The 72,089-nt window shown below is 36.0% G+C and overlaps 1 long non-coding RNA gene across 1 annotated transcript; it reads left to right on the forward strand.

Moving 5' to 3' along the window:
• The first annotated feature begins 13,341 nt into the window (after positions 1–13,341).
• Positions 13,342–29,590, forward strand: LOC125112590 (uncharacterized). The gene is made up of 3 exons (XR_007131191.1): positions 13,342–13,399; positions 28,709–28,864; positions 29,266–29,590. It is a non-coding gene; the product is annotated as an uncharacterized LOC125112590 (long non-coding RNA).
• The last annotated feature ends 42,499 nt before the right edge of the window (positions 29,591–72,089 follow it).

Below are 72,089 nucleotides of genomic sequence, written 5' to 3' on the forward strand. Positions count from 1 at the left end.
TTGTTATTTTCAGTAATTGTCTTTTTCTGTTCCTAGTAAGAGTGTTTGTTTATTGATCATTTATACTTACTGTGTAAATTCTCAGATTTAAATCCTCCAGCAACATTTTACAAATAGAAATGTATAGACTCATATGGTTCTACAAATTCCTTCTGGAAGATCTGTAATACTTTTCAAATTTTGTGTTTTCATCTGAATACAATTATAAAAATAAATTATGTAGGTATGTTCTGGCCATCTGGAGACTTACCATATAATCAAGTCTCACTAAATGACTATAGTACCAATATTTGCATTGTGATAAAAAAGGAGCCACTTAACACAACTTTACTTATCAACAGTGAGAATATAAAAAAGGCACACTTAGTGATGAAGTGATGTTTTTATACCAAGGAAGGCCAAATGATGCCACAGTGTTCTTTAAGGGTAATAATGCCATAGTTATTTTAGAAAGTGGAAATTTCTGAGAGAACTCAGAAACTTTCACAAATACTATAGTCATATTCTAAGAGGAGATTTAGCTTCTGAAAAATAATGTCATCTTTCATATTAAATCATAATCGTTAGCTTAAATTTTATGGTTCATATAGGGATTTTATTGTCTTTTAATTGAAAAATCTGGCTTTGTTATATAGTAGAAGACTTCTGTATTGAGTTTTTACATTTAATTTTTTTTTTTTAAGGGACACACTCACTGCATATGGAGATTCCCAGGCTAGTTGTAGAACAGAGTTACACTGAGCCGCATCTGCAACCTACACCACAGCTCACAGCAACACCGGATCCTTAACCCACTGAGAGAGGCCAAGGATCGAACCTGCATCCCCATGGATCCTAGTCAGTTTTGTTAACTCCTGAGCCACAAGGGGAACTCCTACATTTACTCTTATTTACCAATATATAATTAATTTTAATTAACATTAGGAGTCCTTTAGAGTATTTTCCCTTAAAAATGTCTTTATACTAGTCAACTGTATGAAACACAATCATAGACCAACATAGTTTGAATAAAATCCCCAACTCACTTACCTAATGAATTGTGAAGAAATATCTACTATTGTTAAGATGACCATAAAATTTGTTGCTTAAACAGCCAGTGCACTTTGAGAGTGAAAGGAAGTGCTTTTAATATTATGCCAGAACAGTAGGTGTACACTTAATCAGTCCTGTGCAGACTGTGTTGTTTAATGACCCAAAGCACGTATTTGGCTTTGTTGTAACTTTTTGTCATATAAAAATCAGGGCAGGGAAAAATGCAGACTTAACTGGTTCAGTGGTCTGATAATCAGGACTGAGCATCGGCCCTGGAGATTTGACTCACTGAATTAAAGAAAGAGAAGCAATAGGAGTATGTTGTGGAATAATTATATCTGAAAATGGACAGAAAGTTGAAAATGAGTTATGTATAAAACCCAAAGCAGGCAGAATGTGATATGAAATTTTAAAATAAATTAGATTCCAACCTCCTTCCAAATACCATCATATTGTGGGCTAGGACTTCAAAATGTGAATTTGGGGTGACACAAACATTCAGTACATAACTCATGCCAAACTTCAACTTAAACTGACTTCTCTCTTAAGCTTCCTCATTTCAGTAAATGACACTTCATTCAAAACTCCTCAAGCAAAACACTTTGACCCTTCGTTTTCTCCCAGACCTCCCAATCTAAAGATCCTTTTAGTTCTTACTGCAAAATAATGCTTACCCTAGATTATAGTGTCCTATGAGATCTGGTGTCTAGCTCACTCTCTGATTTTTCTCACCATTTCTGGCCATACTTTCTTGGTTAATAGTAATCGCATTTTATACTATAACCAATGTTTCCATAATTGTTTAACCTTATTTCTGTATTTAAATGTATCCAATACCATTTCCAATTTTTTTTTCTCTAGTCATCTATGTAGGTCATCCAAATTTAATCCTCCTGAAAGTAGCATTGTGTTGTGACTTCTTACATGCTTGAAAATACATGCATTTTGCCTTTATTTTTGAGCAATGACTTAATATAAAATTCTCAAATCATATTTTCATTCCTGGATACCCCTTTAACATTGCTTTACCATCTTCTGGTATTAGATGTTGCTATTCAGAGATCCAAGAGCAGCTTAATTTTCAAAACCAGAAGGTGGCTTTTGGTTTTAGTAATGATATATTTTTTTTCAATATTTGAACTCTAGTAACTTGATATTGATTATTCTGCATCAAGTATTTCTGTGTATAGTACAGTATTTGGTATTCAGGTTATTCTATTTTATCAAATATTTTCAGTTCCAATTAAGTTATATTCTTCAGTTACAACATATAATTGCATGTTTCATCCTCAGTATCCATCTTCCATACTGATTATTTTTTCCAATCCTCTTAAATTTTTATGCATTTTGATATTCATTTTCTCAATTAACTTATCTGTCCTCCATGTCCCCAACTATGATTTTAGCAGTGTCTATTTTAATTATTGGCTATATTTTAATTATATAGAGGAGTCTAACACTTTACTTTCATATTTTTATTTATTCTTTTTTAAAATTATTTATTTATTTATATTAACGTATAGTTGATTTACAATGTTGTGCCAATTTATGTTGTACAGCAGTCTTTATCCTTGTATATATATATGTGTGTGTGTGAATATATATAGATATAAAATCTTTGACTTCTTTAAATAGTCATGTTTTCAAATAGCTCTTCCAGATAATAAATATGTTCTTATTTGCTCCCTATATAATTATCTTGTTAATTTTCTCTCCTATCTTTGTTTTTAACTTCCTCTTTACCTCTTTGTCCCTTTTCCCTTCTTTTCCTCATATTTTTATTCATTTTTGCATAACTCTATGACTGCTTTCTTCTAGCTATTACTCATCTTTAAATGTAGTCTGTTCTACCTTATTGTGAATCAGCTTATTGTGTAAGAAAAGACAAAGAACAATGAAGCGGTGATTGAGGAGGGGAATCAGGCAAATTCATTCTAGGTATGGTGTCTCAGACCCTTTATGTAAAATACTCTTGGGTTTTTGCCTTAGGGACATGTCTTTTCCTAATCTTCTTAAATGCCCCGGGAAGATTTGTGAAAATCTGGTAAAATCTCCAATGTCTAGGAACCATGAGGTTGCAGGTTCAAACCCTGCTCTGAATTGCAGTGTAGGTCACAGATGTGGCTTAGAGCTGATTAAACCCTTAGCCTTGGAGTTCCCGTCGTGGCTCAGTGGTTAACGAATCCAACTAGGAACCATGAGGTTGCCAATTCGATCCCTGGCCTTGCTCAGTGGGTTAAGGATCTGGCATTGCCATGAGTGTGGTGTAGGTCACAGATGTGGCTCAGATCCCACGTTGCTGTGGCTCTGGCGTAGGCCGGTGGCTGCAGCTCCGATTGGACCCCTAGCCTGGGAACCTCCATATGCCACGGGAGCAGCCCTAGAAAAGGCAAAAGACAAAAATAAATAAATAAGTAAATAAACCCCTAGCCTAGGAACCTCCATATGCCGCGGGTGCAGCCCTAAAAAAATATCTCCAATGTTACTCATATTCGTGTAATAGTTTAGTATTTACTTATTTATTTTTAACTGCCTGTGATCAGCAGCTTCAGAGTAATTTGCCTCTATCTGTTTTCTACTCTGAGAAATAGATTACTTTCATTTTAAGAGGTGACACATCTCTCCGGACTCAACTTTATCTCTATCATGCTATATATACAGAACTCAGTGGTGCTCTCTCAGGCCATCCCTCCCTAAATCTACCTGGACTAAGGACAGGGACAGTGATGAGACCCTTTTACTTCAGAAGGATTCTGAAATTTGCCTTAGACCTATAGACCTAAATTGTACTTGGATTTCACCCTTAAATTAATTCAAATTTCAAATTTTTGTCATTAGGCATTGTGCTTATTTTCTAGTTCCTTAGAGGTGGAGTTTACAATTATTTAATTCTTTGCAATGTTTGGCTCATTTCAAAAAGAAGAAGGAATGGATATGTCTCTTATTCTTTCATCTTTAACTGGAAGTTTGATTCAGAAGACTTAAAAGTGGGAAGCCAGTTATCACAATACTCATAGTCTAATATGAGAAAATCATCCTTAAACAATTCCTATTTCATATGCTATGTGGTGTAATAGCCAGTGGCTTGCTTATTTTAAGACCTTCTCCAGATTTTATCATAAATAGCTTTTTAAGCAAAATTTATATGTAAGCAAAATTTATACCTTTCTATTTCATAAAAAAGTTGAATTTATGTTTTTAGTCACTAGGAATTTAAAAATTTGCATTAAAATAACAATTCAATACTAAGTACTCATAATATTGAAAAAATGTTAAAGTTTGGTAATTCTACACTTTAATGAAGATGTAGAATATAGGAAATTCTCATACCACTGGAGACATCAATGCTGCTCCCAGCATAGATCCTTAAAAAGAATAATTTTTACAAGAAAATACAAATAGGCAGATTTTTCATTCTAGCAGTATTGCTGATATCAAAATGCTGGCATCCAACTAAATGTGCCCTAATTGGAAAATGGATAAATTGTAATCAATAAAACATTGGCATATTATATATTGATTACAATGAATGAAATAAAACTACGTGCATTAACATGGGTTCATCTCAAAAATATAAATGAGTGGAAAAGAAAATTGAGGAAGAGAAGGTAGAGTAGGTTGCCATTTGTATGAAGTTTAAAATCGTATAAAAAAATACTCTTTAATTTCTATCATTTAGAGTTTAATCAGGAAATTAGAAACCACATTATATTCCAAGTATTAAGGATTTTGATACAAGAGGTTAGAGGTGTACGAAACAATTGAAAGGCCTATGGGAGTATTAATAAGGGAGTTTACTAGTGACCATCTGTTGTAACAACAGAGCTGGTAGTTTTCATGTGGTTATTCAGAAAACACTGAAAGTCTCAAGAACCAAGGGAAAACCAAAGCTATCTCTGCAAGCAAACACTGGTTGTCAAGAAGCCATTACTTTATATCTCAATTGCCTACGGCACCAAAGCAGGTGCGCTTAGCAGAGCTGTGGTCTTCTTGTTTGCAGTCTACCCAGTGTTTGTCTGAAAGTATCCCCAGAAAATCCTATCCACTCTTTCTTCTCTCCAGTCCAAATGTCCCTCAAGAGCTTCTCATTGGCAAACTCTAACATAGTACCATGTTGTAAAAGGAACTCTGTGCAAAATCATTCCTGGTTTCTCCTCTGCAATGCAGGATCCTGTGAAAACCTTGAAAGGAAGGGCAGCTATGCCATACTGACAACCATCCAGCCAAATATTCTTGCTGGATAAAAATATATATGTAATGAATGTTTAAAAATAAACTCAGGAATGATAAGTGCTACATACAGGACAGTGATCATTTCTGAACAGGGGATATTCAAAGTAAAAGCAGGTCAAGGTTAAATGGAGAAATGATCCGTCTTTTAAAAAGAATCAGATAGTCATTCCAGCTTTTTTTTTTTTTTCTTTTTGCTATTTCTTGGGCCGCTCCCGCGGCATATGGAGGTTCCCAGGCTAGGGGTCGAATCGGAGCTGTAGCCACCGGCCTACGCCAGAGCCACAGCAACGCGGGATCCGAGCCGTGTCTGCAACCTACACCACAGCTCACAGCAATGCCGGATCGTTAACCCACTGAGCAAGGGCAGGGACCAAACCTGCAAGCTCATGGTTCCTAGTTGGATTCTTTAACCACTGTGCCACGACAGGAACTCCTCATTCCAGTTTCTAATGAAACAAGTTGTTAACTGAACAAATCATATTTCAAGTACATGTGGAAACACTGTAAATAGACTTTCACTTCTTGTCTAAGCTTTGTTTTATGCTTTGAGTGTAGCCCAGTAAAAAAAGTTTTCAAATATACCAGATTCTCTGATAAAGAAGATACATAGGGCCTCTAATCAGAAGGACTTCAGAGCTGGGTCTCTATCCATTTTCATGGAGCTTCAAGATGATTTAATTCTGAATAAGATGTGGGGGATAGTAAATGGACTGGTTTGTGCACAGCTTGAGAATCACTTTAGGATGTTGTAGGGAGATCACATATGATCTTAGATTGCATTTGAACAGGAAAGTCTGACAATTTCCTACAACAGTTGATCAAAGGACAAAACTGATTTATTTTTTCAAGTTTCCAGTATATATACATTACCTTATCTCATCTCATGGAAAGGCAAACAGGGAAAAAAAATGAAGGAGCGATGGAGAGATATTAGGCTCTGTGAAATCCTAGGAGGACCCCTTTTCAATTATAGAAAAATACTTTTTTTACATTTTTGTATCAGAGTTTAATTTAATCCAGACTTCTTTTTCCCAGCCTGTATCTGATCTCTATAATTATTGTCACAGTTCCCTCACAATGTATTTACCTTGGCCATTAGAATGGAAGTTACATAAGAACATTGTGTTTACTGCTGTACCTCTATGCCTAAAACAGTGCTTCATATATAAAAGGCACACAATGAATATTTACCAGAAGACTGAATGAATAAATACTATTCAACTTCCTTATATACTATGAGAAAGATTATGAGACAAGAACTACAATTTCAAGAAAGAGTTAAGTAGAAAAAACTAACTTGGAAGTTCATTTAGCTTAGATGAACATTAAGCTCCCTCTCTGAAACATCAAATAGATTATCTGATTTGCACTGAAATCTTCTCTGGGTCAGATTTTCAGAACAACTTCCACTGCTCTAGCCAGTAGTGTCCCAACTTCATAACTGAGCCTAATCAGCTTTTCTCAGCTGGTATCACCACAGGTGGCTTGGAAGCTGAGTATCAAAAAATCACAAAAGCCATCTAATTTGGGGGAGTTCTCCTGTTTTCTTTATTATAATGATGCAGAGTCTCAACCCTTCTCAGTATCTCCATTGCTTCTACCTTAGTCCAAACCTCTTTCCTCCATCTTGCCTGAGTCTCGAGAATAGTTTCCCACTTCCACCCTTTCTCCTCAAGAATCCAGGTGATCCTGTAAATATATTAGGCAAATGATGTTATTCCACTCCTCAAAACCTTGCTCTCCTCCCTGTCTCATCTGGGGTTAAAGTTAATCTCTTTCCATGCCCTCAAGCCCTGTTACAACTTGCATCATTATCTCTTAACCCATTTCCTTCCCCTACCCATTCTGTTTGTGCCAGACAGGCCTCTTGTCACCATCCCCGCAGGCACAGCTGATCCCCTCCCACTTCAGGGCTTTGCACTGGCCACCGATCTTCCTGGAAAACTCTTTCTCCACAAATGATCACACTTCCTCACTTCTTTCAGGTTTTTTGCCAAGCGTTCACCCTTGCTGTGAGATGTTCCCTGAACATCCCATTTAAAGTGGCAAACTCCCCCAGACTCTCCTTAATTCCCTTCCCTGCTTCATTTTTTCCATAGCATGCAGCAGTAGCTGATACACTATAAATTTTGCTCATTTATTCATAATATCGTTGCCTGTGTTCTATGAGGGCAAGATTTTTTTTTTTTTTTGTATATGTAACAATTCCTGGCACACAGGTAGTCAATAAATATTAGTTAAGTAGGACTAAAGGGATAAAAATATTAGGGAAAGGAAGGATGCAATTCTATTGAATACTGTTGAGAGATTAGTTAACATCCTATCATTTTATTTGGCAAGATAGAGGCCACTGATGACCTTGACTGAAGCCCTGTTGCAAAGGGGCAGAGATAAGAGACCCAGTGAGAGCCTGTGGAAGAGAAGCAGGAGGTGAAGAAGAAGATAATCTGAATTTACACAACTCTTAAGTAGTTTTGCTTTAAAAGACAACAGAGGATGAAGTAGGAGCTAGAGAGGTATTGGAAAAGAAATTTTTCTGGCAGGAAGGTCCAGGATGAGGAAGCCATTGATGGTGCAGAAAAGCTAGATCCTTGAGCAAGTAAATGGAGATGAGATCCAAAGGACAATTTGAGGAGAGCATGTGTATGTCTTCCATTATAACTGGGCGGAAATATTCTAATCAATTATTGTTAAGCTTTTTCATATGAAAGTCACCATAGTTGTGTGAGTATGTATGTATGTGTGTGTGAGTGTGTGCATGTGCAAAGCTATTCATTAAATCAAATAATTTGAAAGAGGGAGATAAATAATAAATGTAGAAACTTAGTGTAGATAAGTCTTAGAGTTAGACATTTCAAATCTTGTCACCATCACTCACTTCAGGTTTATTGCCTTAGACAAGTTCTTTAAGATCTCTAAGCCTCCATTTCCTCATTGCAAAATGGAGAGGATAGTATTTACCTCATGGAATTAAGGCCAAATGCATATGTGTATCAAATCTAACATGATACTTTATCTATAGTAGAGTCTCAGCAACTGGTATTTGTCATCATTGCATTGTTTCCATTGTTTTATTTTATTTTATTTTATTTTATTTTACTTTATTTTATTTTATTTTGTCTTTTTGTGTTTTAGGGCCACACCCACAGCATATAGAGGTTCCCAGGCCAGGGATCCAATCAGAGCTACAGCTGCCAGCCTATACCACAGCCACAGCAACAAGGGATATGAAACGGCTCTTACAACTACATCACAGCTCACAGCAATGCCGGATCCTTAACCCAATGAGCAAGGCCAGGGATCAAACCCTTGTCCACATGGATGCTAGTTGGGTTCATTAACTGCTGAGCCACAGTGAGAACTCCCCTCCATTATTTTAAATTTGCCTAAATTTACACTTCTGTATAAAGAAGATAATGTCTATCTCATGCATTTTAATGAAAATTAATTATTGCTTTGTAAATTGTAATCCTAATATAAAGGTAAAACATCAACACCAATCCCAAGTAGAGTTATTAAAACAAAAACAAACTGCCATCTGCAAGAAGTATCTTGAGTCTCAGCTTCTAGATTTGGAGACATAGTGATTTCATCCCAGATTAGAGGTTTAGGAATATATGTTAGGGGTTTCCATCATGGTGCAGCGGTGACGAACATGACTGGTATCCATGAGGACATGGGTTCAATTCTGGCCCCACTCAAAGGGTTAAGGATCCAGCATTGCCATGAGCTGTGGTGTAGGTTGCAGATGAGGCTCAGATCCCACGTTGCTATAGCTGTAGTGTAGGCTGGCAGCTGAAGCTCTGATTTGACCCCTAGCCTGAGAACTTCCATAGGCCACAGGTGCAGGCCTAAAAAGCAAAAAAAAAAAAAAAAGTGTGTATTATACAACTACAATAATACTACAAAATGCCAGGTTTGATTATTCGGAGGAACGAAACATTTGAAAGACAAGTTTAAGTTCATCAGATCTAACTTTTCAGCATTTCCCCTAATATTATCATAATGTATTTTTCATTCTAAATAACTTGGAAAGTATTTAATCCTCAATGTTTTCACAGCAGTGTTTTTATTTGTAGCTTTATAGAGAGCCTTGCTATGAATATAACATCAAAGAGAAAAGTAACAACTACCAATGCTAATTAAGACAAAATGTGGAAAGTGCTTTAACGTTTATAATTTGAAATATCTCATTCTGTGTACTCCTACACCTGTAATATTTACAGAAGCCTTTGATCAAATTCTGAAGTACTTGGCATACATAATTCTGGTTCTACCCTCTCATTTACTTATGTCTTTCTCAAATAGGTGTCTTCTAGGGTTTAACTTTCCATTTTAGTCAATTAATTCCATTTACTAAAGGTTAGTTTCAATATCCTGAATTGGATTCCTTAAAAAGCCAAACAATGATATAGTCTTTAGTATTACAGAGCTTAAAATTTTATTGGGGAGACATCATATCATATACATAAAATTTTGTATTTTATTATAAATTTTATATTATAAAATAGTTGTCACAAATTATTATACTGTGTGATAAAAGAAAATACACTCAGGCAGTGATGAGAGTGACATGGGGATAACCCTTGTTCCTACCAACATCTGTGTGCTGTCAATAACCTAAATCCATTTCTACAAACTGTAGGGTTACCAACGCACCCGTTTTCCAGAACTTTTCTGATTTTAGCACTGAAAGTCTAGCAAGAAACCCTGTAATTCAGGCAAACAGGAAGAAATTGGTCATGCTTACAGCCTGCTCTATCTCCTGAGACTCAGCAGGATATCTCCACGTAACAGCCCACAGATATCTTGTCCTCAGGAGGACCAAAACTAAGTTATTCCTTACTTCCTGCAAAACTGCTCTTCAGTTTTTGTCTCCTATTTCAGTAAATTCTACCACTCTACTCTGAAGATCATACCAAGCATTGGGTCTTTTTCTCAACTTTCTCTCTCTCATTCCTTATCTCATACATCCTGTTAATTCTGTCTCCTAAGAACGTGCATTCTAAATTCCTTCCAAATTCCTTTTCAGTCTACCTTTAGCTCTCTACATTGACCAGAAGGCTGCTAACTGGATGCACTACCTCAGTCTCACCTCATTTAGTCTACTTCCACACTGAACTCAGATAACTTGTTCTAAATAACTATGTGTCACCATTTCACTTCTCTGATAAACACTTTTCATGAGTTCCCTTCTTTGCTAAGAAAATGAAATTCACACTCTTTAACATATAGCTTATTGTACTTCTTTGCTGCTTTGTTCATCCAGTCATTTTGGCACTGGAACATTTTAAGTCACTCAAAAGTCAAACAAATAAAAACTAACTATGGAGTTCCCATCGTGGCTAGCAGTAATGGACCTGACTAGTATCCATGAGGATACAGGGCCAATCCCTGGCCTCAATCTGTGGGTTAAGAATCCAATGTTTCTGGGAGCTGTGGTCACGGGCATGGTTCAGATCCCAGGTTGCTGTGTCTGTGGTGTAGGCCAGCAGCTGTAGCTCTGATTTGACCCCTAGCCAGGGAACTTCCATATGCTATGGGTGCTGCCCTAAAAAGAAAAAATAAAGAAACAAAAACCTAACAAAATGGGAGGGGGGGAGTGGGAGGGACTGGGAATTTGGAGTTAGTAGATGCAAACTATTACATTTAGAATGGATAAGCAATGAGATCCTACTGTATAGCACAGGGAACTATATCCAGTCTCTTGAAATAGACCATGATAGGAGATAACATAAGAAAAGGGTGTGTGTGTGTGTGTGTGTATACACATATATGACTAGGTCACTTTGCTGTACAGCAGAAATTGGCACAACACTGTAAATCAACTATACTTTAATAAAAGTAAATTTAAAAAACTAACTAAATAAATTAGCCATCAAGCCATGAAAACACATGGAGAAAACTTATATGCATATTATGAGTGAAAAGCCTCCATACTGTATGATTGGCCATATGGCATTCTGGAAAAGGCAAAACTATGGAGACAGTAAAAGATCTGAGGTTGCCAGTGGATGAGAGGGTAAGGAAGGATGATAAGCAGAGAACAGAGGGCTGTGAATCTACCCTGCAAGATATGAGAATGGTGGGTACAAACGTCAAGATACATTTGTCCAGACCCATAGAATGTACAACAAAAAGTGAACACTAAGATGAACTATAGAATTTGTGTGAGAATGATGTGTCAAAGTAGATTTATCAGTTGTAACAAATGTACCCCTCTGATAGGAACGTTGATAGTGGGGAGGCCTGTGTGAAGGGGGGCAGGGAATACATGGGAACTCTCTGGACCGCCCACTCAATTTCGCTCTAAACTTAAAAGTGCTCTAAAAATAAAGCTCATTAAAATAATTTCTCCCTTTCTACCAATAAAAAAGTTTCTTTTCTAAATATAAAATAATATGTAAGCAGAGTAAAATTCTAACAATATAAGAAATTTCAAAAAATAAAATAATGAAAGTCTTCAATAATTTTTATACACACTACAAAAACCTAATCTCAGTTACGTGATTTAATTCTTATTACTGAACTTTTTCATTTTCTGTTTTTTGCAGTCTCCCTGTATAAAACATAAAAACCCAATCATACCAAAATTCCCTTTGGACGGGGGCCCAGATTTGCTATTGCCAGGCCCACTTCACACTCATAAACAGAGAAGCTTTTCTGTATACTCCAAGAAGAATGTCTTTCAGAAAAGTCTCTGCATATTCCTTTAGTAACTCTAGAAGAGACTGCTGATTTTTCTCCAATGTATCTTTTACCTCCTTATTCCTCACTAACAGAATCCCAGGATATAGGACTGCCAGAATAAAGACTATATTTCCCAACCTCCTTGTGGTTGAATTTGGCTATTTGACTAAGTTTTGACCAAAGGGAGGTAAGAGGATGTGTAATCTTCAACTACTGAAATGTGTTCATAGACATAAGTTCTTGTTCTCTCTTTTTCTTTTCTCCCTGCTGTGCTGGACTGTTGAGAGACTACAGCAAATGGCATTGACTTGACGATGGTCAAACAACTCAATAAAGACATGATGCTTGAGAGTTACCTGAGCATTATGGCTGAATAAGACCTCCTTCACTTGCACCCCTACTCAACAACAACAGCTTGGCATCCATCCTTGGACAAAAGTGCCTTTGTGGGAGCAGTGGAAGACAGCACCATATATAGAGGGATCCAGGTGTCTTCCCACTCGAGCTTTGGGTAATAGGTATACAGACCTCCATTCTGGCTGTGGACCCTGCAGTGACCCTGCAACCTGCTCCCATTCCACTTGGCTGTGGTCTGGAAGCTCCCAGCAAATGCTATCTTAGAAGTTCACCTAGATGAAAATGCCTTTGTGAGAATGCAGATTTCCAGTGAAGAATTTCCAGCACATCACTGGAGCAAAAAATGTATGATCCTGGACTTATTGTATAGCACAGAGAGTTCTACTCAATGTTCTGTAATAAGCTTATAGGAAAAAAAGAAAGGACATAAGTATATATATAACTGATTCACTTTGTTGTACACCTGAAACTAATACAATATCATAAATCAACTATACTACAATAAAATTATTTTTTAAAAAAATATACAAGCTTAGATGCATTGAAGAGGGGCAGAAGAACAATTTAATTTTACTTACACACCCCTCCTGCAAGGCAGCACAGCTCAGGGCTGAGAGAAATCTTCTTGGCCCATGATTTCCCCCATGAAGGAAAGTGAGACTATAAATGAGTGCCCAATTTTTCAGCTGTGCAGGATGCTGCCAAAGAGGTTCATTTCTTTCACACCTTACCTGGAGTACTGAATAGGGAGCTTCATGACTGAAGGGTGGGGATGGGGAGAAGCTCAGGCAGGGAGAGGGGTATAGAGAATCCCCCAAAGCATTTCAAGGATGCAGATCCTGCTAACTACATCTCCATCAAGAAGCCTGCCCATGAGCCACTGAGATGTCAAAGCCTTGGCTTTTCCTAATCACCATTGGGTTAGAGCAGTTAGTTCACCAAGAACTAAAACTAGCAAACCCAGATCAAGGCTTTGAAAATCAAATACATGTATTAAACAGGTTGTTGTTGTTTTTTTTTTTTTTCCTGAGGTATGATGTCCAGATTTGACTGTTACTCAAGAAGAATCAAGTTCATGTGAATCAAGGTAAGACCAAATAGAAAACTGTATTAGTATTCCGGGTTAAAATATTACAATACCCATCACAAAAGTTTCACAAAGGATAATACAATTGGAGTAGAACACATATTCCCATGAGTTTTATAAAGGATATTCTGTCTATTTTCAGCTTGAAACATTGTGCCAGTTGTTAAACTCTTAAAAACCAGAGAAATTACATTTCACTTTTGTAGGTCCCATGGCAGGGTTTTGAAAATCAACAACAATCCATTTGTATTATGAGTTGGTGGGAGCCTATATTACAAACTGGTAATTGAGTAATTTTTGTAAGTCAGCCAAAAACTGTGAAAATTGATTTCTTCTCAACACAAAGATACAGTTGCTCCAATCATCTAGATGCTTTCCACTGACCTTCTGAGATGAAACATTCTTAAATATAACCCTGAAAAGAACTGATGGCACACCTGTTAATTTTTGTTATGTAATTAACTTCCCACCAAATTTGGTAGCTTAAAATCATCATTTGTTTTACATCATAATTCCATGTCTCATTTGGAGAGCTCTTTTGGTGGTCTTAGCAGCTCTCAAGCAACTGAGGTCAGTGATGGGTCAGCTGACGTTAGAGAGGTTAGGGATGTTGCTCAGCGGAGACAAACAGCTGCTCCTTGAATCTCTGATCATCCAGGAGGAAAACCTGGGCTTTCCCACGTGAAATCTCAGTATGCTAAAAAGAAGTGAAACAGCACATATGCCCCAGTGCACCATAACTTTTTAAGTCTCTAGCTGTGTCTCATTTGCTACATCCCATTGACAAACCAAGTCACAGGACTAAATACAGATTCAAGAATGGAGAGATAAATCTCAACTACTAAGAAAAGCAGTTGAAAAATTGTGCCACTATATCTTTGTTTTCTTGGGAGGTTGTCTACAACATAGAAAGTAGAAATTCCCATCATGGTGCAGCAGAAATGAATCCGACTAGGAACCATGAGGTTGGGGGTTTGATCCCTGGCCTCGCTTAGTAGGTTAAGGATCCAGTGTTGCCGTGAGCTGTGGTGTAGGTTGTAGATGCTGCTCGGATCCCGTGTTGCTGTGGCTGTGGCGTAGGCCGGCAGATACACCTCTGATTAGATCCCTAGCCTGGGAACCTCCATCTGCCGCGGGTGCGGCCCTAAAAAGACAAAAGACAAAAAAAAAAAGAAGAAGAAGAAAGTAGAAAGCTTCATTTAAACAAAACTGGATAAAATCTGATATATGGAAAGCCCTCCTGTGCAAAACAAGAAATTCAGTAAGAGATCTTCGTCTTCCAGAAGTCTGAAGACTAGGGGAAGAAATGAGTATCTAAACACCTAATCCTATTGCAAGGCTGGAAAAAAAGTAGTGCTGGACCTGAGTATTAGCTGTTTTGCTGGAACACAAAGCCTCTTTTAGTCTGATGGTGGTAATCGGAGAAATTTCCATGGAGGAATTGACAAGTGTGCTAGTCCTAAGATGACTTTTTTAGGTAAAGAGATAATGAAAAGATATTTTAGACTGAGGGTATTCATCACATAAAATCATAGAGATGTGAATATGCATGTATTGATTAGTGAAATTACACTTCCCATAATTTCCCACACCTTCACCAGGTTAATTTCTTTCCTATTATTATCAGTTAAAAATGAACCCGGCTGCAAGTTAAGACAACCTGTACCTACAGTGGCTTAAACAAATAAAGACTTCTCTTACCCAAAATGTCTGGTGAAAGGTTGTTTTTAATTTTTTTTTTCCATCCTGCTTTACCATTTTTAGCATATTGACTTTCTTTTTCAAGTTTGTGTCTCACAGTTACAGTTGGCCACCATAACTTCAAACACAGTCTATATTTAAGACAGAAAAGAAATAGATAAAGCTTTGCCAATGTAGAGGAAGAAAAAATTCACCTTAAACTTAGCGTCATTGGGTGGGTCTGAAAATTAAGCTCAGGAAGACAGACTCACAGGAAAAAAGCATACAAATTTATTTAAGTTGTATGTGACACATGAGCCTTTATAAGGAGATGAAGACCTGAAAAAAACAATTAAATCTGAGTGTTATTAGGCTAGCTTTGATGCAAAGTGGACAGTCATGTGAAAATATGGTAAGTCAAAGACTAAGAGGTAAATGTAACAAATAGGAAATTTAGCAAGGTCTATTTATTTGGATTCTTCTGGCAGCCATTTGTGTTCAGAGATAAGAGTGACCTTTTTTGCAGGTATAGTGAGGACACTTCTCTCCTGAAGATTAGTGACCCATTTCAAGGTAGAAAGGTGGCGGGAAGGTCAGAGTAACCTTCCTGCTTCTGCTGTTTTCTTAAATTCCTTCAGCTTAAAATGTTCATGGTATCAAGTTACCCTGATTTGGGGTAGTGTGTTCTGAACTCCATCATCAGTCATATCTGTACCCTTTATATCAAAAATGCCATAGTTTTTCCCAAACTTTCCCCACAGATTTCATTTAATCTCACTTGGCTGGAACTGGGTCACAAAAAGCTGGGAAACTAGAGAACAAAAATTTTATATTTGGCTTGAAACAATGATTATTCATCTCCTAGACCTGGCAAATGACTATCGTTAACCACCACAGGAAAAAAAAAAAAAAGATTCTGTTAGTGAAAAAGAGGAAGTAATATTTGCCATGTTATCCTATATATGCTTAGTTCTGGTGCATACCTCTATGTAATTTTTCTAGAATGGAATGCCTTTCCTTATCTTTATCACTCTTCAAAGATAGGTCAAAGTACCAACTCTTTGATGAGGCCTTCCTAGGAGCCTATGCCTGTTGGACTGGTACTCTTTCTGACCCATATCACATTAACTTGCCATTAATTGCATTGTCTTTAATTGCTTGCTAATTGGTGTATGTATATACTTTCTCTCCTCAATAGAAAAAAGTAAATATTTTTAAGAAGAGAGAGACAGCAAGTTATAGTTTTGCATTCTTTCAATGCCCCAAAAATTCCTGGGCACATACAATATACGTGAATCAAAACTGTTAATTGTTTTTCCACTGCAGTTTTGCTTCATGAATGTTTACATCCTTAGAGTTGATTAACCCATCCTGCCTCCACTTCCTTTATGCAATAACAAAGACCTATTTATTTATTTATTTTTATTTTTGCTTATCAGGGCCTTACTCGCAGCATATGGAAGTTCCTCAGCTGGGGGTTGAATAGGAGCTATGGCTGTCAGCCTACGCCACAGCCACAGCAATTCCAGATCCAAGTCTTGTTTGTGACCTATACCACAACTCATGGCAAAGCTGGATCCTTAACCCACTGAGCAAGGCCAGAGATCAAACCCGTGTCCTCATGGATACTTGCCAAGTTCATAACCCACTGAGCCACAATTGGAACTGCAACAAAGTTCTTTTTAAAAAGGAGGTTTAATAAGCAATGTGAACATTTATTGTCCATTCCATGTGCTTAAGCACAGGACATCTATCTTTCTTCCAATCAGGGTTTTGAATGGTACTCTCTCCCCCTAACTGGTTCCTGGAAGGAACTCAAATTCAGGGTGTGGACAATTGTCCCTTCACCTTGATTATTAATAAAACAATGGCCAACTGACCCAAGCCAGGCCAACAAGGGTCAATTAGGATATGTATGATCGAAATAGTAGGACAGAGAAGCCTTTCTCTTCCTTTGGAGTCAAAGCTGGACCTAAGCATATTTTTTTCAGTCTTTCACCATTCTTAGCAGATAAGAATAAAGCCAATTTCTAGGAGTGCAGAGCCAAGGGAGGGAAAGAAAAAAAATTGATTCCTGACAATTCTATTTGAATTGCAGGAGCTAGTCATCCCTGAAGTCTGAATATTCCAATTAAGCCATAAATTTTTTTGTGACAACTAATTCTCATTTGACAATAAATCCCCTTTTCAGCTTAAGCCACTTTTAGTTGGACTTCTATCACTTGCAGATGTCATGACAGGATGGAAGCAGCCTTGTTCTCACTGTCGAAAACTTAACTTCACTTTGAGCTCTGCCACTCTCTAGCTATGTGGCCTTGCACAATGTGTTGTATTGCATGTTGCCAACTTGACACTACTGCTCTCATTTAAGGACAGGAATTACATTTTCCAGAACCCTTATCCCTGCATGGTTCTGAGTTAGGAGTGACCAAGAAAGGAATTTGCATAAGATTTGGAAGCTAAAGGCCAAGACATCACTCTTGGGAGGCTATAGTGCTAAGATGGTGAGGGACAGATATAAAGGTCCCCAGTGGTTCCCAGCTGGTCATTGCTTTTCTCTTGCTCCTTGTCAAACTTGTCTTTCTGACTCCTGGTTCTACTAACCCACCATGGCCCCAAGCCCACCATGACGTGCTTGACTGTGAGATTACAGAAACGACATACTCCCCAGAGGAGACCCTTTCCACAGACACTTCCACCTTCTCCCTGGTCATAGGACACCCTTAGATACCTGATGAACATAGCTCCTCAAATTTTCCAGCAAGCTCTCCTGTGTCTTCCTGGGCCAATGTTTCATTTGGATCTGGTTATTAACTATGTCTCTTACTTCTACTCCCCTCTTCCAGACCTGCACTTAAATAGTTCACCCCACATTCATAAAAAGTATAATTTCTATACAAATTTCCTTATTCAGAAAGTACTTGTAGTGGTTTAGTTTTCTTGATGGACCCTGTTTAATAAGGCCACTTAGGCACTCTCTTAAGCCTCAGTTGCTTTACCTATAAAAAGTGGGTTGTCCTGCCTGACATTCACTCTGTAGTGAGACCCTCGTGATAATGGGCCTGGGGTGTAAACTCTAAATGTATAGCATTATTGCAGCCTGATTGTTGGTCCTTGCAAGCAAGGGCCTTGGCTCTAGCACACACGACATTACAACCTTTCTTTCTTGCATAAGCAAACCCTCAAAAGACAAAAAAGAAAGCAGTTTCTAATCTCAAAACAAGTGTTTGCCTTAGAAGTAAAAATGATAATAATAATAATAATAAAGCAATTACTGTTGAAATTCTCTCAATATTGTGCTTATTTCTTGATCCTTTCATTTTTTCTTCTTTTCTTTCCAGAAAGAATATTGAGATTTCCGTATTAATTATTGATTACCATTAAAATATACCTTTTCCCCATTATTCCCATTGAGACCCCACTACTCGTCCTCTTCCCATTGCAAACCTTTTTGATTCCATGCCTATTATTTGCATAGAAGATATAAAAACAGTGAATTGTCAAAAACTTCCATCAGATAGATATTTTAAATGTTTTTAGAAGTTTATCTAGAAATTCAATCTTTTCCATTTTATCTATATAAAATCCTCCTGTGTAGTTATTTGAAGATTTACACATTACACATTATATATTTTTACGCTTCTGTCCTTTTAAATTTTGATATACATATTTTTTAAGTCTATAAAACCTACGACTCAGTTTTATTTCTCAAGCAGAACTCTTTCATTGGTTAAGAAATCTAAAACTGAACAGAAGGGTTTGGAGAAAGATATTTTCACTTGAGCATTGGCTCACGATTGAGAAGGGACATTCTGATGCAAGCTCCTCTTTTTGCTCATAATAAAGTGTAAAATGGGCGTTCCACAGTGAATGTTCCCTTCCTACACAGTGATTTCCATCAATGTATAATTAAAAGTGGATTTCCTTTTCCTTTTTGGTTGGTGAGAGGGAGGGGCTGGTAAACCTGGTTAAAGAAGGGAGAACAAAGAGAACTTTCATGAGTTCCTCTGCAAACAGTCTATCAGTTACAATTCCAAGTGTTCGAATGGCTGCACCATTCTAAAGAAGTTCAGGAATAAAAAAAAAGTCAAGCAGGGGGTCCGAGGAAAATTCAACCCGCATGCCAACTAAGGGAAAGAAAGAAAAAGGCAGGGAGAAAAACCCTATCTTTTGTTGTAAAAAGAACTAATGAAGCTGCTGTTAGAACTGTCCACAGTGACACAACAAGGCTGTACACCCACACACATTGTTCAAGTGCCAGTCATCCCTCGTAATGGGAAAAGGAAATGCCGCAGTTTAAAGGAGGTGGTGACACACATGGCTTGTGGAGTTTAACTCGGAAAATCACAGCGAGAACACGCTTTGGTTTGTATAAGCTTCCAAAAGTTAGTGCAAAAATGCATAAGGTTGTCTACTTCAGTCTTAAAGAAGAGATGGACTGGTGGGGGGTAAAATCCCATTGTCATTATAAATTGCTAATTAAATAATTATCAATTAGTTGGCAGACAGAACTCATTCCAGTGTATTCCTTAGAGAGCCGTTAATAAAGAAAAACAGTAATTTTGGCTTTTTTCCCTATACAATATTCTTGCCTAGAGGTGTTAAGTAGAGATAGCCTGTGACATATTCTATGTTGGCTGTTTCATATGGGCCATCATACATTATTGATCAAAGATAATCGCCAATTATAAAGCAAGCAAACATGAATTTCCATTATTCTAGTTACATGGCATTAATTTTACCAAATTAACTAATCAACTGGGTCATTTTTTTCAGTGAATAGGCAATATGCTATTTATTTTCCAGTAAAGCAGAAAAGCCCCCCAAAAACCCAACACTGAATTTTCTAAGTTGCCATGTAGAAAGTGTTTGGGAAAACAAGATTTCCACTGATAATAATTTTGAAATCAGAGGTGGTCTCCATATTTTCAATTGCATAAGTATTTTATCTAAAACTTCTAAGCATATTCATTCACTAATTACATAGATAATTTTAAAATATAATTAAGATAAAAAAGAAACATTCAGATGTAAAGGAACATAAATATATATAATGTAGACATATATTATTATAATGCAAAAAGTAAATATATATTTACATAATATAAAGTTAAAATATTATATATATACATCATATCTATCTTCCTGTCTATCTAGTCTATCTATATTCTTTCTTGTGAATTTAGGACTTAAGGATAAGTACTGATAAGAGCCTCAGATTTTACAAGTAAAAAATTATTGTTTGGTTTTTAAGGAGATAAGATTTTTTTTTTTTTTTTTGAGGCTCAGATTAAGGCCTTGAGGAGAAACAAAAACCAAAAACTATAGTATCTGGAAAGATGAAATCAAATTCCAAAGGAATTCAATTATATTTAAATATAAATAAGCTTATAGCAGTCCATTATCTATGCAGATATAGATCATTTCTCCCTTTTTAGAGAGGTGTGAAATTTTGGACCTCTTCAGCTAGCTGTTAACTATGAATTTGAGAAGGGTGGTAAATTTACCAAGAACAACAGAAAATTCAAACGTGTGCTATGGACAACAACTAGTAAGTAAAATAAATGTATTTTAGTACCAATTGAGAAAAACAATTTTCTTTCTACTATAATATTTTCTACTGAAAATTTGAACAAAGTTCCACTTTGTTATGAAATAATAACTTTTTAAGGTTTGACTTTAAAACCACTCATTTACAGGTGACAGCCATCTTGATTACACAAACCCCATCCCCTTATTATTTCAGTTAAATACCTCACAGCATGGGAAAAAAATTTTCTCTTGTCACAGCCTGATGACCCTTCTAGACAATAGTTTAGTTTTGGGAGCTTGGAATCAATTTACATCTCAAAATCTTAAAAGATCTTCATTATAGCAAGGTTCTTAATTTGATTTACTTTAAGGAATACTTAATGGTTGAAGGTCTGTACTGTGTTGTTTTATTGAATTCTTGTTCATGCTTTAGGATTGATCTACTTCAGCCTTTCAGCAGGGAACAGTTTTCCAGGGAGGCCCAGTGGGACTCCAAATCAATAAGGTTAATAGACGTGGGGCCACTGCAGTCAGAGGTGATATGGCTGGCAATTCTGATGCCAATGAAGACAAGTTCTGGTGTCACTTTTATGCTGGCAACAATGTCATCCTGATTACCTGGCACATGCAGTGGTCATCTGTTAACAGGACTGTGAATGGCCCATTAATCTGAATTTTCTTAAGGGAACTAGTTTAAAACTTCATTTTATTTTTTTACTCCTAATTTAAAATTACTGGTCTCCATGATTTCTGAGATATCAACTGCTCCCTTGATGAAGAAAGTACTAATGCTCAGCTCTTCCTTGGTATTTTAGTACTCTCAACAAGAGATCACGGCTCACAAAATGTTAGCCCCCAAATTAGAGGATATTTTGTCAAAAAAAATGTTTATTTTATAAAAGGAAGCTGATCTAAAGAGGGAGTTTGTAAATAGTAAAATCTGAAAGAGGCAACTTAATCTAGAAAACCTTATGTTTATGTAGTAGTCTATATAAAGCAACATAAAATATAAATTAGTTAAGCAAGGAATGGATAGTCAAGTTTTGCTCTACTGTACTCTAACAGGTCTTCTCTTTAAGAAGCCAGTAGAAAAGTAGCAGCCTCTTCCAAAGTCAAGCAACTGATTCTAGAGTAAATAAATTCATCTCTTGCAAATAATTCAATTAAATATGTTGATAAATACACAAGTAACAAAGTACTAGTAAGCACCAACTTGGAAAATTTGCCCATCTGTCTTGAGGAAAAATCTTGACAGTGCACATTCTTTCAAATGCAGAGGCAGATTTTACTGTACAAAATAAAGAATCATTTTTGCCATCCTATCATTCACAGAAGGGTCTATTTGACTGTTTCCTCTTTTACAAAATTTATTTTTTTGAGAAGACAAACCAAATCCAATGAACAATCTAGCCCTGAATGCCCCCAAGAATTTCCTTGAAAAAAATTCCAGAGTGTTCAACTATCCATCTTGGATGTATCCACCTGTAAATCTGTTGAATGTAATATGGCTAATTTGTCATATTCTTCAAATAAAGATTTATGAATGCCAAACCCTGAAACAGCAGATAATAACTACTCTTCTTTTCAGATGAATTTTGCCATGGGAGACAGAATGGATATTAGCACAGGGAAGTAGAAGATTAAATTACGGTATCCTTTTTATTGTCTCCCATACTCATGAAATCCATTACATAATAAAACATATTAGATTAACTTGAAAATACTTCAAGTCAGAAAGAAACTAGATTTTTTTTTTAAATTACACTGAGATATTCTCAGTTAATTGAGTTGTAATCAGTTAGTATTGATCATTTGCCCTTTTTTATGATGAGGATGTTGATGACTGTGGTGGTGATGATGATGTAACGTGCACACAAAATGATGGAACTGCATTCTGTTCTTCTGAGGAGGATTTGCTTTCATGCCAAAAGTATATCAGTTTCTGTGGTAGCCTTGCAACAGCCAAGAAAAAGGCAGGAGCAAACATTCTAGCCTTTCAACTACTCTAAAAGGAGACATTTTCTTAATCTTAAATTACCTTTTCCATTCTCATGTTTGAAATGTTAACCAAGCCTGTCTTGATTTTGAAATTGTTTGTTGAGGATAAATACCGTTATTGTAATTTTTTTCCAATTTGTATTGTACTTATCTTCTAGGAGTAGGGCAGTTCTTTTGCCCGTTGCACATTTTAAAAAAATGTCTAATTTGAATAAATTAACATTTTTGTCATCAAAAATTAATTCTAAAAAAGGAAAGATAACCAGGAAAGCAATTTAATTGTGTATTTTATAAGAAAAGAGAGAAAAAAGCTTTGTCATTCACAGGGCAGCTCAGTTAATTTGATGTACTTTGATGTGAATTTGGGGGTTGTTTTAATTTCAAAACATATTTTTTCACTTAATAAGGGAGACAAAAGAAACTTTCAACTAGCATCTCCAGTTTGTTATCTCAGAATGTTTTGGCTTCTCAAATGTGAGAACATGATTGTTTTTATTTCCAGGAGGAGATAATAACACTGAAGCAATAAAAAAGAGTCAAGGCAGCTTGCACAGCACAGGAAGTTCACAGCCAGAGACTTAATTTCTCACACAATGTGCTGTGCAATGGGCCCATTAACATAGATGAATAGGCTCTTTAAAGTTTTTTTTTTTCCTTCTTCTTCTTCTTCCAGATATGCAGCTGCCGCTGAATGGTGATATGTTAATAAGGTACTCACTTGCCTATTCTTCAGGTACTCTGGCATTCTCTACCTAGGTAATCTCCATATAGGAAAAGCTATTAGGGGGTTGTATCTGCTACCACACCTTCAATTATATTAACACCTGCACTGATAATCCACGTAAGGTAAACTAGTAGGGGGCCTATGGCCTTAGTCCACCCCTTTTCTCCCTACAAAGTTACATCTGAAGGGGGAAAAAAGGAAGAAGTAGAAGAAAAAAGGAAAGTCACTTTTATTACACATCAGTGGGAACCTTCTGAAAAAGCTTTCATGCCTAGGAAATTGTTATTTCTTCAAACAGCTGACAGCCTGCAGAGGAAACTCTTAATGGAAATCCAGCTCCTGCATTGTTATGCATGGCCCTCATGTAGATTCAGGGGGGTGGATTAAGTTAGCTTCCAAAGGGTCTATTGTGTGGAGCATTAATTTGCAGGGCTCTTGATATTTGAGTTGGAAGGTTTATAACCTCAGTGTTTACTTAGATGAACTACATCCTAGGTTTGTTTATTTCCGTCTACAGTCTCTTATTTCCTAGTAAATGTTACATTTATATTTGTTAACAGCAAGAATGTTGTTATAAATTTGAAAGAAATAATTAGACGTGCTTACATTTATTCATTTTAAAGCCTTGATCCTGGTCCTCCCACGTCATCCTTCAGTGTTCTGTGTATAGAAGATTATACCGATAAATTCATTTCTTAAGAACATTTATGCCATTCAGTTAAACAGCAGCATAAAGACAATAGTTAGGAATGAATGCTTAATTAAGTCTACCCCAAAGTGGTAATTGTCTATGAAATTAACATAACTACCCCTTGTTTCTTTCATATAGCAATATTTTAAATACATAGGATGAACAAACCTACTATAAAGTTGATCGTCTCTTTTGTTACTGTTTGAATGATTACTTATCAAGGGTAGGCTACAATTTTGAAATTTTTTCATATTTTCAAATTGTTATTTATAAACAGCTATGTGTGTTGTTTTAAATATTGGAACACCGCTTAAATCTCATCTTCCAAGATTAAATTGCAAATTTACATTCAGAAATTTGTTCAACACCAACCTTAACCCTACTACCTCCTCCTTTTCCTTCCTGGATTGTATAGGCAGTTGCTAACATGAATTTAAAATTCAATATGAATGGCTGGGGGAAAAAGACATGCCCATTGGAATTTACTCTGTCTTAATCTGGATTTAGGGACTCAATTGAATAGCAGTACATTATGCTTGAACAACTGAAGTTTCTATTATTTTTAAACCTTTTTTTTGTAGAAAACAACACCAACAGCATGTGGAATATTTTATTGCATCTTTTCTGCTTTGGGTTATAATTTTCAATGTCTTACAGATAATTTAAAGTGTGGCTATTCATGGAATTATCCATTTTAGCATTTATATTTAATAGGTCTTGTGATATAGTGGTAAGGTCATTTATTTTCTTAAACGTCAGAGACCAGAACACATGTTTGGGCTTCAAGTACCTTGGGTTGGTCTCTGAACTTCTTTTGGATCTTAGTTTTTCAACTGTAAAAATTAGAGTGACAGTTTGATACCTAAGGCAATAAAGTTCTGTGATTCTCACCAAAATATCCTTCTTTTTAGGAACTCCCAATAAAGCTGATGTATTTGGACCTACCCCCCAACCCCTGCTTTCAGTAATTAGATTTGCCAATCTTTATATATATATATTTCCCAGGAAAGTATATTAATATTGTTGCTTATAGCTATTACTATTTTTTCATCTACTATTCATTCTCTTTTTTTTTTTTACTTCAAGAGAAAATGGTTAATTTAGGAAACTGTTGTTAGAAAAATTCTGACGGATCCAGCTGAAAACATATCAGTTCATGGCAGTGAAACTTTGAAGAAAACTCTTAAGCTCTGATTGCATTTAGCCTGGTGTGTAATCATGAAAGGGGAATCTTATTATCATTGGCTTGTTTGCTGTTTTTGTTTTCCTCATGCAGTTCTTCATGCTGTTCCTATGTATCATGAAAGACAATCCATCCCAAGATAAAATTCACTGATTCAGCAAATATTTCTCAAGTACCTGTCATATGCCACATATTGTGCTGCATATTAAGGATACATATTATATACAGGGAATAAATGACTTTGTTCTTGTGTGGATTATTTTGGTGGTAGTGCCTATCACACTGTAGTTATGTAACAAGTGTTTGCTGAATGAATGAAGGCATATATGTCTATATGAATGAATGAATAAAGCATACTCAATGAAATTATGTTTTTCCTAAGGTAGACAATCTATACGTAAAGGTTCAGTTCAGCTCATTTTAACAGTATAGAACGCCTATGTGTTAGAATTAGGTTTAACCTTGGGAATTTTTACTGGAGAAATTAAATACTAGCAGAGGCTGATACAACAAGGTGAGAGCCTCATATGGATTATACTCAAATACCTGCCGACAGACATAAATTCCACATACTATAATGTGTGCTGAAGTGCTGGCTTATGTATGATTCATTCAGTCCAGATTTTATCTTGATCTTAAAGTTGTTATAGGAGTTATATCCAAAGTTATTATACCATGGGGGAAACAACATTAAGAAAATACTAAGACCTCAAAGGCCACTCATAAGCTAGATAAATGACTCTGGCTCAGTACATACTGCCAAAAGGAGGAAAGAAAGAGAAACCAATTCTTAGTTACTGTGTAATCATGATAAAACTGATAATGACAATGACACTATCAGCTGTCTTTTATACTGGACTTACTAAACACCACATTTTGTCCTGAATGCTCTATATGCATAACATGATTAAATTTTTCTGCTAGTCCTGGAAGGTGGACATTATTATCCCTGTTTTATAGATAGAGAAACCGAGGTTGAGAAAAATGAGGTAACTTGCTCAGGGAACAGAGGTGGCAAATGGCAGAGCTGAAGTTCAAAGTTCAAGTTTCCCTTATTTCCCAATCTCTCCCCTTAACCACTGCATTACTGTTATCCTATCCTTGTGGTCAACCTCTCTAGCTATTTCAGGTCTGCTAGTTGATAACTTTGTTCTTTCTGCAGTTCCTTAGGATACTGCTGGGTACAAACATTAATTGCAGCTTAGTACAAGAACAGCCTTTCAGCACTGCAATTCATCAAAGAGAATTTTGTTAAGCTCTTATCAAAAGTCTAGAAATACAACTTTTTTCATGGCAATAGCTGCTACAATTCTAGAAACTTCTAGTGGAATATCAAATATAAGTGTCTGCTTCTTAAAAGTGTGTGTGTGTGTGTGTGTATAAAATGTGTCATTGCAAGAATAAGATGAAGAGGTGGTAATGATTAAATGGTGGGTTTATGGAACTTGCAAACTGATCAGTTTCAAGAGTAACACCTACATCTCACCATCAGAGCAAGAAGTATGAGAGTTCCTGAATCTGAATGAAAAACGTAAAGGAATACATGATTCTTTTATTCTCTCAAAAAGCAAATATAATACAGGGAAGGAAGGATGGAAAAAAGCAGCTGCAAGCAAGCCAGGATTAAATGTCTGATCCACTACTTTGACAACTGTAAAAACATACTTGATCACTGATGTCATTCCTGGAAAGGCTGATATAATGCAATGGGTTTTCAGACAGCACAATCTCTTCATGCTTCTAGAGTTGCCATGCCTTGTTTATTTTCCTAGTACAAACTTGCTGTCAGGGTTTGTTTACATTTATGATCATGTATTAAATTGGTATATGTACAAATAAAACTTGGACCAGGTTTTAGCTAAATTTTGTTGAAGAGAGTCACTGGAGTTTAGAGCTTCTTCTTTTTTTAAATCACAAAACTGAAGTTGGTGAGTGATATCAACAGGAAGACAAGAAGGAAATTTCTACTTAATCATTTCAGGTATAAGGGTATATAAATAATGAAGTGAGTATATTTCTGCAAAGTTAATTTTCCCATACATATAACAGAATTTCAAAATATACTTTTGATTTTTTTTTTTTTTTTTGCCTCAATGATTTAGTTCTGGGGAAAGATACCTGCTATCACAGTTATTGTGTGGCCTTAAGGCAGTACCTTAATCACTGGGCCTATGCCTTTCCTTGTACTAGATGGAGATGAGATCAAGGTTGCAGTAAGAGTTCAAGGGAATATTTATGATGTATTTAACACAGTGCTTATACTAAGTATTGAATCAATGGTGGTCACGTTTTAGAGACTAGAAGCCTGGAAAATTAAGATATCAAGGAAAAAATGAAACAAAAAGATATTAGTAATAGAAAAGCCAAAGCAACAGATAAAAGGATGATTCAAAATGCCCAATACTGATTGAGGGAATAAAGATGTTAAAAGCCAAAATATGTAAAGATAAGTACAGTCAATGGTAAAGTTTGTCTATATCCTTACTAGTATGACTTTTAGAATGGTGTTTTCATAAATAAGCACAATGGCCAAGAAGCGAAAGAAAAAAAATAGCAACAATATAAAACTTTGGGGAAATGAAACAAAATGAAGACAATTAGATTAAATGTGGAACTTTTGTCCAAGAGCATTTGAACAATGCAAGGAGAACAATATGATAAAACAAAAACCCTGGGAAATCTAGAAAGGAAAACAAAAGAAAAATAAAGAAACATGGGAAAGACAGAAAAAAGCAAATAGAGAAGAAAGGGTTGAAGTGTATATATGTTCAAGCCAGCAGAACACACACAACTCTGCTTTAATTTTGACAGCAAAAAGATATCTGAATTGAGCCGATTTACTAGAAGAAAAGGTCATACGTGATGTTACAAAGCAATGATTTTTAAAAAAAATTCTCAAGTTAAAACAGAATGCTGTTTAAACATAATATATGTCTGTGTTTTAAAATACATATGGAATTCTGGGTTTAGGGCATGGAGAAATCACTTGATTTTATTATAAATTTACCCATCTGTATATTAGAAGTGAGAAATTTTGATCATTTATTATTCATTCACCCAATCCAAAAAGATAAATTTTTCAAATTGCAGTTGAATCAACAGACATAGTAGAGATCTTATTTAGTGAAAAACCTCCATAAGTGTCATTCTGCTGAATGGATAAACAATAAGAGCAACAAAAATACTTCCATCCACACATCAAGCCATCTAAAATTTTTTTGAGGATCTTATCTGTGCCTTGCTTCTATAGCAAAGTAACATATGTATCCCTACTACACATCTAAAGGCAAATAGACTTGTTTCTGTTTGCTTGTCCTTGCAAGGAAGCATTTGCTCACTATTATTTTGCTGTTGATATTTTTTTTTCCTTAATTCTCCAATTCACAAACCTCACCCTACCACCTTTTTTAGTTGTTAAATCCTTCTGTCCTTGTGGCTACCTCTCTATGCACCAGAGAAACGATCTCATTAACAAAGTAGTTCTGTGTGTCCTTAACACAGGCCCTAGACTGCAGCTGGAAGCAGCCAGCCCTCTGCTCAGCCCTGCCGTGCAGAGTGACACAGGCAGGCGACATCATCTGAGTACTAACTTCTCCTACATCCAGACAGACTGCAAGAACCATTTCTGAATCGTGGCACGACATAAGAGAAGCAAAGGTAATCCTTCTGTTTTTATATCCAGTTTTTGTAAAAATCAACCATTTCTATCTAGAAGGAACAACTGGGGGCCAGGGTAGGTTCAGTGTCAAGATCGATAAGCCAGGAAATAAATGCATCAATCAGGTAGAAAATAAAGTGCCAACACAGAAAGAGAAGAACTTCTGATATATATTTTTTAAATGAAAGTTTCATGCAGAATGAATGAAGTGTTTTTAGAATCGATATAAAAAGGGGATGAGCTGGCAAAGGTTTTGTTACCTGGGAATTAAACTGCAGGCTAATATCTGGTAATGAGAGGAGGAGTTTTTGTCTTACTGGAATCTCCAAGTTGGAAAGGACTTCAGAGATAAGCCAGTCTGTCGTGAATGATCAAATCTCATACTTTTCTTTTTTTAAAGGGGTAGCTGCAAAGTTCTGGATAAGACCTCTGCAGGCAACTGGAAGCACAGTGTACCCAGGTGGTGGGTCTCGTCTGTGGCAATATATTTTTCTGTCTGTCCAATTGAATATGGCTGTAAAGGGAATAAAACCCCATGTAATCTCCAGCAGTGACAATTTAATCAGTTGTGTAAGGGGAAGAAGCAGAGTCCCCTCATTTTCATATTTGCATATTTGATTTTTGCATTGGGGAATAGAGGTTATGTTTTTCTATTACTTCCCATTCAATTTTAATGCTTAAACCTTTTAGGAGCAATTTTTTTTCCAGTGGTAGGATATATTGAGTCAAACTGGTCAAAAAATAAGATTTAATTTCTGAAATAAAGCACTTGATGCATCATGCTTTGTGTAACGTTTTTCCCTACAAAGAATCTATGTGCCAGACATGGCTTGCATGCTCCCAGCTTCTGCCTGTGATGCGTCCCCTATTAACATTCAGAGATCCACCCTGAAAATGAAGGCAACTGTTTGGAGAACAATGCAAAATGCTGAGAGCTATACCATAATATGTCCCCTTTTTTGTTAAATTTCTTAAAATGGTAAGTCTTAATAATAACCGCCTCTCTTTCTGAGAAAGGAGGGTTTCTAAAATATCTTATAGACATGGGAATCACTTTTTATGAGGTTATAGTGGAGCAATAAATACAGTTAAATTAGTAAAACTCCATTGTTTTTACAATTGATAGAATGATGTTATTGTCCATAATGTAGTAACAGATTAGGGAATAGATTTTAAGATAAATAAGATGAAAGTAATTTGAAGTCATCATCAATTACCCCCATGTGACTCCCATGAGTAAATTAAAAATCCACTCAGAATGGTGTTGGATTTGAATTACTAGAACAGGGATATATGTTTTTTGTTGTTGTTGTTTTTAATGCATCGATGCACATAAACCTCTACTTGCAAAAGCCCCAGAAGTATATTGGGTAATTAAAAAAAAAAAAGGTTTGCATTCTATTTGCTTAATGATTTAGAATTTCTCTACAAAAAGTGACCTCTGAAGCTAACATTTCTATGAAGAGAAAAAAAATAATAATTTGATTCTATATAATTTTGTGAAAGGAGAAAAAGATTAAACAAAAGTTTTAAAATGTTTTGTGCATTAAATTTAATCTACATATGCATTCACATATACACACAATGTGTATATATTGGTGTGTGTATAGATATATAAAAATGTGGCCTAAATAGTGCTAATCACATTCTATAAGAAACTATTAAAATTGGAATTCTGAAAAGATAAGCCATAGCATTATTTTAAAAAGCAAAGCACATTGTCTTTTAATTTATGTCCATGAAAAGCACACCAGTAGCAGTGTCTAGGCATGTGCAATCATTTGATAACAGGTATAAGATTCTTTTGGGGTGAGCAGAATTCACATTAGATTCAAAGTGATAATATGTTAAGTTTTGACATATTCTTGTTTATTTAAATCTGCATTCTGATGATCACCTTTCAAAGAGGTAACAAATATATGAATATGTGATCCAGTGATTATATATTCAAATTAACCCAGTTTCTTTGAATATGGTCCAATGATTGAATGAGCCCCCAAACACTGTCACTCCTCAGGGAAATACGCTGATGCACATTTTCTCAAAGCCTGGAGAAGACGAGATCTGCCAAGGAATGCCTTGAAGCATGGAAACTCTGCTCTACCTAAACACAAGTCCTAGGCTTTAATCACAATGGCTAGGTTCACACTAGAGCAATTAACCATATGATTGCTTTCTCAGGAGCCCAACCTCATCAGTATCTTTCCTTCAGGCAAACTGACAAGGCTGGATGTAGTCAATGACTCAAGTAGATTTGATTACCTAAGAGGGACAAATCTCTGAATACGCAAATGCAGAGTAGGAATAGTCACCCTCAGTCTATTTTTTAGAAGTAGCCATTTCACAATCCACCTTTTACTTTTAAATGATGGAGGTAAAATGATTGTTCCACTAAACAAGAGTTGGCAAGTTTTAGAATGAAGATTGAGACCAAATAATCATGGCCTATTGTATAGTTGGTTGTTTTTTGTTTGTTTTGTTTGTTTTGGCAGGAACTAGGAATGGCCATGATAGCTCTCAAAATCTTAAAATAGTAAGACTTACTTGAGAATTGGAGGGAGGCAAAAATCCTTAAGGAATGTAATTTGTAATTGAATAGCAGCTATAGAGAAGGTTTGAAAGATGTGTGTGTGTGTGTGTGTGTGTGTATGTATGTATGTGTGTGTACACATACATGTGTAAATTCCTGTGTCGTTTTAGGTCTACTGTCACAAGTCAGTGCTAGACTTGGTGATATATCAAGTGTGAACCTGAAGCTTTCTAGCATCCTCTTCTTTGTATCCTATTTGGAAGTTTTTGCCAGCATAACAGATTTTTTTGGTTACTATCAACTGGAATGATTTTTTCAAAAATGAGTCACTAACAGATTTTAAATGTTTTTCCCACTTAAAAACTGAGTATGAATACAAGATCTGAGCAATGTAAGTTTTCCAATGTGTTTGTAATTTCTTCGCACTTTTTAAAGATTATCCTAAATACTCCTTAAATGAAATTAAAATGCACTAGACAACAGGTAACATACCTCCCAACGATGCTAAGGATTTCATGCTTCCCATATATATTGGCCAGAAATCTGGGAGGTTATGTGATCTGATGAGCCTCACTGGGGCTATATTCTATCCTGGAATGCCAATGTACATACTGCTATGAAAAACTTGTTGAAATCATGAGACTGACTCTGAAAAAGATTTCCACAATTTGGAATTCACCAGTTGGTTTTATCACCTTCAGTGAAAGTACACCCATGGACTTGGGTCTTGATGATGTTGGAAGCCTCTTAAATAAAAGCACTTACACAAATAATAGGGAGATTGGACTTCCTGTTGTGGCTCGGTGGATTAAGAACCCAACCAGTATCCATGAGAATGTGGGTTCGATCCCTGGCCTTGCTCAGTGTGTTATAGATCCAGTATTGCTGCACGTTGTGGCTTACACTGAAGATGCAGCTCGGATCCTGAGTTGCTGTGGATGTGGCATAGGCCGGTAGGTGGAGCTCCAATTTGACCTCTAGCCTGGGAACTTCCATAGCCTTTAAAAAAAAAAAAAAAAAAAAAAAAGGAGATTTTTTTTTTTCTTTGTTAAGATGATTTGTCTTGCATCAAAGATTTTATCAAAGTTGGCAAAAATTTTTTTCCAAAGTCTGTAATTGTCCTGGCTCTTCCCATCCACAGCAGAATGTTCTGAGAATCTAGATGATCCACTAAGTGTCTGGGGCACAGGAGGTAAAGTACCTAGGTATCTGAGGGAAAAAAAAATTTCTCTCACCGTCATTGAGAGAACAAACCAGATGGAGATCAAACAGACATGACCTTATAGTCTAGAGAACACAACCACCTATCTCTTTTTTCCCCTCTTTTTTCTGTTCTTAAAGAAAAATAGACATATATAAATAAATCTAGAGAAAGTAGTTATGAAAAAAAATTGGAAATATGGCATATAATTCCAGCCTGTTTGAGGGGCTGATGAAAAGGTAAATGTGTCTGTACCCTCCTTGCATTGGCCACTGGATGAAGTAAAAGAGGCTGTGTCTCTCCACAACCCAGTGCTCACAGCCCATGCTCCTCCTTCAGCCTATTCTGGGCGGTGGATTCCCCTGTGCTCTTTGTGCACTTTAAGTTTAATTTTGCATTTAAAAACTCAATTGGCTCATCTGTTAAGCATTAAGCAGCTCCCTTTTGAGCCACAGGGGGAGCCCTGGGAAAACCCACAGCTGCTGGAACATGGAAAATGGGTTTAAAAAAACAAAACCATTTTGAAACTTTAAAGCATTTTAGCAGCCGTGGATTTCCCAATTCTTACCCCCCAAATGGTTCATCTGTTTAACTTTTATCTGGTATTGGAACACACAAACCAGAGCATTAAATAGCCCTCAAATGACTTTTTGTTTAATACAAAATGAAAGCAAGAGCTAAAGCAAGCCATGTGGGAGGAACTTTCAGAGAGCTATGGCCTGAAATACCTGCAGGCATATTCTCCCTCCAGTTATAGAAACATTTCTGAAATGCAGCCATGCCCAATGGAACCACAACTTCCCTCTACTCACGTAAACGTGCCCCCCACACACAAAAAAAGGGGGGAGAAAACACGTCCCAGACAAGTCCAACTCCCAGCCTATAAAATGACAATAAAATTGATGGAAAAGTTAATAGGCTGGGGATATTCATGAAATGCTCCATCAAGATTTTAAGTTTCATTATGATTTGTCATTGACTAAAAATTCATGTCTAATGACAGTTGGCTAGGCTATAGATAAACATAAATTATCATTATTATTCCAGGTTCCCCATTTATTCCCCTAACTAACCTGAAGTCTCCCTGTGGTAGAGTCCCAAAGCGTATGAGTGGTGGGCCTTGGAATGATGGTAAAACACTCCTACTAAAATAGAAATTTTTTTTTGGAAGGGTGGCAACTGTTAGCCTGTTGCCTGAAAAAATGTCTTCATTCCTGGGTGGAGCCTACAAAGAGAAGTGCAGTGTAACCAAGAGATAGCGTGCATCACATATGCCCTGGAGCATGCGAGTGAGGAAAAAACCTACACATGGGTCCCTCCTAAGGGCTAACCTGAGTTAAACAACAAGGCAACAGGCCCCAAACAGAGTCACTTATGCTAAGCTTCACGTCACCAAATAAAGACTTAATTATAGGTTTGTTCTCCCAGAAGTGGAATCTTAAACCAGTCAGGAATCTCCTGACCAGCACTAGTTAAATAATCCGCCGGATAGACCCCTGCTCTCCCCTCAAGGAAAGTAATCTTGCAATAATCAACTGTTTTTTGTTTTTTGTTTTTGCCTGGAATAACTTCCTTGTTTCTGCTCCCCCCTCTGCCTCCTACAAAAGTCTTTTTTTTTTTTCCCCCCAGCTCCTCAGAACTTCTTTTTCTCTGTTACGTTGGAGGCTGCCCAATTCTAATTTAATTTTGCTCCAATAAACTTTTCAATTTTTAATATGCCTCACTTTGCCTTTTGACACCCGATTGGAAGGAGAAAAGGGAAATTCATGTTGTAGAAGAGGAGTGCTTACAATGAAGTTGGAAAGACACAAAGGAAATTCATCTAATTGTTTAGTATGGCTTGGGCCTTGATGAGAATCTCTGAATTCTTATACAGAGTTCATGTGTTAACGCATAGGGAATATGATAGTCCAAAGCTGTCAGAGAAACCAAGTCCAAATATGATTCCTCTGAAAGCATTCATTCTATTGGTCAATGTCAGATTCAGGAGTAAAATTATGTGATTCCTGATTCTCAATCCAATTTTTATCTTGGGATATCTTCTTTGAGGTGTCAAAAATCGCTTGCTATGGGGATGGAGTGATAAGTTTGTGAGAATTTTCTACCTTGAACTTTTAAATAAACACTGGATTTTCAAAGTCCTCAATTTCAATTTTATTTCATAGTATTCTCTCTCCCTCTCTTTTTCGCTCTCTTTCTCTGTTTACCCCACCCTGTCTTGACTATATCCATGAATTTTTTAATATACCGATATGGTACTATTATAAGGGATTAAGTATAGTCTATATAATCTTAAAAGAGTAGGTATTAGGAAAGTGGTAAAGTAAAATTTTAATGCAAAAGTAGTACATGGTACTCAAGCCAGATATATACACCAACACATTCCAAAATTATAAAGAATTTCAGTAATGTCTTCAATTTTAAAAGACCAGAAAAGAAGTCTACTTTCCTTATGATCAAACTCAAACCTTGAAGTTTCAAACCAAGTAGAGACTACTGAAAATAATACATCTGTATGTATAAAATTTGTGTACATATACATGTCCTTGTTCACATTACCTTCAAAATTTTTTCTCAGGGAAAACAAAGCTTTATTGAACATTGACTATGTACCAGGCACAGTACTAGTTGATTAATGTGATTTCATGTGTCCAGGAATAATGCTAGAGACCTATTTTTATATGGTTTAATTACAAATGTCCACTTCCTTCTGCTTAGTCCATGTTCCTTGCACTCCACCTGCTGTTCCAAGTTTGAAGAACGGGTGTTCAAAGCTCAGACACTGATGGAAGGATTTAACTACTATGTCGATTAGATAATAAAAACAATAGTTTACAATCAGCTTGTCATCAGCTGTAGAGTTAAGTAGTACTATTCTTTGTAAGCAAATGAAACCCATTTTAATCTAACTGAAGCCAAGAATAGCATGTAGTGTGGCTCAGGGGAAAGTAGAGCTAGGCTCTAACAATGTTATCTGGACTCTGCCTCTTTCTCTTCATCTCTCATTTTAGCTCTTCTCTGGATTATGCTCATGTTCTGTCTTCAGTGCAGAAACTTCCTTTGTATCATTGGGGTGGAGGGTGGAAGTGAGGTTGTGGCATGTTCAGCAGTTCCAGAGGGAAAGGTGACCTTGCTCTTCACTTTGGTAAAGGTTCTGACTTCCCTGGCTCAGGTAATATGTCTTCCCCCAGGACCAAGCAACATGGCCAGGGGCTGTGGCACAATTATTGTCAGGCCGGGGTCACCTGCATACTGCTATGTACTATGAAGGATCCCCATGAGAATCAATTGGAATAGAAGCACAGAGAGGTAAATTAATTCACTCAAGATAACATAGCTAACATCTATCTAATAGGGTTGTGATTCAAACCCAAGATTTTTTGTTTCAGAATCAGTGCCAGTATACTTGACATTAAAATTACAACATGAGGAAGTTGCCATTGTGGCGCAGCAGAAACAAACCCGACTAGAAACCATGAGGTTGTGGGTTTGACCCCTGACCTCGCTCAGTGGGTTTAAGGATCTGGCGTTGCCGTGAGCTGTGGTATAGGTCGCAGACATGGCTCGGATCCTGCGTTGCTGTGGCTGTGGCATAGGCCGGCAGCTGTAGCTCCAATTAGACTCCTAGCCTGGGAACCTCCATATGCCGCGGGTGCAGCCCTATAAAGAAAAAAGACAAAAAAAATAAAAAAAATAAAAATATTGCAACATAAGAATCAGTGCCAATACATGATAGTAATATTGTAACATAAAGAGATGTTAGGAAGATGAACATGCTATTCATCTTCCTAACATCATCTTTCTCCATTATTTTCTGTGTGATTTTGGTAGACCATCATTGTGATCATACATCATATTTGGAATTTCACCAACAACTTTGAACTTTAAGGGGAGATGTGTCAAATGCTAAGGTAGGGAAATCACTAGTGTGTTGATGACCTTGACCTTTGAATTAACTGTCCTTAAAACTGTTACTTTCTCACTTCTTATATTAGATAATCCCTTGCTGCTTAGCCACTTTGGTTAGATATCCTGTTATTTATAACTGTACACGTTATAACTGGCACCGGACTATAAATTGTGTTATTTTTTCTTTTAACGGTTCATCGTGGATGAGACAAAGGCTTGTGGACAGCATTAAGGATGATAAGTGACTCTAAGAATAAGGAAGAAAATGTGTTTTGGAGGAGGAAGAGAAGATATGCAGCAGAGATCACGAGTTCTCTTTTGAATTTAGAGAAGCTATTTTTCCATCTAGATTGAAATATCAGCTAGGGGGTAAATATCTGAGTGCATCATTCAGAGATGGTATCTGTGCTGACACTGTATTTAGAAGTAATTTGCATTGAGACAATCCATACTGATATGGAATGTCCATATGATATGATATGAGAATGGAGTTTGAAGAAAAAGTCAAGCCATTGAGAATGTTTTCAAAATATCTCTATCCCTTACTTATAAGGGTGTCATGTCAACAACTTTGAAGATATCCAAAAATCCAATTAATTGTTTTGTATATTTCATTTATTTTTATTTAAATATAATTGACATACAATATTATGTTAGTTTCAGGTGTACAACATGCTGTATATTGCATCCCCATGACTTCATTATTTTATAGCTGGAAGTTTGTACCTCTTATTCACCTTCACCTATTTCACCCAATCCTTCACCACTCTCCACTCTGGCAACTACCAGTTTATTCTCTGTATCTATAAGTTTGTTTCTGTTTTTTTTTTTCTTTCTTTCTTTCTTTTGCTTTTTAGATTCCACATATAAGCAAAATCATACAGTATTGTCTTTCTCTGACTTATTTAATTTAACAGAAAACACTCTAGGTCCATCCAAGTTGTTGCAATTGGCTAGATTTCATTCTTTTTTTTTTTAACACTGAGCAGTATTTCATTGTATATATATACATATATATCTATATATATATAGATATATATATATAGATATATATATAAAACACATCTTTATTCATTAATCTGTTGATGGATGCTGAGGTTGCTTCTTCCATATCTTAGCTATTGTAAATAATGCTGCCATGAAAACTGGGTTGCATATATCTTTTTGGATTATTGTTTTTGGTTTTTTTTGATAGCCAGGAGTAGAATTGCTGGATCTTATGGTAGGTCTATTTTTAGTTTTTTGAGAAACTTCCATCCTGTTTTCCAGAGTGGCTGTACCAACAGTGTGCCAGCATTCCCTTTTCTCCACAACTTCACCAACATTTGTTATTTGTGTTCTCTTTGATGATAGCCATTTACATTTTACATTTAAAGCTGTTACTGATAGGTGTGTATTTACTGCCATTGTGTTAGTTGTTTTCTGGGTATTTCTGTTGCTGTTTTTTGTTCCTTTCTTATTCTCTCTTGCCTTGTGATTTGATGACAAATTAGTGCTAGTGTTATGCCTTGTATTCCTTTCTCTTTATATTTTGCGTTTCTATTATCAGTTTTTGATTCATGATTACCATGAGGCTCTTGTATAATAACCTAAGTATATAGCAGTCTATTTTAAGTTGATGGTTACTTAAGTTTGAACACATCCTGAAAGCACAACATATGTACTCCTCTGCCTCCTCCTCCACTATGTTTTATTATTTTTTTAATGTTACTTTTTATTTCGTATATTTGTTGACTAATTATTGTAGATCTATATGATTTTACTAGTTTTATCTTTTTACCTTCATACCAACTATGTAGGTGGCTGTTCCGTTATTTTTACCAAATGTTTGCCTTTATTGGAAAGATCTTTTTCTTTAATAATTTTAATATTTCTAGTTATTATTTTTTCTTTTCTGTTTAAAGAAGTCCCTTTAGGAGTACCTATTGTAGCTAAGTGGGTTAAGAACCCAACTGGTACCATAAGGATGCAAATTCAATCCCTGGCCTTGATCAGTGGGTTAAGGATTTGGAGTTGTGGTGAGTTGTGGTGTGGGTTGCAGACACGGCTCAGATCTGGCATTGCCATGGCTGTAGTATAGGCAGACAGCTGCAGCTCCAATTCAGTCCCTGGCCTGGGAACTTCCATATGTTGCATGTGTAGCCCTAAAAAGAAAAAGAAGTTCCTTTAACATCTCTTGTAAGGGTGGTTTAGTGGTGATGAACTCCTTTATTTTTTGCTTGTCTAGGAAAGTCTTTATTTCTCCTTTAATTCTGAGTGAATAACCTTGCTAAATAGAGTATTCTTGGTTGTAAGTTTTTTTTTTTCCTTTTACCAATTTGAATATGTCACACCACTCCCTTCTACACTATAGAGTTTCTGTTCAAAAGTCAGCCAATAGTCTTATGAGGGCTCTCCTACTATATGTAACTTGGTTTTTCTTTTGCTGCTTTTAAAATTCTTTCTTGATATTTAATTTTGACATCATAACTATAAAGTATTTTAGTGTGGGTCTCTTTGAGTTCATCTTGTTTGGGACTTGCTGTACTTCCCGGACTTGAATGTCTGTTTCCTTCACCAACTTGAAAAAGAAGTTTTCAGTCATTTTGTCTTCAAATAGACTTGTTTTCTCTCTTCTCTTCTGGGATCTCTGTACTGTGAATGTCAGTGTGTTGGATGTTGTCCCAGACATCCCTTAAACCACCCTTATTTTTTTTTCTTTTTTCTTTTTTGCTCTTGTGATTTGGCAATTGTCACTGGCCTATCTTCCACATCATTGGTCTGCTTTTCTATATCATTTAATTCTGCTAGTGGTTCCCTCTAGTATATTTTCATTTCAGTTATCATATACTTCAGCTCTGAGTGGTTGTTTTTATATTTTCTGTCTCTTTTTTGAAGTTTTTATTGTGTTCCTCCATTACTCTCCTGAATTCAAGGAGCTTTTCTATAAGAAATATTTTGAGACATTTATCTGGAAGATTGTCTATTTCCATTTCATGCCATTATTTTTCTGAGGTTATGTCTTACTCTTTCATTTGGAACATATTTCTTTGTTTCTGCTTAACTCTCTGAATTTGTTTTAGGTATTAGGTGTATCAGCTACACTTCCTGGTTTTAAAGGTGTAGCTTTGTGTAGAAGGTGTTCTGTGGGGCCCATTTCCCCAGCTGTGTGCTCTAGGAGTGTCCTTTGTGTGAGCTGCATGGCTGGACAGCAAATGCTGGGGACATACTAGTGTATGGGGTTGGCCTCTGGTACAATTAGCTGAAAGGCTGTCACAACCGTCAGAGGCACTCTGGTACATGGGGTCAGACCCCGGGAAGGGGCAAATTTGCGGGGATGTCAGTGCCAGACAAGTGCCTCACCAAAACTGGTGGAGTTGGGGGGTAGGTTTCTTCAGTGCTGAGTGAGGAATGGGAGGAATGGGAGGGCTACTTTGGAGGGACTGCAGGCCTAATCAAAGGTATCTATCATGACTGGTGGGGTAGAGGGTTGCTTTGGAGAAGCTTCAGTGATGGCCAAGGGTACCCACTGGGACTAGCAGGGCAGAGAGGAGACACTTTGGGGGACTGCCTATAAGGTCAGGCCCCTAGGTGACCCTAGAGAGAGTAATTGGTGCTAGTCAGTTAGATGGAGAGAGTCAGAAATGGTACCTGCTAGCATCAGGTCAGCTAGGTAGAAGGTGAGACCTTCCCCCAAAGAAATGTGCCTTCCAGCTCCTTCGTTTCATAGCCAGAGAAAATTCCAATGAATCCCTTCCCCTCAGCATCTTCCCTAAAATTAGTCAATGTATCTCCTTCACCTATGACCCATGTGTTTCTCAGACTACCTTTTCTGCACTGGGACCAGACTGAGTGAGGTTTTGCACTAGCCTCTTATAAGCAGAGTCTGGGTTTCCTATAGCCCACCAGCTAGCTCTCCCAGACACAAGCTTCCTTAGTTTTCAAAGTCAGATGTTATAGGGCCTTGTCTTCCCAGTGCAAGCTCCCCATGCTAGGCAGCCTGATGTGGAGTTTAGAGTCCTCACTCCTCAGGGGTGACCTCTGAGGTTGTCATACCCCACCCGCCAGTGGGTGACACACTGAGGACATGAGTCCTGGCCAGATGACATCTCTCAAACTCCTACCTATCTCAGTGTGGCTTTTTTTTTCTTTTTATAGCTACACTGTGGCTTGTAGAAGTCCCTAGGCTAGGGGTCAAATTGGTGCTGCAGTTGCAGGCCTATATATCTGTGACCTAAACCACAGCTTGCAGCAACACCAGATCCCTAACTCACTGAGTCAGGCCAGGGATCATACACATATCCTCACGGAGACTATGTCAGGTTCTTGACCCACCAAGCCACAATAGGAATTCCTGGTTTTTATTTTTATCTTTAGTTGTAGAAAATATTTTTGTTTGTCTTCAGATTGTTATCAGATATAGTCTCTCTACAGGTAATTGGACTTTTGGTGTGACCATGGGAGGAGGTCAGCCCTGGATTTTCCTGCTCTACCATCTTTTCCTGTACCTCCAGTTAATAATTAAATATTCACTAAAATTCTTTTTAATCCTGCCCCATTTCAATAAGCTTACACCTGCTCCACAGCCTCTTTCTTAAAACATTTCAGTAGTTTTCCATCTCACTCAGAGTTAAAAATCTTGAAACAAGAGATAAAGCCATTTTGTTTATAAAGAATATATTTGGCTTTTCTCTTCCATTTCTGTCTGTGCACACTATTATATAAATACCACTTCTTTCTTCTGTACTATTACATCTATTTTAGTGAGTCTACCTATTGTCTTTCTCCTCTTTTATAGAGTATATGTCTCAAAATCCCAGGGGACAGTAAAGTAGAAGAATTAGAATTTCTCAGATTGGAGAGAGGACAATAAGAAAGGGGAGAAAGGCCCTAGAAGGGGGAGGTTTGTAGGAAGTATATGAAATTAATCATTTTTTGTCCCCTCATGTAGGGCTTTGATGCCCAATGTGAGTGCATTTCACGAAGGAGGATAGGTCCTTCTATCCTCCAGTTGACTGCTGCTGAGAGAAGCATTGCAAAATGGCCTTTGGATTTGGTGACTTTAGTCAGTTACTTGGTCAGTGTGATTCTGATAGAACTAGACTGAAGTGGGTTAAGGAAGTAGAAGAAGGTGAGAAATGAAGTGAGAATAATGGCCTCCCAGTATAAAATTTTGGCTGTGTAGAAGAAAAGAGAGTTGGGCAGAAGCTGTGGGCGCTGTGGAGATGGGACAAGGCTGGCTGTTGTTCTGAAATGGAGAAAAAGAGAAAATTCTCAGTGTATGTTCCCAGAAGAAGCAGCAGGGGATAGAATCTAAAGCACAGGCAGAGGCATTAACCTTGGACTATTTGAAGACACATTCTGGACCAAAACAGGAGAGAAGGAAAAAAGCTTAGATGTTACGCTTGCTGTTTATTTAGAAACCTAAGAATGTTCCAGTTCATTTGGATTATTTCATGTTACTGTAACATTTTTCCCCCTTATATCTGTTCTTACATATTTGAAAATCTTGATCTATGATGAAAAAGAAAGGGCGGTCATTCTAATATTTTTACATGACATGGAAAATAATAGTTCAACTAACTATTTGTTATAATAATAAAGACCAGAAGCAAAAACCAAAGGCCGGGATCCTAGAGTCTTTCATGTTGACCTCTGTTCTATTATGAACTTTAAAATCTGTTTTACATTAGACACTGCAGGAAATAGAAGAAGAGAACATGGGAAAGGAATATATCCTGCTAAGATTGCCTAGATCCAGGGAGATTGGTGATGTTACCAAAGAGAAACAAACAGCAGTTGACAACGGTTTTCAATATGAGTAAAAATGCTTTGATGTCAGATGATTTTTTAAAAGAGAATGAAAAATGCAGACTTTAGTAAGAAAATATTGAAGCAAAACTCAGGTTGACCAAAGTTGTGTCCAAGAAGGAAAGATGCAAGGAAATGAGTAGTGGTAAAGCCACAGAGTGCAAGAAGTCTTTCATGGTGATCCTTTCAACTCATGGTGAAATTTCCTTGGTTATATGAAATTTTTAACAAAACATTCTTTTAAAAAAAGTATGCTAAATTTAGAGGAATATGCTTTAATTATGATCAATTATTCAGGGTCCACTTTTGGATGGATATTCTATATTTCATTAAGTAAATATTCCCCTTTTATTTTGTGAAACATCTTTGCATATTATTATGTTTTTTCTAGTTTCTGTCCCCCCCCCCCGCTCCACTCCTGTCATTGCTTTCAAAACTGTTTTTATTATATTATTTACCCTTTCCTGACAAGGTTAAAAGTACTGATAATTGACAACTAGTTTCATGGATGTGGTATGGTAATAATTACAGTAATGAGTAAACAACTGAAGAACTACAATGTCAGCAGAACCTATTTGCATGAACCAACATTTAACACACACTAGTGAAAATGATTCCCTCATGTGATGCTACATTCAACATAAGGGTTATATCTGGGAAGTCAAAAGACATGCCTAAAGTAATTTACTCCACACAATACGTAGTTGTGGTTTGCATAACCCTAATCTTCCTTCTTCAGCAGGAAAGGACAAAGGAAGTGAGAAGGGGCATACATGCATATATTTTTGTTGCCCATCTAGCAACAAACACTACCATGCCATTCAAGATTTATTTCAAGGCTTATGACTCCTATGGGGTCTTTCTGAACCTCCTTGCCCTTGGTAGAACTTATTTCTCCCTTCCTTGCATTTCCAATCTGAGGACAGGAAAAAAGAGAATAAACCCAAACCACCCCACTTATTATTAATTAAGTGATTTATTTTCTTTATGTATAATTCTTAAATATATTTACATTTTATTTCTATGGCAAGATAAGACTCATTTTTTCTACTTTGCATTGTCATAACAGTCAATGTTATATTGGAAGAAATTCAAAACAGTAGTAATCAAAAACTGAATAGAGTATGACTGGATATTTAAACTTGTGAATAAGACACAATTAAATCAACATAAAATAGAGCTAACCCTAAAATTTAAAAGTCAAATTTACATTCATGTCAAAGTAGTGCACATTAGTTTTGCTTTCTTAAAATCATTCAAAATTATCTGCTAAGAATAAAAAAGGAAGAAGATGAATTATTTATTTATTATTTATTGAATAGATTCAAATCTTAAAAAAATTCAGACGCTGAGCTGGTTTTGAAGAATAATCATCTTTCATATTAGAAAAGTTTAAATTGCCAGTTTAAGTCTGTTCAAAATATTTTTATTGCATTCTTAGTAATTTCCCATGGAAGCATTTCTAAAGCCTCAGCAAAACATTTACAATTTTATAAAACCTTTTAAATTAATTTATAACTTAGCTATGAGCTTCTTTTTGGGAGACTCAAAACAGTGGGTGACCTTATATCCATAATGTGTATGCTTAAATGTTTTATTACAGCAGAGTGAATTAGGATAGAATTACTTAACTTGAGATACCAACATTTCATTTAACTGCAGTCTGCTTGGTGTTTTACTTAAACCAATTTAATTCCGTTTTATACAATTGCAAGGTCACGTTTCTGTACTCTGTTTTGTTTTATTTTCAACTGTAGAATGGCTTCAGGTAGGGAATATGAGAAAACTGACCAAATTTAGTAAGTCTCTTGGCATTGTATCCCATTAGATGTTTAAAGGATCAATGTTTTCTCATAATCTTGATTAGTGAGATATAATGTATACCTGATGTCACATCCTCTTAGCCCATATTTTTTGAATCTCAATTGTTACTATGACAACCATATGCAGGTGTAACTGGACAGCACATTGCTATAGCCAAGCCTGTACCTGTCTTTTACTTTCTGTCCCAGAGCATCTTTATTTGCACTTAATTTCAGTTCTATATGTATTTTAACAAATATTTTAAGAGCTATGTATTTTCCTCTGTGTAGCCTTTCAATCACATTCACATGATGAACCAAATAGTGTTCTCATTGCTCATTTCAAGTTAGAATTTAATTTTAGCTTTGATTTCCCAAGTTAACCCAGGGGTTACATAGAGAAGTCTTCTTCATGTCTAAATATCTGCCTTTATTTTTACAGTTTATTTCCTAAAATGTAGCCCGAGTAATTTCTAATTTGGAGTCCTTGTTAAGATTTTCTTTGTGTAAAATGTTACATGGTCTTTTTATAAAAAAAAGGAATTTCCACGGAAACCAAAAAAGGTTTTTGTAACAAAATTTTATATTGGAACTCTTTCTACCTCAGATTTGGCTGAGGTCACATACACACAAAATTGGTGACAAATACTCTCACATTCTACTGTGATGGGCTGAGCCAAATTAGGTAAATCCTGCAAAGGAGAGCCAGAAAGTCAGCTTTGTAATCTTTGCCCATCCACCACCTCCAGCCTATGTAAACTGCACACTCAGACTTCTGGCTGCTGAGGAAGAACCACCCCTTCACTTTAAGTCTCCCGTGGAAGAAATTTTACTGAGACCACTCAGCTTGATAGGCATCCCCTAGAATTATTAGAGAAATTTGAAGGGCGCAAGTTGGGAGAAGTTCCTTGTGCCTTCAGAGTAGAGAGCCATGGTGGGTGGGAAGAACATCCCCACTGACTAAGGGCCAAAGATGTGCATGTCTCATTGTCAAAGCTACTTTGGAGGGGAGTGGCCTAAGACTGACATTGACCTTGTGGCATTCACTCCACTGACTGTAATAACATGGGAGAACTGATCAGAGGTCCCCTTTCCAAACTAATTATATTTCCAACAGGATTGTAAACTGAAAAAGGTTATATGTAAAATTGTCCAATCAATCCAGACTAAATATTCCCATTAATGCACATAGTACACACATACTACACATACTACTTTGTGCTAGTGGAAAGAGTTCCTCTAACCTCCAGGGTGTTGTCTTCTCTCCTCTGAGCCAACTGAGGCCATCACTGTGATTGGATCCTGCACAATGACATCAGATTGAGGCCCAGATTTCTGGTCAGAGTCTTTAAGTGGAAGGGGAGTAAAGGAGCAATCAGGATCCTGCAAGAGAAGAAAATGCCTTGGTACTGTGAAATATTAGGAGTTTTCTCCAAAAAAAAAAAAAACCATAGGAGTTTAGGACATGCCACCCCAAAATATGCCACTTTGGTATATTGATTATTTTGAGTAGTAGACACTTGAAAAACAGCAAATTCAGGGAGAACCTTTCTCTCTGAACTCCCCCTATTTGCCAAAAGACAGATCCTCCAAAAGGAACTCAGTTGTCATTGATCCCTCTCAGGGAATTTCATCAACCAGTGAAGATTCATTTCTCTGGGTATCTCCCATGTATACAGGAGGTATATATGTTCATAATCTTCCATTTGTTTGTCCTTAGCAATATTTATTTCATTACAGAAAGTCTTAGCCAAGACCTCAGAGGATAGTGGTAATGGTTATTTTTCTCCCCTACTGGTGTAAATAAAGTTTTATTGGGACACAGACATACCCATTCATTATTGTATTATTTTTGACAGGTTTCACATTACAGCAGGAGAGTTACTGACAGAATCTAAAATGTTTCCTATCAAGCCCTTTGCAGAAAATCTTTGCAACCTTTGATATTTATCTTTCTAAATTTTAGTCACCTGATCACTGTTTTCTCCCACTATGACTGTAAAATTGAGTTACTGACAGAATCTAAAATGTTTCCTATCAAGCCCTTTGCAGAAAATCTTTGCAACCTTTGATATTTATCTTTCTAAATTTTAGTCACCTGATCACTGTTTTCTCCCACTATGACTGTAAAATTGTCAGCTTCCCCTGCTGTTTGAATCAGTAACATTACTTGTAGTTGCCAAGGGGGAGAGGGGTGGAAGTGGGATGGACTGGGAGTTTGGGGTTAGTCGATACAAACTATTACATTTAGAATGGATAAGCAATGAGTTCCTCCTGTATAGCACTGGGAACTACATCCAATCACTTGTGATGGAACATGATGGAAGATAATATGAGAAAAAGAGTGTGTGTGTGTGTGTGTGTGTGTGTGTGTGTGTGTGTGTGTGTGATGGGGTTACTTGGCTGTACAGCAGAAATTGACAACATTGTAAATCAACTATATACATTTTTTTAAAAAAAGAAAATTTCCAAATCCGTATAGCAAAATTTCATGACTTTTATATCTTTTATTGACTCATAACTTTATCAGTAACCAATATACCTCTTTTCCTTTTTAATGAACTCCTCCTTGAATTCTCTTTTACCCAATCCCAACATTAGTATAACTGCTTTCTTTGAGTTAGCATCTGCCTAGTTCTCGACTACTATCAATGGATTTTCTTTCTACAACATTTATTTTTATATATTTATCTTTGTAAAAAAGTTTATGACTCCATTTTTTAACCTTTGACTTGGAGAGTTTATTCTATTTTTCGTAGATCGTAATGCTTGATTTTTCTTTGCCATATCACTTTGTTTTATATCACATATACTCCTCTGCTCTTGTTGAGTTTTCCTCAATTTCTTTTAATTTGATCCACCAAAATCATTTGTTGTTGGGTTTTTTTCAGTGTTCATGGTGAAACATTTTATGAATCTCTGCATGTAGGAAAACTATTTATTTTGATCTTTCACTTGAATGTCTCCCCATCCCAACCATGTTTTTCTAAACCTGTTAACGCCTCTGTAAATAGCCTATTAAACTTTCATCAATGACAAAGAGTGTGCTGACTGTTTTCTGCCAGAATCCTGAATGTAACAAATTTTATATCTTAAAAAAAAACAGAGATTATAATGAGAATCATTTAATAAACTCTCTGAACAGTAATTAATGTCCAGAAACTATATATATATAAACACACATGTGCACACATAGGTTTCACACACAGACCAAAAAAAAAAATGCTTGTAGTACTTAAGTTGGTTGACAAAACCTCTAACTAACCTAAGGAATAAATTACTCATAAAAAGAAAGGGACATAGATGAAGAAAAGTATAAAGTTAAGGAGATAAATAAGCAAACAAATTTTACTGATGGAGAAGAAACATGACTGAAAAAAACAAAACACAGTCCTGTATCCTGTATGGTGTGTCTGTTAGGATGCATTTGGTTGCAAATAAGAGAAAATGAATCTCAGACTGGCTGCAACAATACTGCTTCTCAGAATGTGGCCAGTGAGTATGCTGCCTTAGTGTCTCCTGAGGTCTTGTTAGAAATGCAAATTCCACAGACTTAGCCCAGAACTACTGAATCAGAATCTTGGGAGGGAGGGCAGAAACCTCTGTTTCAACAAGATTTTTATGTGACTCTTTTTCATGCTAAAGTCTAAGATGCATAGGTAAAGGAAATTTGTATTTGTTTTTGCTTCCTTTTTTGTTTTTTTCTGTTTTTGACCTCCCCACCGCACATGGAGTTTCCAGGACAGGGATCAGATCCAAGCCTCCATTGCAACCTATGCAGCAGCTGCAGTGCCAGATCCTTTAACCCACAGTGCCTGCAAGAGATGGAACCTGCATAGCATCCTGGGGCTAAAGAGACACTGCTGATCCTATTGCGCTGCAGGAGGAACTCCGATGTATTAGTTTATGAAGTGAAAGTTTAGATGTGGATTCTGTGAACCAATATATCATTTTGCTTTTCTATTCTGCCTTCAACTTGACAGTTGATCCTCATTCTGTTCCCTCTGGGGACCTTTAAGCACTGACAACAATGTCCAGGCTATAGGTTTCCTAAATGGCTTGAGGAAGACAGAAAGAGTAGGTTATATATGGGAGCTCTGTTATAGGAATAAGGAAAGATCTTTCTCCTTATGCCTCATCGCCCAGTTTGGGTCACAGGACTGTCCATAAACAGGAGCCAAGAGATGGGATAATGCTGATCACTCTGTGTCATCTGCCCCTACCCTAGAAACGCAAAAAGATTTAGCATTTTTCTAAGCTGATGGGTTACGTGGTGGACATATGAATACTTGCAATCAAATGAGTTCAAACCATGAGAAGGAGTAATAAATGACGGGAAAACAACCACAGTGTCAACTCTATGTCATTAAAACCTCCATCTTCCAAATGATCATATAAAATTAATTTTAAAAGTCTTCCAGAATACCTATTTAAAAAGGTTAAGTCTATCTTAAAATTTTAATAGAAAACTGCCCAACATTTTTTGTTTGCTATTTTTCTCTTTGGGGTCTTACCTGCGGCATATGGTTCCCAGGCTAGGGGTCAAATGGGAGCTATAGCTGCCAGCCTACACCACAGTCACAGCAATACAGGATCCAAGCCACATCTGTGAACTACACCACAGCTTATGGCAATGCTGGATCCTTAACCGACTGAGCAAGGCTATGGATCAAACCCATGTGCTAGTCAGGATACTAGTCAGGTTCCTTACTGCTGAGCCACTAGGGGAACTCCTGCCCAACAGTCCTTAAAATAGATAACTAATGAAGGAGGACCCACTCAAAATTTGAAACATACTGCAAAGCTTTACTTATAAATATTATATATTTATAAAATCTACTGAAACAAGAATAGACAAATAGATTAATTGAATTAAATAAAAATCCAAAATGTACACATGAGAACTTAATATTTAATAAAGATTGCGTTTCTTTCCATTGTTTATTTGATAATTATATTTGGCATAATTAGCAACCCATCTACATAAAGGCAGTTATATCATTTTGTTATATCACTTGAAAAAATAAATTCTAGAGGATTTCCCTTGTGATGAAGCAAGTTAAGGGTCCAGAGTTGTCACTGCAATGGCTTGGGTCACTGTTGTGGTATGGTTTCAATCCCTGGCCCAGGAATGTCTGCATGCCCTTGCACAGCCAATAAATAAATAAATGAGTAAATTCTAGATGGATTTAAGATATAAATATAAAATACACAAAATATTTGCAAATCAATTGGGAGAATATTTGTGTAACCATGTTGGAAGAATAAGGGGAGACTCAAAAGCAATAAAGGAAATATCACTGGAAAAGATTGAGAGCTGACTGCAAAGAAATTTAATATAGCATACAAAGAAAATTATAAACAAAGTCTAAGAACAGATTAGACTGAGAGAAAATTTTGTAATACATGCAGCAGCAACAACAAAAACAGTTGATAAGAAGACTTAAAAACTGCCAGTGATGTAAACCAGTAAGTCACAAAGAAGATGCCTGTGGAATATGGACATTAATATATGAAAAGATGTTCACCTTCACTAGCAATCAGGAAAAAAATGGAAACACTAGTAACATATTACTTTTATTAATCCATGATGTTGGCAAAAATATGTATATGTATGTGTATTTAATATATAATGCCCTGTGCCAATGAGAATGTGAGGAAATGGGATTATTCATGCTGGCAAAAGTATGAAATACTATGACTCCTTTGGAACAGATATTAAAATTGAAAAAAAATATATACACATATATATACCCTTTAACCAAATAATCTCAGTTTGGAGACTCTATCAAACAGAAATAAAACCACAGATAGATAAGGAATATGTTCATTGTAGCATTATTTGAGTGGCAAAATAAATCAACAAACTATATTGTCAATTAAGAGGAGAAAAGTTGAATAAGTTAAGATACACTCATGCTGTGAAATGCTATGTAACCATAAAAAAGGAATGAGCTTATTCATTATTCATTCAACAAACACTTAACATATACCTACAATGCTCATGCCCTATTTTAAATGTTGTCATTAAAGCAAATTCTGAAGAAAACTGTGTCTTTGGTGACTCATATACTAGGGAAGATGATAAATAAATAAGTAAAAAAATAAGAATTTCAGAGAGAAATTATATACTAAGAATAAAAGAAGGTGATATGATAGAAAATGATAGATAAGGAAGTAAATGGAGAGTTGAACTGAAAAGACAGCCTCATGAAAAGGATGGAAAAACTGTTTTAAGCCAAGTGAATGTTTTCCTTAAATCATTATCAATGGATCCAGAGGGACATTTGTATTACACTAAGAAAGAAAAATTACAGAAAAATATAGCATAGTGTGATGATTCCATTTTTGTTTGAAAAAATTAGGAAAAATCACTCTTCAGGTATATATGTGTATCTTTTTTTAAAGTGACTGTATTGAAAACAGAAGAATATATCATGTTAATACTAGCTGGCCTAGGTGATAGTGTTGGGGTGCTGAGATACAAAGATAGTTGCCTTTTTTATTTGTAGATGTTTGGTTTTGGCTCATAACAGCAAGCAGATTTTGACTTCATAGTTTGGAGTAAAAATTATAATCAAGATTTTCAAATTACTTAAAAAATTTTTAGTATGTGGATAACATCAACTTTGCAATTCATTTTTTTGACAATGAAAACTATATCCTTGTTTCTTTGGTTATTTTCTCCATCCCCACTGTTCCCTCCACCATTTTTTTTTTTGTCTTTTTAGGGCTGCATCCATGACATATGGAAGTTACCAGGCTAGAGGGTGAATCGGAGCTGTAGCTGCCAGCCTACACCACTCAGTGCAGGATCTGAGCTGTGTCTGCAACCTACGCCACAGCTCAAGGCAATGCCAGAGCCTTAACCTAGTGAGTGAGGACAGGGACTGAACCAGCATCCTCATGGATACTAGTCAGATTTGTTACTGCTGAGCCACAACGGGAACTCCCCCTTCCAACAGTTTTTTTTTAATAGCACATGTGTAAATTGGTTCAGCAACCTGGCTACTATGAATTTTGATTAATTCTTTCCAATTAATGGCTTGAAACTCCACTAGGAAAACAGGTCCCTGCTCACTATTGTGCTGAATATTGGTTGGGTTTTTAGGACCTGAGTCACCTTCACCTTCACAGCTGTCTTGTGTAGACATTTTTGTCTAGTGTTTTCACTTCTTTCAGAAATTTTCCTCAAAGTATCTTCTAATCATTGTTTTCTTCCCTTATTATCTTGTGTCTGTTTTTAAAGAATCTAAATATCTTGCTCATTTCAGGCTGCTATGACATGATACCATAGAATGGTGGCTTATAAACCACAAACATTTATTTCTCACAGTTCTGGAGTCTGGGGAGTCCAAGAGCCAGGTGCCAGCAGATTAGGGATTCAGTGAAAGCATACGTTCTGGCTTGTAAATGGCTGTGTTCTTGATTCATCCTCCCATGACAGAAGGTTCAAGGGAGTCTCCAGGGTCTCTTTACACCTTTCATGGGATAAAAATATACATATTTCTGCCCTACCTTGATGACCTCATTACATCCCAAAGCCCCTATCTCTGCTACCAAGATATTGGAGATTAGGATTTTAACATATGGATTTGGAGGGGGAGAATCCATCATACAAAATAAACTTAGTATTTATGGGGAAAGGTGTATATTCAATTTATCACCTTATCCAAACTTTTCTGCTTTTCTTTTTGCCTACTTAAACATGTCGGCATTACAGAATAATTTAGACAAAATGTAAGCACTTGGCAAAACTACATGTTTTTAGAACACAAATGGCTCTTGACCTTTCATAAGTTCAGAATATTTACATCAGTTCTCTGAGTTCCCACCAATGGCAGTCATTATTTTACAGTCTTAAATCCTCCTCTCAAAACCATTGGTTTTGAATGTAGGCAGCCATGACTGCTGAGGGCATAGCTCCAACAGCTATAGCCTTATATCTTTCCTCCCCTTTTCAACCAGAACCACTTAGTTTTTATCCATTTTATATTGTATACATCTGTTTAAATTCCTATTAAAAAAGGGGGAGATGATTATTTTTAAAAGTGTTGGAACAGCATCTTAAGAAAACAAAAAGCAGTCAGAATTCTTGGTTTATTTTTGGTTTTCTCCCAGTATTTTTCTTGATCTTTTTTCATTTCCAATTCTCCTTATTACCTGCTTCCCAGATGCCTAAAACCACAGGCAATCCTCAGATCCTCAAACCCATTCGTACTTAACTTTCCAATCGTTATGTCCCTAGCAATTCAAATTCCCTTTTCCTGATCCCCTAATAAAAATGTAAATTCTACCAGGGCTCCAGGTTCTCCCAAGACGTTATGGAATTATTTGATTAAAAATTCATATATATATAAAGTGGATAGGAAGCCCCTAGGAAGTGCGGTACATTTTAAAATTGGATATTATCCTAACTTATTTTTTACTGGTTGATGACATGCCAGCATGTCTGTGACTATGTGACCTGTTCCTCTTTCTCCCCTTGTCTGCTCAGTGATGTGACATATTCTTCCAACTGAAAGAATAGAACATATAATGCTACAAAACTTCTTTATTTGTCAAACTTAGTGATTCTCGAATGAGTGAAGTTCATGATGAATTTTCCCTTGGTCTATGACAAAATGAGGAAACTAAGGCCACTATAAGTGCACTTTCATAAAGCCAAATTGATTCAGTGTGCAAAACAATGTTATTTTATGAATTTTGTCTTGTTTTAATGAAATAATTATTGCAGCGAAAACTAGTCTTGTTTTGAACATCCTGATCTTGACACAGTAGGACTTCATATTGTAAAATTCCCAATTTAATAAAAAATCCATAAAATGCCAAAGACTTGCAATACAATATATTCTGAGCTTTTGGGGGGAAAAGAGTTTGTCTTATTCGCCATCCATCCTCTGCACACACAGAAAAGTGTATATCATATTATAATACCCACTGTATGGAGAATCGAATTAGGAGGTATACAGAGTAAGCCAAGCCTTTAAATGCTATCTTAATAGTTTCTGCTGTCGTTGATTTGTGTTAGCAGAAATTCCGTCAAGATTCTACTACTTAATGAAAATACTACTTCATACAAACCCCACACTGGGATATAGCTCTATCAGTATTCTCTATTTTTTCCAGTAGCAATTTCAAAAGGAGTTTATTCATTTACTCCTAGAGAATCAGTAAGATAGCCAAAGGTTTCTGCCTTCCCACTTCTCCATATCTTCATTTCTAGAGAACAATCCCCCCTAAGGCCTGCTAGAAAATGTGTACCATTTTTCTAAAATAGGTCCACAGTCATCAAAATTGTGTGTCCTCTTACTCTAGCTATTGGTTTCTTATCTATCTTTATATGTAAATAGTGCTAAATTTAACTAAGAAGACAAAGGGGTCTAATTTAAAATTCCTATGGCTCATTACTCACATCCAATAGTGTTGGAAATACTTTCAGGCAATGTTTTCCAGTCCTGGAAAAGTCAAAAGATGTACATGTCTTGTTAGCAATGATTCTTCTCCCCTGGGAAACTTAGCAAGTGAGCAAAAGAAATATCTATAATACATACCTTACTCTGAATTTTCTTAAATGTTTGTGTTTCTCAAGTTTAAAAATCACATTCATATAATTTAAATACTGCGAACTGAAATTTCTTGACCCTCTCCTCTAAAAAAAACTTTATTCCTACTTAGGCAACTTTTCAGAGTGGGCTTATTCAAGAATGAAACAATTTCATAAGACTTCCAACCCCAAATCTAGTGAGCCAGGACAATTTGATAGATTCTACTTTTGTAAACTGGAATGAAACAGTTAAAAATACTATCTGATTTCCATTGACTGCTTTAGAAGTTATATCTTCTGATTTTTCATGTTCATTCAGTTATTAACAGACTTGATTAACATAGACTCAGTCAGAAAAATTGATTATGCAACCACATCCTCACAGAGTGTTATAGCTGAGAATAATGCTCATTTAATCAGGTGTGACAAGCCACTTTTTTAGACACTATGATTGACTTTACCTATTAAGCTGATGTCTACAAAATCCTCTCAGAGAAATTGCCTTGGCAACTGGCTGTAGAGACTCAGCCTTACAGGTGGTAAGAAAGGCCACTTCTCAGCAAATAACCTAGGGATATTTGGGAAACTTGAAGGGGGAGGAAAATTCATTCAAATATACATATACTGCAGGTGAAATCTGGTGTAAAGAGGTTTCTTTTTTTAGGGGGAGGGGAGAGCAGGTGTTTGATTTCTTACCCTCAGGATAGAAAATAATAGAAGATTTTAAAATTAAAATCCCATCTGATTCCTCATGACACGTTCTAGAAAGAAGTTCATTTTGAGATTGTTCAATATAGCATGGCTCTAGATTCTTCAAAAAAGATCTTGAGAAGGACTACATAATAAATTCAGACTTTTGTTATATGTATGTAAATAATAAGGCCAAATCTAATGAACCATGCTTAGTAATTTTATTTGAATTTATTTTGATGCAAAAGAGGAAAATATGGATAAAAGAGACCACTGAATATATTTTCAGTGGAACAGCACTGCTTCTGAAGATTAATGAATCTTTTTGTCTTTGACTAGTGTATTTCATAATGCTATATTGATAGACATTAACTTCTAAAAAATGAATAAATAGTATTACAAATAATTTCTGCCTATTTACATATAATCTGTACCTGATGGCATGCATTTGACCAAGGCATACTGACCTGTGCATACTGACCAGTTTTCCCTGCTTTACATCCATTTATAAATTCATTTTAATATTTGTCTTCTCACTCTAAACCTGCGGAAATTTGACTTTTCTTCAAATCAGTTTTTGTTCTCTCTTTAATTAATGAGTTAAAATCTTTGACCCTTGTTCATAACATGTGAGAACCATGATTTCAACGTTTCGTTAGAATATTATCTTCTAACATTTTTTACTCAATAAAAAAGTTCAGGTCCTGGAAATTGGAAATAGTAAACAATCTATTGCTAGAGCAACATAACTGGAAAGAAAGTACGATATGCTTATGAGTGCGAAATCACTATCTTCACTGTTGTTATCAATGTGCCAGGTTTTTATAACTTTGGGTATTATCATCACAATGTGTAGAAAGAAGCCATATTAAATCTTTTGATGGTATAAGCATGGGTCTTCTTAAAAACCATCTGTAAGACTTCAGAAGTTGAAGATAGAAAATATTTATCAAGTGGTTCACAAAAAAAGTAGTGGTAAACTGGATAATAGAGAATGTATACTGAGAGAATAAAAGACACAATTAAAATGAGGCTATCAAGGTACTCTATCATTTTATGATAGCATTTCTATTGGGGAATAAATCTAAACTATATCCTCATGATCAAAGAGAACAAAAGACAAAGTATAAGAGGGTCCTAGAGATTATTAATAATGTCAAGGTTAACATGTGCAATGGCATGGGAACAATGAAGAGCCTGATGCGGAGCTTGAGCCCATACAGTAGGAGCGTTTTGAGACTGAAAGACAGTTGAATTCAAGGTATCCACTCTCAAGGTCTTTTGCCTGTATATTAAGGGCACCGATGCAGCAGGCTTTCCCATGGTCATCCATGCTGTAGTTTCACCCTTTTTGTCATTAATGATCAAAGGCCAACTATACTAATAGCAAAAATCTGCATATATGCATTTTATTTAACTACAACTGACAAAAAAGGCATGTTTGAACTTCCAACATTTTCCTCACTGATATTGACCTGTGCTAAATGTCTCATTCATTATTGCATTGGTATAAAGAAATGAGATATATGTGCCACTATTTTAATACCTACCGTCTTATTCTGTCCACTTCTTCTAAAATGGCAGTCTACATTAAGCATAATCACTGTCATGTACTTCCCTGAGGTGGAATTCAGGGAGCTGGGAAGAAGGTCTTGTTTCTACTAGGAGGAGCTGAGCAGGGGTGAAAGAGTAAGAAAAAGATTAAAGGGGGATCCATAAGTGAGAAATTTTTGTTTCACTCTTGCTGGATGAAACTAGCTAAAAACAGAGGGAAAAACCAAGTACTTAAAGGATAGCAAAGGGGGAAAATAGGTATTAAAGTGACAGGGTTCTCATAGAAGTGATGTCCTCAGAAGCCTTTACCCAAGAGTCTTCTCTCTGAATGGTCAATAGTGTGAAGTGTCTGGTATAGTACTTTTCCAGGGTGTTCTGACACACTGTCTATTAAAGACAAAAACCCTGGTTGGTAGCTTATAGAGGAGTCATCACACAGCATCAGAGTAAAACAAAGACTCTAGATGACAGAGACTTAATGGCTATTGTTAATTTCTTGTTGAATTTTTTTTTAAACTGAAAGAATTGATGACAGTTTTTAATAAGAATCTGTAAATGACCAAATGTGTTAGTTGTTTCTGTGACATGTAAAACATGATAATAACATCATTCCACATAGAATTTTAGACAACTATTTCTAGAGATAACTGATTAAGCCCATTTTGAAAAAGTCAGTGAATGTGACACATGATTTATAAAAAAAGATAGGCATAATTTTTATAGAGAATAATCCTGAAACATTATATATATATACATATATACTATACAAAAAAATACACCTAGAATGTAAAGTAAAGAGATTCAGTAGGTAAAGAGTAAGGCCTAGGAGTTCCTATTCCTAGGATCAGTGGCCACAAGATCAGTGGCATCTCTGGAGCTTTAGGTTTGATCCCCAGCCAAATGGGTTACAGGGTCTGGCATTGCTGCAGGTCGCATATGAGGCTCAGAGCTGATCCCTGGCCTGGGCATTCCATATGCCATAGGGGAGACAAAAAGGGAAAAAAAAAGAGTAAGGCCGAGATATCTGTATTTTTATAACATTCTATCGGTAAGTCTGACATATATTCTCAATTGAGATTCACTGTCTTTAAAGATGCTAGTTTCAAATAAAAGAAATAAGAAATATTTACAGCCAAGCAAATAATTTAAATAATTAAAAAATTATGACTCATAACTTTATACCATTGTCTAATTCTTCATGCAAATCACTAAGACTATGAAAAATAAAGGAAAAATTAACTACACTGTTTCATAAGACCTTTGATTAATGTTCCTATGGGCACAAACATTTATCAGGGACAGTGAGGATTTTGGTTCGGTTGATCCTCATTATTCACAGAATCTGTATTTGTGAATTTGTCTACTTGTTAAAATATATTTTTAACATCAATCCACGTGGATGTGCAAGTCCCAGCTGAGGTTGAACAAGGCAGTGCTCTGCGTTCTCGTGTTAGTTTTCCTGCTATAAACATGTGCTTCTTTCATGGTCAATTTAATATTATGTGTTTCAGATTTTTCTGCTTTATGTTGGTGATTTCACAATTGGAAATAACTCCCAGGGGTCAAAAAGGGAACAATAATGGTAATAGGCTAAAATCATGAAATAAATCTGATAATGACAGATAGATAAACAAATAAATAAATAAGAAAAGAAGGGAAAGTTGTTCCTTATAGTAGGCTGCTGATTAATAAATACAGGAAGCATTATGGAATCAGGAATCACTGTTTTGCTATCATCACTATAAAAACTGATACAAGAATAACTGGATGGTAAGTGAGAGGCAGGTTAGATGAGGGTCAACATATTTACATAACCTTAAGAATCTCCCCAGAACTGATGGATTACCGTGATCCATCCTCATTATTTGTGAATTTATCTACTAGCACCTTAAGACCACTTTGAGGCACCAGGATGTGATTCACTTGTGGAAATTATTTGGACTCATTCTCTGATTCTAAAATCTGCCTTCTTTCTTCAGTTTTGGAGGCACCTTAATCTCCAAAGTTTGGGCTTCTAATTCTACCCAGAAATAGCTTTTTGTAGTTCACCAGGACACACCACAGCCTTTCTTCCAGCCAACTCCTTAATTCCCTGTACCAAACTTCTTGGGGTTATTACAGGTGTGATCAAACTCTCAAGCCCATTCAGTCCTGACTTAATTTCCACTCAGCAACGCAGGTCATGTCACCAAGTTGAACTAGGCATGGTGGCCCTGTCAGCTGAAGCTTGTTTGTGGCAAGCCACAGGTAGTCGTTTTGGACTGTCTGTGATAACTGTCTAGAGAATTTCATTTTTTCTTTAGTGGATGACATGTATCTTCTCAATTGTTTCAAGTTTTTATTTTTTGGCACATATTCCTGAGTCATCTTGGTTTGCCTAATACAAATTTTCTCAATCTCAGTAATATTGATATTTGAGGCTAAATAATATTTGGAGTTTTGGGGAGGTAGCCTGTACATTTCAGGGTATTTAGCAGCATCTCTTCTGGCATCTACTCACTAGATACCAGAAGCATCCTCTAAGTAGTGACAGCAAAAAAATGTTTCCAGACATTGCCAAATGTGTTCCCAATTGAGAACTGCTGGCCAAATACTTTGTTTTGAATCTCTGTTGCTACTTGCTGGCTGAATAATCTTGAGCTGGATACTGAACTTCAGTATCCTAGCTGTAAACTGGGCATCCTATTGTTTTTAATGCAAATAATTAAAAAGAAAGAAGAAAAGAAGAAGAAATGATCTAATACATTTCAAGCTCTGAATGCAACATCTTACACATGACATGTACTCAAATGAAAGGTTTTTTTTTTTTTTTTTTTTTTTTTTTTTGCTTTTTAGAGCCTCACCTGCAGCATTTGGAAGTTCCCAGGCTAGGGGTTGAGTCGGAGCTACTGCTGCTGGCCTGTGCCATAGCCACAGCGATGCCAGATCTGAGCCACCTCTGCGACCTACACCACAGCTCACAGCAATGCCGGATCACCCACCCACTGAGCAAGCCCAGGGAATGAACCCACATCCTCATGGACACAAGTCAGATTCATTTCCACTGAGACACAACGGGAACTCCCAGTTCTTACAGATTTCTTATTGATTGTACATAATTAAGGGAATAAAGTTATCGAAGAAAACAATGTATAAGCTACTTTGAATAAGACAGCAGTAGTTGTTTTCTTAGAAGGTCACATGTCTATTTTTAATTTTTTGAGTAATCTCCATACTTTTTTCCATAAGGCTGTGCCAATTTACATTCCCACCAACCATATATGAGGGTTCCCTTTTCTCCACACCCTCTCTGGCACGCACTGGCTAACTCTCGTCTTTTTTTGATTAAAAACCATTTTAACATATGTGGGGTGATATTTCATTGTGGTTTTGATTTTCATTACCCTGATATTTAGTGATGCTGAGCATGTTTTGATGTACTTATTGGCCAATTGTATATCGTCTTTGGAAAAATGTCTACACAAGTCCTTTGCCTGTTTTTAAATGATTATCTTTTTTTTTGCTATCATTTGAATGACTTCTTTATATATTTTGGATATTAGCCCTTGATCAAACCTATGGTTTGCAAGTATTTTCTCCTATTATGTAGGTTGTCTTTTCTATTTTATTTTGTATTAATTATTTAACATCTTTTAAAATATTCTAATCCTAAAAATTTGGGACTATGTCTTTATTACTCTATGTTAAATGAACTGAGCTCCTTTTACCCCCTATAAGACGTAGATACACACTGAACTCTCAAAGCATTGTGCAGGCGTGAACACACAGGCTTTCAATTTTGAAGTCTTGTATTTTTTCTTTGGCTTTGTTAATTACCTACTAATTGAGCTAATATCAAATGTATTAGTAAGAAGCTTTTGAGTCTTTAACACAAATCGACTTAAGAAAAACAAGAGAGATTTATAATTTTATGCAATTAAAATTCTAGGGGTAAATAAGACCTACATCAGACACACTTGGATCCAGGGTATAAAATTATGTCATTTGCAGTCACTTCTGACCTCCCTTTTCTTCTCTTGTTCTCCTCTCACCCTTTCCCGTGGTTGTGCTGCCTCCTATGTGTTGGTCTTACTCTTCAGAAGCTCATTTCCCTCAGGGATATATTATGTAGTGTTATTTTGGAACTATAATACTATAATCATGTGGTGTATGTATTTTTACATATAATTACCTATATTTATAAGTAATATGTAATATCAAAATATACACTATTACATCATTAATTAACATTGTACATTAATATATACTGTATATTAATATATAGCTGTATAATTACATACTATATATTTATGATATAAAATTCTCTACTCAATTTAACATTGTATTATGAGCATAATTTAATTAAAATTGCATTTTGAGAATTGTTTTCATGCCACTAAATTTTCTGTGACAATTTTTAATTAGACCCTTTTTTTTTTCTTTGGCTACATTTGCAGCACGTGGAAGTTTTCCGGCCAGGAATCGAACCCAAGTTACAGCAGCAACCTGAGCCACTGCAGTGATAAAGCCAGATCCTTAATCCACCTTGCCAAAAGAGAACTCCTAATTAGACCAATTTTATAAATTATTATCTTATAAATATGATTAAAGAACCTCTTTATTATTAGAAGAATGTTACTTTTTAAATTAAAATATGTTAGCATCTTTTTGACTTATCCTTGACAAAGGCATCATTTATGTGATGAGTAAATTTAAGAAGAACGTAGAGGCTGAAGCATAATAATATGCCATCCTTTGTGTATGAAAAGGAAGTCCTGACCTTCCATTAGTTGGGGGTACTTACGGCCATGATGATTTTTCTAGATCCATCTGCTTTTCCTTCCAGGCCCCCCAGGCTTCTCAGGACGAAAAGCGTGATCAGTGGCCTCAGAACAGAGCAACGCTAATGAGGATGACCCTGACCTCATGAGAATAGTGTTCTGACCCCCTGACCCAAACAGAAATAGAAAAGCTTGAGCAGTACATTTAAGAGTAACTTTGGGATTAGTCCTATGAATATAAAGATAAATGAGAAAATAAATTCTACTCACAAGTAGAGAGACTTGGATAATTGTGTGATATTGAAACATAAAACTTAAACGAAAAACTATTACACTCGTAAATTGAATTGCATTATCATTCCTTTTAACTAACATCAGAATTACCTTTCCTTTAATATTTCCTTAGTTAATAAGAACCATCTTATTATAATAATTAAGGCTACTAAAATGCTTTAAGCCATTTTCTTTTTAAAGATGCATTTATTATCTATTTATTAGGTCTATTTAAAACATACACTGAAATTGTACTATTTTTAGAAATTTTGAAATATTATTTCCATCAATTGAGATATATGTAGACTAGAACTGAATAGTGTCAAATAATTATTTTGCGCTAGATATTATGAAAACCCTTTATAATCTATAATTAGATACTTACCAGACAGCTTATCTCTATTAAAACTAATCTTTTTGAATTATTACCTTGAATCTGTTTTTTTCTACAACCTTTGCATATAAATTCATTAATAATATAATTATCTGATGGTGTGGAAGTTCTACTAATATTAGAAATTTAAAATGTGCTAATCTAGATACAAATTATGTAAAAAGATATAGACTAAAATTATTGTTTACCTTTTTTTTACTTGGATAAGAGACAGGGTTAATTTTCATGGTAATTCATAGGAATTTTGATACAATATGTTTGTTGGTCATTGAAATTACAAAGGAAACTGTGAGCCTGTGTGAGAAAAAAAACAGAATCCTTATTTTTCTCTTTTAAAAAATCAAACAACTGCTCCAATGAGAACTGGCTGCACCAAACCACTATTTACCCTACTACTTTTTTTTTTCTTCTTCAAAAAAGTAGCTTCAGTTCTAGATTTCCAGTTTATAAAAGCAGGGAACTTTTTGACCACATGCATCAACTTTCAGGTAAGGGACAAAACCGGAGTCCTGGTACTTTCTGAAAGAGCTGAGGCACTGGCTCCAGTGTCCCGGCCAAATTTCTATTTGGGTAATCGCATTTTGCTTTTTTTAAAGGCTCCTGGTTGGTTCAGTTTCATAAGAAATTCTTCACTTCCCGTCTGAACAATTATAATTGAATGTGGCAGTGCTCTGGGAAATGGTTGTTGGGTTTGCTCTTTAGATGAATGTCAACACAGCAAAACACATACACACACAAACACACACAAATATGTGAATGGTGAATTGAAACCCTCATGTGTAAGAAAGGTGTGCTTCTGCACACATCTGCATTTTCATAAAGCCAGATCCCATTCTAACACCAATACCAGGGAAACAGGGTCTCTGATGGCACACAAAAATAATTCCAGTGATTGAAGAAGACACTGATTATTTAATTTTTAAGATCCAATTATGTTATAACTAAAGCCATAATACACGAAGCAAGAGAATAACTTATTAGAAGAGAAGAAATGATATGTTGGCTGCCTCATCTTGTGGCTCTAGGGAGAGCCCAATCGATAAACGCATTACTGAGACTTACATTAGGAAAGCTTCGACACGTGCAGCAATTTTTTAAGGAGATTTCCAGTAACCTCTAACTACTTCAGGTTACTATTCACAATAAGAAGAGCAGAATTTTAGAAGTCTCCCTAAAGAGAGTAATAGCAGGATTTAGTTCCTAGTGGATTACAGCCCACATTATGAAACTACTGCACATTTGGCACAATTATGCACCACTGGCAGCCTTTTCTCAAAGGAAGCCTCATGTTAAATGAACACTTAGAATCATTTTGGAACTCATGCATCTTGCAGCTAACACTGTGCTAAGTTAAGCATCTAACACTAGGCCCATCTGGTAGAGAATATCAGGGCTGCAATATCATCAGTCCTTTCCCCTTAAAAGCTTTGATTTCATTAAAGGTGAGCTGTCAAAGTGCTTTAGAAAATGAGATACTCTACAAAATGTGCTGAATAGGACAGAGGGGCATTCAGTACAGAAAGTCCTGTCTTCCCCATTGTTGTTTTTAAGGATTCCCCACATCATGCAAGTTGGCTGTTTTTCTACTTTGGTGTCTGTCCTATGAAGCCAGACTAGAAGGTATTCAGTGGGCCCTGAGGGGTTGAGTAATGTATCTTTGCAATAAGATATACTGGCCATTTCTTTCCCGTGTGTCATTGGGATGGAAATTTTTCAGAAAAGAATTTGGAAACCTCAAAAACGAAATGCAGGCTTTCAGAACTAAACATTCAGGGAACTGAATTTCAAAGGATGAAAAAGAGTTTATTTCATACTGTCACAACTCGCATCACAAAAGTGTGCTTTAAAAACTCTGCCACAAATATTTCATAAAAATATGTAATCACATGACCACATACCATGAAATCTAGCCCCAGACACCTTGCAATAATATCTGTTTGGAACATAGTTACAATATATGAATAAAATACATAAGACACCAGCAAAGAGAACCAAGTAAGCAAAGTTCAATTTGATTTTTACTTATCAAAAAGCCTCTGGAGTTACTGCTTAAAGATGACTTTTTTCCACTTATTTTATTTAAATAATTTATTTTTGTTTAATTCACAATCCCCTGGACTTAGTCATCCAGCTTCAAAGTCAATATTAGAAACAGCAAATTACAAGGGCTGCCAGCACATAGTCTATGAATATTAGCGGAAAAGTGATACCATTTAAAATTTCAAAAACCATAGCAGCCTGTGATTTTCATGATATCTATGCCTGCAGTGGAGTCCAGGAAAGGATAAGGTAAAATAATCTTGGTCATCATACTTTGAGTTTTTTCTTATGCTTCTCTATTAATTTTCAAAATACAGTGTTATTAGGGAGTTCCCTGATAATTTAATGGGTTAAGGATACTGCACTGTCACTGCTGCAGCTTGAGTTGCTGCTGTAGTGCAGGTTTGATCCCTGGCCCAGGAACTTCTGTATGCCCTGGATGCAGCAATAATAATAATAATGATAATAATAATAATAATAATACAGAACTAGAATAATCATATGTTCACATATGTTGTATTCATAATGTTATTTTTAAATCTCTACTTAGGTTATTAGTCTGTTTCTAAGATCACTCAACCATTCAATAAAGATCATAATATTCTTTCATAGAAATAGATGAACAGGAGTTCCCATTGTGACTCAGTGGGATAAGGACCCAATATTATCTCCGTGAGGATTCAGGTTCAAGCCCTGGCCTCACTCAGTGGGTTAAGAATCTGGTGTTGCTGCAAGCTGCAGCTTAGGTCACAAATGTGGCTCAGATCTGGTATTGCTCTGGCTGTGGTGCAGAACTCAGCAGCAACTCTGATTCAACTCCTGGCCCAGGATTATCCATTTGCTGCCAGTGTGGAAAAGTTGAGTTATATTTTAACAGTGAGCTTATAACTATCTTATTTAATGATATATTTATGTTAAGTGAAATAAAACTAGAAATCTTAACTGAGCAGTACATTCAAAAATTCAGGAGACTTTATATTTTAGATGTATTTTCATTTGAATTAACATAAATTTTTATTTTTATTTTTTGTCTTTTTGCTATTTCTTTGGGCCACTCCCGCTGCATATGGAGGTTCCCAGGCTAGGGGTCAAATCGGAGCTGTAGCCACCGGCCTACGCCAGAGCCACAGCAACGCAGGATCCGAGCTGAGTCTGCGACCTACACCACAGCTCACGGCAACGCCGGATCGTTAACCCACTGAGCAAGGGCAGGGACCGAACCCGCAACCTCATGGTTCCTAGTCGGATTCGTTAACCACTGTGCCATGACGGGAACTCCTGAATTAACATAAATTTTTAAATGTTGGTAATTTAGTAGTGAATTTTCCATTGTTCCAGGAATATCCAGAACTTCACAAAATTCAAGAGCTCTAAATAGTTTCTATGATACTCCACAAAATATTTTTATTTCACTTGTGTCTTATTCCTTCAGTAGATGCCAGGAAAGTACAAAGTAAAATAAAACATTGTCACCAGAGTTTTTTGCTTTTCTCTTATATTCATGTATTAATTTTCAAACTACAGACAGACTTATAAGCAGGTTTTAACTTGTATGAATAATTTATTTTTTTGTAATTTATGTGGCATTCATCATTTCAAGTTCAAATCTTTGTGTTTGGATTATTAATTCAATTTTGCCTTATGAAATCCTCACATAATCTCTTTTTCCAAATTAAAATGCATATTTATTTTTCCAAAATTAAAAAAGTAATCCATCAGTGCATGCTCACTGTATACACTTTAAATATTAGGGATTTAATAAAATAATAATTAAAGTCTTTTTTAACCCATTTGTCCTTGTTAGGTAGCACCTGTCAAGAGACTGTCAACATGTACATTGCAGGATTTCAGAATTCTGTGGACCATTGATTAATCTGGGCCTCTCCCTTCAGTCCATTTTGAATAAAAGTGTTTAGAGTGGTTATCTGATGCAGATCTCGCCATTGTTGATCAAGTTTCTTGGAATCTGATAACTTGCCTATTTAGTTTAATGTTGTTTTTTTTTTTTTTAATCTACAAAAACTATTCTCAAAGAGCTGATACTTGAGAACCATACACTGAGAAGCCTGATATGCAACTGAATATAATTTCGATTTTGAACCTGAACCCATAACCATAATGGGATAAGACTCAGAGGGCCGTAAAGAAGAGATAGAATTTTTTTTTTTTTTTTACATGTGGGATAAATGTGGAGTTTACAACCACAAAGGAGACTGGGGTAGGCTGTATTTTATAAAATCTGCCACAGTAATACTTCTCTCCCTACAGCCTTTTTCAGAACCTTTGTCAACCTTCCTTCAAGAAGTGTGATCATTTCCATCTCTCTGAAACTGGATAGAACTCAGTGGCTGCTTTGATTTAAGAAAATGAGGTGGAAATGATGCTATATGACTTTCAATGGTAGGTCATAAAGTACTATAACTTCCATGTAGCTCTCTGTCTCTTGGGACACTCACCCTTTGAACCCAAACACAATACTGTGAGGAATCATGAACTGCATCAAAACTTGTGTAGGTGTTCTGCTTGGTAGTCTTAGCTAAGATCTCAACTGAAAGCAGCTACCAGACATATACGTGAACAAGTCTGCAGATGACACTATTTCCCAGCAATTAAGCCATCTTTGCTGATGCCAAGTAGAGGAGAGAGAAGATGGCTCCACCTAGTCCTGCATCGATTACAAACAAACATGTAAAGCAAAATAAATTTTTTAAGTCATTGATGTTTGCATTATTTTTTCCACAAAGATAAAGATAGCCATAATAGATCACAAACTATTTTAGATAGCTGATTAGAGACAAATGAAAATAAAGCTGAGCCAACTTAACACGGCTTCATCTACATATCTATGTCTTAATAGCCTAGCTTTGGGGATACTGGACTACTATAGTTGGTCCTTTTATTGATGCTACAGGACCAGAATAGACCAGACTCCTGAGTGTGTGTGTGTGTGTGTGTGTGCGCACACACTTGTGTTTAGGGAGGGAATTTCCCCAAAAGGAAATTATATTGCCCTTTAAATTATAATATGAAGTGATTGATGCTAGGGCAGGAAATCAAGACTTAAGATGTGAGTGAGTGAATTACTGAGAAAGCAACTGAGGTAGTGAATGTGTGAAGGGAAAACTCTTTCTCTTCCCCTTAGGGTCAGGAGTTATTTGATCCAGCCTGAAACACAGAGATGCCTGGAGCCTTACTGGTGGTAGTAGTCTTGGGGTGAGCTGCCCCTTCTGGTGGTAAAGTTGAGCCTCTTCTTCAAGTAGTAGGGGTGAGATACCTCTGGCTTCTTAAAACCAGAGGCTATTCCAGTGAGAGCATCTAGACTTGTTCACTATTGTTCTCTATTTTGAGCTTCCCTTTCATTATTTCTGAACCTTCAGCAAAATTTCATGAAAAGTTTTCTCCTGATCTTTGAATTACTAAGCCTATATAAAATCAAGGAAAAAGACCTATTCTATCCTAGAAAATAAATAAGATCTCAGTGTTTGATATTTGTCTCTAGTGAAAAAACTGCTGCATATTAGTCCAGCCTTCTCACGAAGTTTATCAGAGGCAAAGGGAGTATCTTGGTGGTAAAATTCAAAGATTAGGACTACATAATCTGGAAGTCCCATAATCAAGTCTGATTAGGCAGTACTCTAAGATATTCTTGTGGAAAGGTAATTTAAATGTATAAAGTTGCAGAGGAAACTTTCCATGCCAATGTGAATTATAACAGTTAAACACACCGCTTATTTGATATTTGAACTTTGTAATAACATCTCTGTCACTCAATTTTCTATAAAGATTATTGATATCTATCTCACAGAATTGGTATGGTAGTTAAATGAAGTACTATAAATGCATTGGCTCAGTTGAGACCTTCTCTTTTAACTAGGCATTAAAATAAATTCCATAATAAGTTAAACGTAATAAAATCATGAAGCACTCAAAAGAAAATATGGAAAGTATTTTTTTCTAATCTTGAGTCTGGGAAGGATTACCTAAACACAGAAAGGAAGAAAGACACTAGTAAGAGGAAACGTTAATTGACTTCTACCAATTAAAAAAATTTTTTGATACTAAAATTTTTAAAGGAAAATGAAAATAGAAGACACATCAACAAATAAGTGGATAGGATCTGAGAATATATAATGCTCTTTAAATATATTTTTAAGTACAAAAATAATAAATAATAAAGAAGTTAATTGCAAAATACTCCTATTGAGATTATTCTATCGGCGAATCCCAAATTCAAGCAGAGTATGATGATGCTGGAGATTTCTTATTTTGACGGAAGGAGCATAAATTGATGACAACATTCTAGACTCTAGAATTATCCTAGAATCTAGAGAATAATTTAACAATAAATAAGGAAACTGAAAAATGGCACACAGGTTGAACCAATATTCATTCCACTTATAAAAAAGTATTTTAAGGAAATAAGCAGAGACACAGAAAAAGATGTATACACAATAATACAGTATTTTAAATTTAAAAAGTATAAATTAAGGATAGTACAACATTTCCAATATATTATGAGTACAGTAGTAATACTACTGATGTGGTATTATACTGCCATTATTAACTCTTAGCAGTAATGGGATAAATTGTTAGGCAACAGATTTCTGAGAGAAAGTGGAAGAAAGAAGAAAAATATGGCATAATTTCAAAATATACAAGATAAGGAGTACCCTTGTGGCAGAGCAGGTGAAGAATCCAGCATTGTCACTTCAGAGGCTTAGGTGACTGCTAAGGCATGGGGTGAATCCCTGGCCTGGAATTTCTACATGCCATGGGCACAGCCAAAAAAAAAAAAAGCCAAAATATACAAGAGAAAAAGACTAAAATAAAGCATATCAAAATATGAATGATGGATTTGTAAGTAATTTTTGTTTTCTTTTTAAATTTTTCTACATTTTATAATTTTTTGCAAAAAATTATATTCTTTAAATTGGAAAATATTCAAAGGTTAGAATTAATAAACATGTTGAGGTAAAACACAAAAATTAAAATTTTAAATTTTCTCCTGCAAATACTTTGATTTACAGAATAAATTGCTATTTAAGCCTATTGAAACTTGTTCATCTGGAATAACTGAAGGTCATGTTGCATGGTCCAACAGACCCCAGTAAAATTACAATTCAAGGAACACGACTCTTGAATAAGAAAAAAAAAAAAGGCATTCAGCTGATTAATATTTACTAGTAGTAAGAGATCTGACTTTTAGTATCAAAAAATTATATCTGAAAAATGCTGAACTAAAAGGTTACCTGAGTCAGGGTTTGAAGGCATTAATTTTGACCCAGTTACCAAAAGAACCATTTCCTTTCACTATATGCTCAGATAGCAGCTCATATGTAACCTGCCTTTTCAGACATCTAGACTCCCAAACTTCCCCAACCCCCCACAGCAGAGGAGTAGACAAAGTAAAAGCAACAAAAATGGCAAATGCTAATATGTACGTTTAACTGTAACCTTGACAAATCACAACTTGGCAGAATAATGGCATCACCATCAATTTAAAATAAATAGCTGTATATTGGGGTTATATCAGCAAGATGGAAGACTAGGAGGTCCTAGTGTTTGTCATCCCAACAAAAACACAAGAACAATGAATAAACAAGTACATGCCAATGAAAATATCTCTGGGTGAGCTCTGGAATACAATTGGAAAGGTGCAGAAACACTGCACAGAAACTCAGGCTGGCCTCTTATACAAGTATAGGAAGCATTTTACCTATTTCTGCCCATCCCTCAGTCTGGCATAGGGTTCAGCACCAAGAGGAATCCCTCTGTGCAGACTTCTCCCATGGGGGAAAAGACAACAGGAGGATCCCAGTAGCCTTCATTACCACCACAGAAACCTGTAGCATTCACTATTAAAGACCCCTACAGTCTTCACTGACTATGAACTCAGTTGAAGGTACTTTCTAGAGCTATGTCACTTTGCCCACCTGCCCTGGAGAGGAAGCAAGCACAGCTGTAAATCTCTCCCCTCAATGAGCTGCTGCTATGCCTTATTCCCATACCCTGGGGATAGAACCAGCACTCCCCTCTCCTGACCCTAAACAGCAATGTCACTGTTGCTACAAGCACACATGGACCCTGGATGCTGTTGCCACTTTCATTGCATGTATACCTGCATGCCAGACCCAATGCCAAGAGAGATTCCCTCAGCCAGGACTTCCTCATTCAGGGAAAAAGGGAGAGAGAAGGACCACAGAAGCTTTCACCACAGCCTAGGCCACCAAAGTCCTCCTCAGTCTTCACTCACTGATGCTGTCCTCAGCTGATAGAGCTCTGCAGAGACTATACCACTGCATTCTCCCCAAACTCAGAACCACTGCTGAGCCCCACAGAGCCACCATATCCTCCCCAGCCAGTGTCTTCATATACACCCATAAATGAAGGTCTTTCTCCACCAAAGCCAGTCCATAAAATCTGGAAGAGATGACAGTTCCCTCAAGCATATGACATCCATGCAAGGCTACAAGAAACATAAAACAATTCGGGGAAATATGCCACCACTAAAGGAACACAATATTTTTTCAGTAAAACTAAAGAAATGAGCATCTCCAAAAATGCCTGCTAAAGAATTAAAAATATTTTAAAGTAATCTTGGTGAGCTAAATGAGAATACAGACAACTCAATGAAATCAGAATAGCAATACATGAACAAAACAAGAAGCACAACAAAAAGACTGATCATAAAAATAACCAGACAGAACTCTGAAGCTGAAAAATACAATAAATGAAATGAAAAAATAACAATAGAAATTTCAACAATAGACTCAAGCAAAAAAACAAAAAAGGAATGTGTGATTTGTGAACTTGAATACAAGTCATTCAAAATTATTCAGAGGAGGAGAAAAAAGAAAAGAATGAAAGTGAAGAAATCTTAAGGAATTTGTGGAAAACACCCAAATGAAACAATATAAACATTATGAGATTACCAGAAAGATCAGAGAAAAAAGAAAGGGGCAGAAATTTTATTTGAAGAAATAATGGCTTTAAATTTCCCAAATCTGAGGAAGAAATTGGACATTCAGATTCACAAAGGCCAAAGCCCAAAGATTCCGAAGTAAGTTGAAACTAAACAAGTCTACAATGAGACATATTGTAATTAAATTGCTAAAAGTCAAAGACAAAGAGAATTTTGAAAGCAGGAGAAAAGCAATTCATAACATAAAGGGAAATACCATAAGGCCATCAGTAGATTTCTCAATAGAAAGCTTGTAGATGAGGAGACTGAGGTAATATAATCAAAGTACTGAAGTAAATACTACCAATTAAGATTGCTATACATGGCAAAATTATCCTTTAAAATGAAGGAGCGATAAAGACACTATCGGACAAATAAAAACTGAGGGAGTTTGTCACCACTAGAAGGACACTATAAGAACTGAATTTGGAGGACACTAAGCTAAGAGAAATAAGCCAGTTACATGTAGAATATAAAATAATAGAACTCACATAAGAGAGAAGAATGATGGCTGCCAGGGGCTGGAGGGAGGGGTAACTGGGGAGATGTTGGTTGGTTAAGGGGTACAAAGTTTTAGTGGTGCAAGATGGATAAGTTCTGTGGATCTAACATACAACAATGTGGGTGTAGTTAAAAATACTTTATCTTATACTTGAAATTTGCCAAGAGAGTAGATTTTAAGTGGTTCTAGCACACAGGAAAAGTGATAATTACCTAAGGGACAGATATGTTAATTAGCTTGAATGTGGTAATTATTTCACAATACAAATGTATACCAAATCATCAAATTGCACACCTTATACATACTTGTTAATTGTTAAAAAAGTAAAAGAATAATGGCAGTATATTGAATTTTATGTATATAAAATAGAAAAGTTTAACATGTATATATATATGTAAAATCAAATTTCACAAATACATTTCAAATTGTTATTAAAGTACATGTATTTTAAATATACAAAATATTGTTTAGTGTATTTAGTTTAAGATATTTCAAATATTTTTACATCTCATGGTTGCCAAATGAAAACAAATTAAAAATCTGGAAATAAACACTCTAAGTCCACAATGTGGTCATGACTACAAAGAGCATTTTTTAATTACAAATATATTCTTAGTCATATAGCCAAAATTTATATTTATAGACTCAAGGATATGGTTTTAAATTTCCCACTTAGGAGAATTTCTGTGAAGGAACCAAGGCACTTTAGAATCTATACTCAAATATATTTGTAAATAAATTCACGAATTTGATGTATTAGATGTAACAGAATATTGATATTTTAGATTCCATTAATTGGGATTTTTAGCTATTCAAACAAGGCCTTAGCACTGTTGGTAGCCAATAACTGCTTGCCCATCCAAGTTTATCAGAAAAAGAAGGCCAAGTCCAATTAGAGCTCTTTATTATTTATAAAACTAATATTGAAGAATGTAGTTTATAAACTATCGAATATTATTCCCAGAATTAAACATATGTGCCCTTGTCCTGTTTAAAACATATGGCTTGGAAGAACATAGCTAAATTTCTGCTTACTGTGATCAACTTCCCAGATTTGCTTGGCACTGGTATATTTAAATGCTTTTATAGGTTTTATTATAACTACCACTACTAACGAATAATTAAAAGTTATAAATAGGCAAGTTAATGTAGTTACAGATATTCTATCTACCTGTAAAAATTTTTGATAGTGCATGTTTCAAATAATTAACAGAATGTCAATAAATAATTCATATAAATTTATCATGGCCAATCAGAAAAATATTATTCTT

Source organism: Phacochoerus africanus, chromosome 1 (genome assembly GCF_016906955.1).
Source record: "Phacochoerus africanus isolate WHEZ1 chromosome 1, ROS_Pafr_v1, whole genome shotgun sequence".
NCBI classification, from domain to species: domain Eukaryota; kingdom Metazoa; phylum Chordata; class Mammalia; order Artiodactyla; family Suidae; genus Phacochoerus; species Phacochoerus africanus.